The sequence below is a fragment of the Centroberyx gerrardi genome, chromosome 15 (assembly GCF_048128805.1).
Source record: "Centroberyx gerrardi isolate f3 chromosome 15, fCenGer3.hap1.cur.20231027, whole genome shotgun sequence".
Classification (NCBI taxonomy): domain Eukaryota; kingdom Metazoa; phylum Chordata; class Actinopteri; order Beryciformes; family Berycidae; genus Centroberyx; species Centroberyx gerrardi.
The window spans coordinates 27,991,400-28,044,948 of NC_136011.1; the positions used below are offsets into that span (position 1 = coordinate 27,991,400).

The 53,549-nt window shown below is 42.5% G+C and overlaps 3 protein-coding genes across 3 annotated transcripts; 1 reads left to right on the forward strand and 2 right to left on the reverse strand.

The window, feature by feature from the left end:
- The first annotated feature begins 3,835 nt into the window (after window positions 1–3,835).
- On the forward strand, window positions 3,836–19,583 carry LOC139908916 (high-affinity choline transporter 1-like). Its single transcript, XM_071895790.2, has 8 exons — window positions 3,836–4,019; window positions 6,314–6,430; window positions 6,689–6,844; window positions 11,174–11,322; window positions 12,962–13,105; window positions 13,751–13,904; window positions 14,755–14,972; window positions 18,827–19,583. Exons 1-8 carry the CDS (start codon window positions 3,836–3,838, stop codon window positions 19,388–19,390), a joined length of 1,686 nt encoding a protein of 561 aa, XP_071751891.2. The 3' UTR covers window positions 19,391–19,583.
- A 1,602-nt stretch (window positions 19,584–21,185) lies between these two features.
- Window positions 21,186–30,203, reverse strand: LOC139926467 (uncharacterized). Its single transcript, XM_078288647.1, has 4 exons — window positions 30,063–30,203; window positions 29,702–29,889; window positions 28,246–28,783; window positions 21,186–21,716 (listed from the first exon to the last, which is right to left on the reverse strand). Exons 1-4 carry the CDS (start codon window positions 30,201–30,203, stop codon window positions 21,186–21,188), a joined length of 1,398 nt encoding a protein of 465 aa, XP_078144773.1.
- Window positions 30,204–34,896: 4,693 nt separating this feature from the next.
- ankrd1a (ankyrin repeat domain 1a (cardiac muscle)) lies at window positions 34,897–45,647 on the reverse strand. Its single transcript, XM_071918207.2, has 9 exons — window positions 45,532–45,647; window positions 43,602–43,784; window positions 41,590–41,715; window positions 39,651–39,758; window positions 38,977–39,075; window positions 38,782–38,880; window positions 37,067–37,165; window positions 35,663–35,761; window positions 34,897–34,989 (listed from the first exon to the last, which is right to left on the reverse strand). Exons 1-9 carry the CDS (start codon window positions 45,556–45,558, stop codon window positions 34,897–34,899), a joined length of 933 nt encoding a protein of 310 aa, XP_071774308.2. The 5' UTR covers window positions 45,559–45,647.
- Window positions 45,648–53,549: the final 7,902 nt, after the last annotated feature.

The following is a 53,549-nucleotide window of genomic DNA, read 5'->3' on the forward strand; positions in this document are numbered from 1 at the left end:
TTTTCCAACCATAGATGTTGATTGTCAAATTATGAATTGATAAAATAAAATTATAACTGATTACTTTTTAAATATAATTGTTTAGAATATAATAGGCCTTGACCGTTCCCCTCGCGGTGCGCGTGCGTTCACCGCCAACGTAGCCAACGTGCACTCTGGGTATGACAGCCGCTGAGAATCTGAAACGCAATGAAAGATAAACGTGGACTTTGGGGCCTCATCAGGGGCGGAAATTACGGGGGGGACAGGGGGGTCCGGACCCCCCCTTCCTGGGACTAACAGAGAGTTGTCCCCCTCAATATATCATTGTAAACATAACTATATAATTTTAAATAATATAATAATATGCATTGAAAGCACTTGTGCTAATTATAGACGCAAAACAATGCGTTTTTAAGTTTCGAAAGATTGAGTCCCTCTCTCATATGCCTCACAGTGGTTTGGTCCACTGCCTACCTGCCTCCCCGAACCCCCACACACACACATTAGCCCTCGGTACGAGTGTGTGTGGAGGATCTCTGGAAGTGTGTCAGTGGTGGCAGACCTCCAGTAAGTAGCTGAGGTTAACTTAAAACAAAGGATGTGTCAGACATTTTTCTTTACTTCTACCACTCAATAGAATAAAACACATTCACAATTGTAACCAGACTACATTTTGTTGGCTCCATTACCTCGCGGTTGAATCTCGTGCGTCAGCGTGTTGGCACGAGCCGCGTCTCCTCATGCATGTGTGTGTATGGAGGCAGGAGGTCTATCCACAATTAAAATCATCATAACTCACTGAATTTTCGACCGATTTTCAAGCGGTTTGGTTTGTTACAAATGCCAGACATGTATTTATGATACAGGATACTTGGTTAAATTAAAATGCGGGTTTTCATACCAAAATACTTTATCTTTTGTAGATGGTAACAGTAATATTTCTATAATATAATATTTAAGATTAACTTACCCTACGTAATTAGGTTCTAAGTATATTATTTTTTTCTTACTGCATGTAAAATGGCTGCCACTATGTTATTTTGTTCATAATTTTGGAAATAAATGAAGACTTAATTAATAAAAAAGACATAATTACAACAAACATTATGTTAAAATATAAGTAAGTTTCTGGCAGGCTTCATAGCGTTCTGGACTTTTACACATTGACAGCAAAACATTAGAGATCTGCTTTTTCGGGAAAACTAAATCTAATTAGGCATATATTAGCTTTAGTTCAGTTAATGGGTGTTGCATCTCACCTACTACTGTAAATAACCTGCATGCTGTGTGTGTGTGTGTGGGGTGTGTGTGTGTGTGTGTGTGTGTGTGTGTGCCTATTTGTCAGCCAGTCAGTTAAAATGGCAGAGAAAAGAAAAACAGACATCCGATCATTTTTCAGTGCACCGAAACGCCAAGTAGAAAGACCCCAGTAATATCAAAGGCAATTTGATAAAATCTTCATAAGAAAGGAATGAAGTGCTTATGGAAATGTTTCATAATGGACCTCTATATACATTTAATACAACAGTACTTTTGGCGGCACCTTTGGTGTCCCCTTCAGGAATTGCTCTTGAGAAATTTTTCTGTTTATTGTCCCCCCCAACAGTGAAATGAAATATCCGCCCTTGGGCCTCATGTATAAAAGACTGTGTAGATTTCATACTGAAAGATGGCGTACTCACAAAACTTGAAAAGTACGTATGCACAGAAATTTTCAGATGTATAAAACCTCGCGCACGCCAGGTCCTGCGCACCTTTCCTTTATACGTCCCAATCAAAGTGAAATTGAGCTCACATGCACGAGCCTCTCACCCCGCCTTGTCTCCTCCCAGAATTAAATATGCAAATGACTATAAATACGCCCCTCTTGTCACCTTCTTGTCAAAAACGATGGTGAATGTGCCTGTGTTCAGTGCTCCCCTCTCCAAATATGTCCAATGTGATGCAGTGTTTTTGTAAATAAAGGTAAAATTGCACAATTGAACTGATTCAAAGATTAAAAACAAAACCATATAATGTGACATGTCTCCAGTGTTCACAGTGCTGCCGCTCCAAATATGGCAATTTGTGGCATTTTTTTCTACACTACTTTTTTTTCTTTTTTTTTGTTTTACGCACGGGTGGCCTTTCCTTTCTTACCGTTTAGTCCCGCAGTCAGCCCACAACTTCGGTGGTTTGTGTGAGCAGGTACTACACACAACTCGTTTGGACATCACACAGTTGTTCCAGGACTTATTCCGAGTGCATCTGCCCACCCGACACTGCGTTTTGTTCCCAGGAGAGCTGGATCTGTGCGCCTCGCCTCCTGTGAGCCTCGGCAACTGTACAGTCCCCGACGTGCGTTAACATCTCCATGTCACATAAACAAAGAAAACTGTCCAGTTTACTGGCGATCTTGGTTTTGGCACTGCGAGTAAGGCCTGATGTCATCTGTGGGAAATTAGTTTGACTAGGTTTTCATTGCGCTCAATAAGTCAGACCTACTTGAAGCGAGCCGGAGGAGAGAGAGACGCGCATTCACACAAACCAACGCGGCGATATAGCGCAGAGTGCCTGTATCTATTTTTTTCATTCATTTAAAACCCTCATATTTAGGAAAAGTCATGGAGGGAGGAAAAAATACCATTTTCCTCCAGTGTTGGAGGAACTAAAAATTGAAAATAACAATGCCAGATGGGTTTTGGCCTTTCTAATGTTAAACATTATCCACATAAATAACCAAACTATTAGGGTGTATCAGCGGAAATAATTCTGGTTTTTCATAGACTACTTCATAGACATATCACAGTGAATGGAGTGAAAACGTTATTTTGAAACATTTGGAGAGTTTCACTACTTTGTAGTTTGGCGTCGCCAACTGACAAAGCCAGACGCATCAAGTTCATTTTTATACATCCCGACGTGTGCGTGAAAACCAGCGTACACAACCTTTTTGAACGTGCGCCGTACACAACCTTTTTGAACGTGCGCAACTTTTATACATGAAGCCGGTGTCTTTCCTGTAGGGACTGTGAAGAATATGAACCCGGACCCGACCCAAACCCAGGTGGGTGTTGTGGCTGCCCACCGGGAGCACAGCTCCGTACTGCTGATGAGTCGGGGTGGAGATACCAAGTTTAGTGAGTCCCGTCACCATACAGCGGTAAAACACGTATTTTGAACAGAAAGAAACGTATTTAAAATAAATACAAAATACAACCATTTAAAGTTGTATGTCCCTCCCTTAAAGCCAAAATAAAAAACATCCCTCCCCAGTGCTTAAAAAATTATTTGACGTGCCTCTCCCGTTTTGCCCCCCCCCCCCCCCCCCATAAATAACGAACAGTCCCCAATGGAAAGTTACAGAGGGGTGGATACAATATTCTGTTTTCCAAACTTGTCCTTGGCTGCTAGACACTACAGTACCCAGACAGACAATGTGATTTAGATACAGCTGGCCTTTAACCAGTGTCACTCTTGGAGCAGTAGAAGAGAAATTAGAGCTGAGAGCCAAGTGAAATCCATGTGAGCTGTTTGAAACATTCACCTCAACATCTGAGGACTGCTAACATCGGACAACTGACAAGATTTCACCATTCACAACAAACCTGGAGACTTCTACGGACCAAAACTTTGAAGAATTTGCTTGTTTACCTCTGAAGTAGCTTGAGGCATTTTTCAACCTAAACAGGTCAAACATCTTCCACTTCATCACTCATTTAGGCTGAGGACAGTAAGTGACAGGACAGTGAATCTGTGTATTGTGCCAGTCAGCCACACAGCCAGTCAGTCAATCAGTCAGTCGGTTCATTTAGAGCAAATCATTCAGCCAGCCGAATTGTTTTTTACTCTGCAAAACGAAAGTCGGTTCACCATGGCTCTCAACGTCCCAGGAGTGATAGCGATGGTGTTTTTCTACCTGCTGGTTCTTGGTATCGGCATCTGGGCTTCCATTAAAACAAAAAAGGAAAAGAAGAAGAGTGAATCCAACAAACTGGAGGTAACTCTGCTGGCAAATCGAGGCATCAGCTTGGTGGTGGGAATCTTCACCATGACAGGTGAGTTCATATAAATCATTTTTTTGGATGCTACTGGTGTTGTGTGAAAACACAATTTCCATTTCCATTTTCCATTTGGTTTTTATCACTTTTTTTCTTTCTTTTTTTTACATAGGACTATGTACCTCCATGGGTAGAGCATGGCACTAACAATACCACGGTTACAAGTTTGAATCATACTAAAAATCATGCTGTAAAGTGTACTGTAATACTGTAAAGTGCATTGAATAAAAATATGTATTATTTAAATTTCATGACCCACGTTATTACATTTCTTTCAAATCAATGGGCTCCTTTTAAACTTCTGTCAAGGAGACCTTTTGGATGTGCAAATGTTTCACTTTACACTGGCAATAAGCAGCATGTTTTTTGTAAAGGAGGGGTATCATTTGCTTTTTCAGCAATTTTATATAATTACCTGGGCCCTCATTTATCAACAGTGCGTAGAAAAGGTTCTAAATTCTCTCTTACGAATACAATTTAGAATGTGCATAAGTACAAAAACATCGGTATTTATCAAAGGTGCGTATGCACACCTGTAAGTACCCTGCCTTGATAAATACCACACGTTCTAAACCACCATCATGCTCGTGCACAGCCACTCATTAACATACATTTACGCTCCCAATTGACCATATATAGTGACAACCTTCCCTTTAAATGCAGCAGGAAATGGCACTGATATCTCTTCTGTGCTGAACACGGCTCAGACTAAGAACGCAGGAGGAAGAATTTACAGATGCAAACACTGAATTATTAAAATGATTAAAAATTGGTAACTGAGGTTGTGGCACCACAAAGTACTTTCTGGAACACTCGATGGTAAATTGATAAACAAGCGAAAACATACAGCCTGTCAGCAGGTGTGAGTGGCGGCATTAAACAGTTTTATCAGCAGAGCAGTGGCAGAAAAAAAAAAGTTTTGACCTGAATCCAAAATAATTATAGTCAACAACAGGGACATTGCTGCAACAGGTGGAGAACAGACGGAGACCAGCCTGTCCGACGTGGACCGGACACTCCGGACACCGGATTGTGATAGATAATTTTCATTTGAATATATTTCTCTAAGCCTGCAGGTCCTCCCTGAAGGGGAAGGTGGGGCAGAGATCCAATAAAACAAAATCTACTGAGTCGCCCCTCATCGCTTTCAGTTAAAAAGTTGGTGCGCTCTCTGAGAACGCGCTCCATAATGCATAATGCTCCAAATCCTTCATCAAAGCGAGATGAGCCATTTTACGCACACAACTATCAATGTCTTATTGTTGCCTTTTATGATTGCCTATACCATGAATTTCATCACCCATACTAATAATTAAAATTATGATTAGTCGATTTAATTCAGTATGCTTTAATGTAGTAGATAATATAGTTGAACAATATGCACTATTAAAATTGTATATGAATGGTATAACATGCACTTTTAGTCTCAACTACTGAAGCCTAAGGAATTTTATATTAATAATTATGAAAATGCCTATTCATTTGATTGTCCTGTCGTTCTTGGTGGTCTTTCATTTTCACCAGCTTGGTGCTGTGTGTAAGCAGGTCACAGCTGTGCTTAAATTTACGCACGTTCTCAAGCGTACAAAGTACAAAGTACAAATTGATAAATCCACTCTTTGCTTAGAAATGGTCTTACGGATGGTTTACACACATATTTGTACTTATGCACTCTTGATAAATGAGGGCCCTGGTGTCTATAAAATACATCTGTGAAGTTTTTTCAGTAAAAATCGTTTAGTTATAGCTTTAGCTATTCACTTCCCAGTGTTTGTTTCCCACCTACAAGAAAACAAGTCGTTTTACATAAGCAGCTTCTTATGCTAATGAGCTACTGCTCTGATTGGCTGGCCATTCTGGAAGGTCCGCCCTCCTCTTAGCGCTGATTGGTCGATTTCAGACAGTCCAGATTCTACATAGAAACTGGAGCAAAATCTGACTGGCTCCGTACAAGGGGGCGTGTTTTATACTTGTTGACTGTAGGGAAATGGCATAGTAATATGATTCCATTTTTTTACTGTGATTATTTCACACCTCCAAGTACCAAAATCACCAGAAATATTAAGAATTGCCACATCTTAGGATACGCCCCCTTTAAGTTTTATGTAAATTATCCAAACTGGAAAGTGTTTGCAGTTTTTACAGTTTTTCAAAATTTGTATTCCATAGGATTTAGTATTCCTCTACAAAACTCACAGAACTGACACTATTAAATAGATCGAGGAATGTCCACAAATATACTGTTTGTGTGTGTGTGTGTGTGTGTGTGTGTGTGTGTGTTTATCCCTCAGCTACGTGGATTGGAGGAGGCTTCATTATTGGAATGGCAGAGACAATGTGCATCCCCTCTTCAGGCCTAATCTGGGCTATCAACTATCCTGCAGGATATGTAATCGGTTTTATTCTCGGTAAGTCTGTCAACATCAGAGCAATTATAATACAGGCCTGTCACAGAGTGTTTGGGGATTGGTTACCAGTGGATATGATGGACTCACTCAACAAAAGGAGAGATTGTAACATCATCACTCATTCCTTCCTAACCTTTCCTAATGACAAGAAAAAAAACAGTAAGTATGGTTCAACAACAATAAATGTGGTGACAAGAATAACTGTAGGCGATCTATCTTGTTAACAGAATGCAAATCTGTCTTTGTTTTATTATTAAGGTGGTCTTTTCTTTGCCGGGCCGATGAGAGACAGAAAATATATGACCATGATGGATCCTTTCCAGATCAAGTACGGAAAAGTACCAACGGCTGTTCTGTCGCTGTCTTCAGTTCTAACTGACATTATCTGGCTGGCTGCAACACTTATTAGTTTAGGTATGTAAGCAGTGAACACTGAAGGCCAACAAATACAGAGTGCACACATGTATGCTGCGTGCGTCCCGAGTCTCATCCTGAGACTACAGCAAAGGAGCAGCATTTCCTGCACACATTCCAGCTCCAGCACACACACACACACACACACACACACACACACACACACACACACACACACACACACAGATGCATACACAAACAAGCAAGGGTCATGTAACACAAGGTTCTTCATTTTTTTCAGTCCAAGTACCCCCAAATTTTGCTGGGGCCTCACCTCCGAAATGTATTCTAACCACAACCTGTGTGCAATAGTAGTAGGCTAATATAAAATTACAAACATTTACTGCTTTCCTTTTTATCTTTTTTAAATATTTTCACACTTACTATATCCTACTCTCATTATTCAATACTCATTCAATATTCAATATTAATTGACCCCCGCCGCGGGGGTAGGGCCAGGCCAACATTTCGGTCCAAGTCCAGGTGAGCTGGTTTGAGGCGGTCCACAGAAACGTGCTCCAGCTTGCCGCGATGTCCACCACAAAGTGCTTGTCTCCGGTCTCCAGGACGTGGAACGGGCCGTTGTAGGGAGGTTGCAGGGGCCCACGGTGGGCATCGTGGCGGATGAAAACGTACCCTGCCGACTGCAGACTTGTGGGGACGTGAGACCGTGGGAGGCCGTGATGCGAAGTAGGGACCGGGACACTGGCATTGTCCCGGAGCGCGGCCCGTTGGTGGGCTGCAGACCAGGGAGCCGTGGTGTTAGGGACGAAATCCCCTGGGACCCGCAGTGGCTGGCCGTAAACCAGTTCGGCAGATGAGGACTGGAGGTCCTCTTTAGGGGCGGTCCTGAGGCCCAGCATGACCCACGGGAGCCTGTCAACCCAGCTGCTGTCCTTGATGCTGGCTCGAACCTCCTTTCGGGCACCGGGAACTGCGCCAGGGGGACTTTGGTGTGGCGGTGCACTTTACAGCGCTGGCACTCCATGCAGGTGCCAGCCCAGTCTCTCACGTCTTTTTTGAGCCCGTGCCAGACGAACCTGGCTGCCACCAGCTTTATAGATGGCTTTTTGCCCGGGTGGGAGAGGTCATGGATGGCGAACACACGCCGTCTCCACCCAGAGGGAACGACGGGCTGGGGCTGACCCATGGAGACGTCGCACAGGAGTGTGGTGCCGGCGTTGTCAAAAACCACGTCCTCCAGCTGCAGCCCTGTGACAGCCGTCCTGTAAGCCTGCACGTCTGGGTCGGCGGCCTGATCAGCTGCTATGCGAACGTAGTCAAGTCCCAAGTGAACGGCCCCCACGATGGCCCAGGAGAGGCAGTCGGCGACGAGCCGTATGTCCGTGGTGAACTCCGAAATGTAGGAGAGCTGCCGCTGTTGGCGGGCGGACCACGGTTCGGCCACCTTAGCCATGGCGAACGTCAGCGGTTTGTGGTCCACAAACGCCGGGAACTGGCGGCCCTCCAGCAGGAAACGGAAATGTCGAATGGCGAGGAAGAGGCCGAGGAGCTCCCGATCGAAGGTGCTGTACTTCCGTTCGCTGGGGCGTAACTTGCGGCTGAAGAAAGCGAGCGGTTGCCAGGCACCGCCCACCCACTGCTCGTGATAATCTGAAGCGTCCGTGGTGATGGCGATCGTGGCTGTGGGTGATGGGTGCGCCAGCATTGCGGCGTTAGCCAGAGCAGTCTTAGCGTCCGTAAACGCCTTGTCCCTCTCCGCGGACCAGTCCACCGCGTGTTTGGGGCCTTGCCTTTCAGAGCCTTGTACAGGGGTTGCATGAGTCGGCATAATCCGAAGCGTCCGTGGTGATGGCGATCAGGGCCGTGGGTGACGGGTGCGCCAGCATTGCGGCGTTAGCTAGAGCAGTCTTAGCGTCCGTAAATGCCTTGTCCCTCTCCGCGGACCAGTCCATCGCGTGTTTGGGGGCCTTGCCTTTCAGAGCCTCGTACAGGGGTCGCATGAGTAGAGCAGCTTGGGGGATAAAGGGGTGGTAAAAGTTCACCATGCCGAGGAACTGAAGATGAACTGCCGGGACTTGATCGTGAGCGGGCACGAGAAGTTCGTGATGGCGTCCACCTTTGACAGGAGGTGGACTGCCCCGTCTTTGGTGATGCGGTGACCAAGGAAGTCGATGGTGGTCAGCCCGAACTGGCACTTGGCTGGGTTGACGATCAGCCCATGCAGGCTGAGCCGCTTGAAGAGAGTCCGAAGGTGGGACAGGTGTTCTGCTTTGGAGGTGCTGGTGATGAGGATGTCGTCCAGATAGACGAAAAGGAAAGGCAGGTCCCGTAGCACTGAGTCCATGAGGCGCTGGGAGTTCTGTGCGCCGTTCTTAAGGCCGAACAGCATGCGCAGGAACTCGAACAGTCCGAATGGGGTGATCACCGCCATTTTGGGGACGTCCAGCGGGTGGACGGGCACCTGGTGGTATCCACGAACCACTTTGGAAAAGATGACTTTCCCCGCCAGGTGGGCGGAAAAGTCCTGGATGTGCGGAACTGGGTAGCGGTCCGGCGTCGACATGTTGAGACGGCGGTAATCGCTGCACGGGTGCCACCCGCCGTTGGGCTTCGGGGCGATGTGGAGGGGTGAAGCCCACGGCCTGTTGGAGCGGCGAATGATGCTGAGGCGCTCCATAGTCTCAAACTCGCCATTGCCAGGATGGCGATGGTGAGCTTGGCCGGGCGTGGACCGGGGGGCCGGTGGTGGCGATGTGGTGTTCCACCCCGTGCTTGGCGGTGGATGAGAAGGTGGGCTGCGTGAGGTCCGGGAACTTGGCGAGAAGACGGAGAAACTCGTCCGCGGCGGAGAGCATGCTAGACAGTCTGATGGAGTTTGCTCCGCTGAGTGTACACGCGTATGAACTGAAGGTGACAGCGTCGATCAAGCGGCGGTGTTTGACATCCACCAGCAGTCCATGGGCGCATAGGAAATCCGCGCTGAGGAGGGAGACGGTCACTTTTGCTGTGACAAAGTCCCAGCCAAACCGCTGTCCGCCGAAACACAGCGCCACGTACCTTGTGCCGTAGGTGCGGATGGGGCTGCTGTTAGCGGCTTCCATGGGGGGGCCGTGTCCCAAACTTTGCGTGGTAAAAACACAGCCGACGCACACAGCTGCGGCCGATGTGGAGCTGTTGCTATGGCGGCGACCGTTGTGCCTCCAGGCAGTGGTGAAAGAGCTGGGGCAGGAAGCAGCGAGGCCGTGCAGTGTTGTTAACCAGCCAGGAAAAATTTATCAGCCTCCTCGGCCAGAGCACGGCAGTCAGTGATGGCGGTGTTGGCCAGGGCAGCCCGTACCTGGGAAGGCAGCTGTCGCAGGAACAGGTGGACGAAGAGGAAATCGGGTCTGTGCCCACCCAGGAGATCCAGCATCCTGTCCATGAGCTCAGACGGCTTGCTGTTGCCGAGGCCTTGCAGAGAGAAGAGCCGGCTAGCCTGCTTGGTGTCGGAAAGTTCAAAAGCTTTCAACAGATGGGCTTTGAGTGTCTCATATTTATCCTGCTGCGGGGGAGTTTTGAGGAGGTTCACCACTCGGGATGCAGTTGAACTCCCGAGGGCCGACACCACGTAAAAGTATCTTGTGGCGTCCGCAGTGATCTTCCGAAGCGCGAACTGCGCTTCCGTCGGGGCGAACCAGGCTGAGGCCGCCGATTCCCAGAACTCCGGCAGTTTGAGGGAAACTGCGTTAGTCGCCATGTTCGTGAAGAGCTGTCACTGGAAACGTCCAGCAGACAAACGTCGGGGTCACCACCTGCGTAGAAGTGGCAGGAATGTGGAGATGGACAACTTCTCTCGTTGACTACACCAACTCGTGTGTCATTTATTTGAAACCCACAGAGCAAGACTATTTACATTGCGCTGCCCAAAAACACAACAACTCTACGTCGAGCTGACGTCACTCAGAAAACCAGACTTTCTTAAAGGGACTGTGTCTCCTTATCCCTGAGAAGCACACAATATAACTGCGTGTGTTAAACATACCCAAACCACAGATTATGGTGAATAATGTCCATAGAGTCCGCCACAATATAACCATTTTGGGAAAATGATCTGATACTGTTAGGAGATGCTGCTCTTGTCTCCTACTGGTACTGAATCAAACTGTGTGGCTACACATGCTAGCTAGCTCGTCAAATGATGCATTCAGCCTAGCCCTAACAGCCTCAAGATGTGGCTGGAATTTTGCGTTTACTTGCAGAACGTGACCAATGCATAACCTTGAAGGAATTATATAGGTATATGTGACAAATAAATGTGTGTGCGTGGATAGGTGTGTGTACCTGCTCGGTCCTCTTTCAGTGTGTGTGTGTGTGTGTCTGTTATAGGTGCAACCATGAGTGTGATTCTGGATATGTCCTACACTGTAAGCATCTGGATCTCTGCTGCAGTGGCCATTATCTACACACTGCTGGGAGGTCTCTACTCTGTGGCCTACACAGACATCATACAGCTCATTCTCATGTTTATCAGCTTGGTAAGTTTGCTTAAATCCTGGTGTCAGATTTCATAGTGGTGTAGTAACGATGGCCCAGTGCATCCTACAACCACATGGCCCAAGGTTTGATTCCCCATCCCCCATTGAGCAAGATACTTCATCCCTACTTACTCCAGGAATGCCACCTTAGTTGGTTGAAAAAGAGTCAAAATCAGAGATGCTGGAAGTACACAAATTTCAAGTAAAAGTGCAATCTAAAAATATTCTCTCTAAAAAGTTGAAGTACCATTACTTAAGTCAAAGTATAAAAGTACATAGTCTTAAATTTACTTAAAGGCATAATGAGCAGGATTTTCCCCCTTGAAATAGGATGAATCCATCCAAAAATGATCCTATACTCAATCATTAATAGCCCATTGTGTGACAGTGTGTGTGTCTGCAGAGATCCTACCTTCTGCCTGGATTTTCTTATTTCTGAATGTTCGGGATGTTTCTGGGTGTCAACCTTTTGGCAGTGGATGTGTCCGCCTGCAGCCAAAACCACTGCTAAATCATTTTATATCTGAAAGCCTTGCTGGCTGCGGTAGCGGTCCGAACTCTAATACAGAGTAACAGGAGTTCTGGTCAAAGTGAGTGTGTGTCGTGAGCTGGCAGCTAGCTGCTGTTGTTAGCGTAGCTTCATTGTAGTAGAAAAGCTGATAGCTAAGCTAGCCAGCACCAACCTGTCCAACAGAAAACAGGCCAACTCCGCGTCGCTCTTCCCATCCTCTCCTTCAAGACTCGGCAACAGGTGAAACTCTAGATTCATTCTCGTTTTGGAACGTACCTTGTCTGCTTGGCATTTCGCCTTGCTGTTTTTTACTGATCTGGCACCGCAGGGAGGAGGGTCCACTTTGAAAGTTGTGTTTACGAGCCACAAGCAGCAAAATCCTACTCAGTATGCCTTTAAAGTATAAAGTTACAGTAGTCCTCTATAAAAGCCATTTCTAATGTTCTAAATTGGTTCTCTGCTGAGCGTTCCTCCGAATCACAGATGAGAAAGAGTCCTCACCACCTCAATTCACTAATGTTAATTCTCTACTCTTTTGTTGCTTCTCTCTCTGTCCCTTTCCCTCCTTTCTGGTGTCGCTTTGGTGAACAAGCAGCCAATCACATCTGGCTCTTGATGCAGAAAAAAATAAAAAAAATAAAAAAATAAATCAGTTGATGATTTCCTGAGAGTAACAAAACTAAGTCTGTTTAGAAAATGTAGTGAGTAAAAGTAAAAAGTCTTAAGTGAAAGAAAAACTCACCCAGGCAGACTTTGATAAGATACAGGTAGACAACAACCCTCCTTACCTTTAGGTCCAGAAACATATTTGTTGCTGGTCTAGTTTCTGATCTAACCAACAACCAATACAATACAGCCAATAGACTACGGTGACGAATACTTGAATCAATTCTTTCATCTACATTTCTGTTACATTTAAACAGATCTTCCTTCAGCAGACCACTGTGGTTTTTATTGAGACTTCATGTAGTATTCACTGACATCCTGATGTCAGTGCTCGGGTATCAGTAGCGTTATGTCTTTCAAACAGGCAGCACAGGCAGAGAGCAACATGGATCTGCTTGAAGAATTTTATTCAGATATTTGAAACTTTGGTTGGCGAGTCAGATGTTTCTTGTCTCTTTGCAGTGGCTGTGTGTCCCATTTACTTTGATGAATCCTGTCTCCTTGGACATCACCCAGACGGCCCTAAACAACACCCTCCAGGCCCCCTGGATCGGTACACTGGAGGCAGAGAAAGCCGGGATTTGGGCTGACAATCTCCTCATTTCGGTAAGATGAAATATCAAGGAAATATCAAAGATCAGTTGACGGTATCCAATTAGGACTATATACAATTCTTCATGAATAACTGTTCCTTGATTGTGGCTTGACACTAATGTCAAGCCACAATCTACAATTCCAAGCCTCATCCAAGTTCATATTCAGATTTATGTGCACTTTGAAGTTGGTTAGGTAGAGGATGGGAAATTTCCATCAATCCTCAAACCTTGTACTTTGTGGATTCTCATGAAAATATCTAGTTCAAGTTCAAGTTTGTTTATTTCTGTAGCCCTTTATCACATGCATGTCTCAAAGGACTTTACAGAGAATGAGCCTAACTAGATCTAACTGATCAACAATCAACCATAGAACAGAATGATGTAAGACAAATACAAGGAAGCAGAACAAAGCACAAAATAGCAGATTTTAGCAAGACATAACAGCCTACCTATCCTACATAGCCTAACCTACCTGGCACCACCAGCCTTACACCCTCAATGCATACAAGGAAAACCTTGTTACTGTTACTATGAATTCAAGGCAAATCTCTTTAAGGTGAAGCACAGAGTGTGATTACTTTATTTTGCTTTGCTTTTGCTTTTATGTGTTCTTCTTTGACTTAATTAACTGACTTGACATTTCTTTGATTTGAAGGGTTTGGGTAGCATCGGCTATCAGGCTTTCCACCAGAGGACGTTGTCTGCTTCTTCGTCAGCCACCGCCAAGATCAGCTGCTTCGTTGCTTCCGCCTTTGTCGTTATATTCGCAATTCCTCCTATTCTGATTGGGGCAACGGCTGCATCCACAGGTATAAATGATTTATACCCAATAGGATGTTAAAGCTTTGAACAATTTAACATGGAAATATATATTCCGCCCATCAAAAGTTTGAGGATATCTAGCTTTTAAAAACGTTTAATAAATAAGCATGTTTTCTTTGTCGGTTTGCGATATCTTAACCTCATTAAAGACTAACTAGATTTAGTTTGAGAAAAGAAAATCATACATGCAAAAATTTGTGACGATAACACTAAAACAATTAAACTATACGTTCATCAAAAAAAACTCCTTAGCAGCTGGAACTGCTGTACACACTTTCTTCATGCAAACAGTCAGTTTTTCCTGAAGCTGGGTGTTAAATAAATAGATCCAAAGTATTAGGAAATAGCTATTTTATGTTTTAGGTTTAGGTTTATTAAGTACTAGTACTTAAATACTCTACAAAAGTAGAACCCAATTCCTTCCTGTTCATTTTATTTTCATGTTTGTTTTTTTCAATCATTTTTTATAGCAACAGAAAAGTTTGTGAGACATACCTCCCCCCCATTTTTGTGTAAAAATGACATATCAAAGAATAGACGCCATACACACTACACACTGCTACTCTGCTACTAGACTTCCTGAGTAATAAAATCCTGAAGTCCCATAGATCCTTTGTCTAATATTTCAGTTTTACTTCAAATGTCTCTGCTCTGATGCATGTCTAGCACCGAAAGCTCAATAAGTAATGATGCGTGTCTGCATAACAGTGTTGCAGGAAGTCTCATTGCCTTATCTACAGTTTTTCTATTCTATTACATCAAATTGGTAAGGTGTGCAGATTCCCTTTTTGCCAGTTCACGTCTCAAAATGTTTATATCTATCTGTCCATGCCTCAGACTGGAACCTGACTTCCTATGGTTCTCCATCTCCATTTGAGCGTGGGGAGGCGACTCTAGTCCTGCCCATCGTCCTGCAGCACCTCACCCCATCCTACATCTCCATCATCGGTATCGGAGCCGTGGCCGCCGCTGTGATGTCATCGACTGACTCCGCCCTGCTGTCTGCAGCCTCCATCTTCACCTCCAACATCTACAAGAACGTCCTGAGGACCCAGGTGAGAAAAATCTAATTGTTTTTACAATGTGTTCCATCTGAGGAAGCTACAGAAAAATCTAAAAATAAATAATAATGAAAATAAAATGTCATAAAAATGAAATCAAATATAACACTTTGGTACAGATTACATTACATTACATTACATCATTTAGCAGATGCCTTTCTCCAAAGCCACTTGCATTTTGCAACAGTAGTGAAACCCACTGTGTATCACAGTCTTCATCAGATAAGCCTTTTAATAGGAATAAGCATGGGTTAAAGTGGGCCGGAACGATCCGGAACGGCGTTCCGGCACCTTCGATTAGTAAGTAAATAAATCTGATTGGCAGTTTCATACATAATAATGTCAAGTGAGTTCACAGGGCTGCCAACTCTCACGCACCGTGAGACCCCCCCCCCCCCCCCCCGGAAACAGGGTTGCCCCACCTGCCAAATCACACTTTAACCCCTGGGAATAAGTAGTATTTGTAGTAGTAGTAGTAGTAGTAGTAGTAGTAGACAGGGAAGATCATTACATGATAGGTTAGTTCAAGTGGGGTCCAGTTGTAACCTAAAGAGATGTGTCTTCAGTCTCCGGCGAAAGTTGGGCAGTCATTCAGCCTTTCTGACGGAAGGGGGGAGCTCGTTCCACCATTGTGCTGTCTCTCAGGGACGAGAGAGGGATGAGCGACTTCTGAGCCCACGTAACGATGGAGGGGCGAGGCGACCTGCAAGGGTGGAGGAGCGGAGCGAATGAGGCGGGGTTTGGAACCTAACCAATGATTGTAGATTGTCTTAAATTTGATGCGAGCAGAGATGGGAAGCCAGTGAAGCGACCGGAAGAGGGGGGTGACGTGAGAGAATTTTGGTTGGTTGAACACCAGACGGGCTGCAGCGTTCTGAATGTGCTGTAAAGGTCTGATGGCAGAGGCAGGTAGCCCGGCCAGAAGAGCGTTGCAGTAGTCCAGGCGGGAGATGACAAGTGCCTGGACCAGGAGTTGTGGTGCTTCCCTTGTAAGGAATGGACGAATTTTGCGGATGTTATAGAGGGAGAACCTACAGGAGCAGGTTGTCGCTGCAATGTAGGCAGAGCAGGACAGTTGGTTGTAGTGCCGGTATGTCCGAGTCTTTTTGTTGATTCGTTCATGTTGAGTCAGTACATCTAAATGAATGGAACTTTCGAGTTTTTTAGGTTTTTCTTGGATTGAGCCATCTGGTCTTCATTCAGCTCCGGACAACTTCCTGTGTGCCTACACAATAAGTGTTGTGCTCATTTTAGGCCAGCAGAGGGAAAGATATCCTATGTAATTACTGTTAATTGTGTCTAATTCATTGTATTTTAGATGGTGACTTATGAAGTCATGCATTTTGTTAAATGTAAACAGTTTTTTGTTTCATTGATTCTACTTATCTATTCGGTGAGCGAAGCATTATAATAGTAGTTTTTAAATTGGTGTGTGAGATCAATTCTTATTTATTAAGAAAATAATACACAAGTACAAAAGCACACTTTTATTTAATTTTTTTGTAATATGGCTTAAAAGAAATTACAAGATTAGTTATACCAAAAGGCTAAACAAGTAACTACCAACCAAGCTGGAAACCGCAGCAGCGTGCCTACCTGGGCCCAGACACAGTATCTGCAGGCTGTCTGAGACAAGCAGCATCTCGAGCGTTCGATACTACTGCCATGTCGAGTTGAGTTTGAGTTTTCAGTATGAACGAATCATTCACCAAAGCAGTATCTAAGTATGGCAAGCCCCGAGGGGAAAAACACAAGTCGGCACAACCCCTCAATACAAGAAGATACGTTAGTTTGTACGTATGTAACCCCTATACTGAATACTTGAACTACTCGACATGGAAGTAGTATCGAACGCTCGAGATGCTGCTTGTTTCGGACAGCTTGCAGATAGTGATTTGAAAGTGACACTAGAAGACCCAAATGAACGGCTCGCTACTACTTCGCCAAAGCGGGTTTGAAAGTGCGATGTCTTTGTTTGTTAAGGTACATGGTGATCATACAATCGTTTAATGAGCTTTGATGGAAACTCGAAGTAGGAGGAACCAGTACATACCACTACAGACTCGGTATGTTTCGAGCTCGAGAATGATTCGTTGAAAATGATTCGTTTGTTCTTTTTTGACCAGCACTAGTTGGTTGTCCAGGTTCACCCCTAGGTTCTTGGCAGTCTGAGAAGGCAACACAGTGGTGTTCTCAGTGATGATGGAGAGGTCTGTGTGAGGGCAGTGTTTCCCTGGGAGAAAGAGCAGCTCCGTCTTGTCAAGATTAGAGGTAGAGATTAGGTAGAGTGTCATCAGCATAACAGTGATAGGAAAAGCCATGAGAGGAGATCACATGGCCGAGGGATTTAGTATACAAAGAGAACAACATGGGCCCCAGGACTGAGCCCTGAGGGACACCGGTATTATGTATGCAAGGTCTGGACAGAGATCCATGAGACCTGGTAGCCAAATATGATGCGAACCAGGAGTGGGCAGATCCAGTAATGCCCAGTTCAGATAGGATGGAGAGAAGGATGTGGTGGTCAGCTGTATCAAAAGCAGCAGACAAGTCAAGGAGGACACAAGAACAGAGGAGAGGGATGAAGTTCTGGCAGTGTGGAGAGCCTCCATGACAGCAAGGAGAGCAGTCTCGGTAGAGTGAGAAGCCTTGAAACCAGATTGAAGAGGGTCCAGGAGGTCATTCTGGGAAAGATAGAGAGAGAGTTGATTGGAAGCTGCTCGCTCCAGGGTTTTGGATAGTAAGGAGAGAAGAAATACAGGTCTGTAGTTCTGGATAGCAGCAGGGTCGAGGGAAGGTCTCTTAAGTAGAGGCTTGACTCTGGCAGTCTTTAGAGCAGCCGGAACAAGGCCTGAGGACAGGAATTGATAAGGGTAGTGAGGAAGGGACTGATGTCGGTGCAGATGGTTTGGAGAAGAGTGGAAGGGATAGGATCAAGGCGGCAGGTGGTGGCTTGGTTGGACCTGACAAGTGTGAGGACATCATCTGGGGAGAGGGGAGAGAAGGAAGCAAGCCCAGGGACAAGGGGCAGAGAAGCAGGTTTGCAGTAAGGAATAGTACTGTTAGTGTCCAGATGATGGAAGGAACAGCTGATGTCATCCACCTTCTTAGCAAAATAGGTGACAAAGTCATCAGCTGAGAGGAGGGTGGGTTGAGAAGGTAGGAGAAAGTGGAAAACAGTTTACTGGGGTTGGAGGCGGATGAGTGGATTTCGGTAATGAAGAAGGAAGTCTTTGCTGCCGACACAGCAGAGGTGAGGTTGGAGAGGAGAAGGTGGTAGGCAGAGAGATCGTCAGGGCTCTGCGATTTTCTCCATTTCACCAGGTGGTGACAGTGTGAGTGGATGTTGAGTGGGAGGCGGAGGATGAGATGGGAAGGGAGAAGGATATAAAGTGATGGTCAGATACAGGAAGAGGGGTGACGGTAAGGTTGGAGGTGCAGCAGGATCTGGTAAAGATAACGTCAAGCAGGTTCCCTGCCTTGTGAGTAGGAGGAGATTAAGAAAGGGTAAGGTCAAAAGACGAGAAAAAGTTAAGGAAGGCCAGAGATTGCAATTTCTCTGGCTGGATGTTGAAGTCACCCAGAAGAATGAGTGGAGTGCCATCCTCAGGAAAAGGAGAGAAGGACATCCATCTCATCAAGGAAGTCACCAAGCCTGTCTGAACAGGCTTTATACATACTACATTATACATCTTATATACCATACTACATCATATACATGTCATATACCATCCTACATCAAACACATTCACACCTATGGGCAATTAAGAGTCTCCAGTTCACCTGACCTGCATGTCTTTGGTCTTGTCTTCTGCCTTATATTTCTTCCATATTTCTTCTCCCTTCAGGCCTCAGTGAGAGAGCTCCAGTGGGTGATCCGTGTCACTGTGGTAGTTGTGGGTCTGGCCGGTACATCGCTCACCATCTTCAAAAACAGCGTCATAGTGTTTTGGCTTCTCAGCATGCTGCTAACCTACATCATGATCTTCCCTCAGCTTGTCTGCGTCCTCTTCTTCAACATCTCCAACTGTTACGGGGCCATTATGGGCTTTCTGGTGGGGCTGTTGTTAAGACTGTTGTCTGGAGAGCCGATGATAGGGCTACCACCTGTCCTCCACTTACCAGGATGCACTCTTGAGGATGGTGTTTACGTCCAACGCGCTCCAGTCAATACCATCTGCATGCTGTCTTCCTTAGTGGCCATCTTGTTGTTCTCCTACCTGGCTTCTCTGCTCTTCAACAAAGGCCTGGTTCCTGAGAAGTGGGATGTGTTGAAGATGAAAGCCCAGCGGTTGCCAAAACGACAGGTCACACCAACAGGTGGCGCCAAAGGAGACAACGATGAGAATAATGATGAGAAAAATGATGCTCACCTAGATGCCTCTGCACCGATGATGAGCACTAGCTGTTAAAAACAGAAGCAAATATATGGCTCATACCTACATATTAGGGAACCTGCAAAAACAGTTTTTGACCCAGGACCATGACAAAATCTTATATATGTGTCTTTTTTTTCTCTCTGTGCATTGTTGTCTGTAACCTTTTCTGTATAAAATAGAATAAAAATTAAATAAAAAAAATAAAATACAAATACAAATCATGAAAGCATTTTTCTTTTTTATTCCCATGTTTTTATCCCCTCATTGTTTTATAGACATTGTTTTAAGTGACCTGCCTAGTAAAATAAAGGTTAAAGAGCATTGTGCAGGTTAAATTTCTTAATTAATTTACATTTTTGGGTTCATGATTAGGACGACTTAAAAAAAAAAAAATACAGGCCCCAAGGGCAGAAATACGGAGAAATAGTGGCATTCTAAGCCACGCGCCCAAAAAGGTTTGTAGTGAGTCAGATCAGTCGTCTTTCAGTCAGTCAGTCAGTAAGTTAGTCAGTAAGTAAGTCAGTCAGTCGGTAGGTCAGTCAGTCAGTCAGTAAGTCAGCCAGTCAGTAAGTCGGTCGGTCGGTCGGTCGGTCGGTCGGTCGGCCGGTCGTTTTTTTTAGCCAGTTTCAGTTTTACCGCTGTTCATAATGGTGAACTATTGTGTTTGCGTAGGCTGCACAAACTCTAGCCTGTCAGGACATAGAGTTCACGCTTTTCCCAACAGGAAAAGGAATGGCACTAGCTTTTTGTGTTTGGGTGCGATTTGTACAGGTGAGGAGACGGGACTTCACTGCTGCATCGGTAACAAAAAACACGGTCGTGTGCGGGGCTCATTTTAGGCAGGAGGATTATGTCACCGGGGATATGATGGAGTTCAGGACGGGATGTCGAAGCCAGGATCGTGTCAGACTGATAACTGGTGCGGTCCCATCAGTTCATAAATTCATATTTACCTTTTAAATGGGGTGGTTGAAACTGCATTCTGTCTCCTCTCCTCACGTCCACTGCATGCTGTCTCCTCCTCTCTTATCCTATCCACTGCATGCTGTCTCCTCCTCTCTTATCCTATCCACTGCATGCCATCTCCTCTCCTCCCCTACTGTCTCATCTCCTCTCCTGCTATCTCCTCCTCTCCTCTCCATGCTGTCTGCATGCTGTCTCCTCTCATCTCCATGCTACCTCCTCTCCTCTCATGTCCACTGCATGCTGTCTCATCCTCTCCTTTCCTCTCCACTGCATGGTGCCACCTCTCCTCTCCCATCCTGCTATCTCCTCTCCTGCTATCTCCTCTTCTCCTCTCTCTCCACTTCATTCTCTCCTCTAGTCTCTTCTCCTCTCCATGCTGTCCCCTCTCTTCTGCATGCTGTCTCCTCTCCTCTCCCCTCCCGTCCTGCTGTCTCCTCTCCTGCTATCTCGTCTTCTCCTCTCTCTCCACTGCATTCTATCTCCTCTAGTCTCTTCTCCATGCTGTCTCCTCTCTTCTGCATGCTGTCTCCTCTCCTCTCATGTCCACTGCATACTGTCTCCTCTTCTTTCCTGTTATATCCTCTTCCTCTCCAGTGCATGCTGTCTCCTCTCATTTCCACGCCGTCTTCTGTACTCTCTTCCCCGCTCTTCTCCACTGCATTCAACATAGAAAAAAGTGGAAAAACAAACAAACAAAAAAACAGGTGGGCTAATAATTTTGACCTTAACTGTATCTCCCCTGCCCTCTCCTTTTCCTCACACTTTTTCTGGGTGATCCTTTCTTTTTTTTTGACTGTTGATTTTTCTTCCTTAGAACAGATACCAGATGGCTTTTTTCTCAATATTTACAGGCTCCCTTTTCCTACATGCCAAATGGTCTGCACTTCTTTGGCCACTCAAAAGCCATGAACAGAATGCTGACAATGCCAAGAGAGTTCCTGAGTGGTGTCATCGTGGTGTTCATTGAGCTAAAACCTCGCTCACACTCTGGGACTTCCTGGCCTCCATTGTCCTTGTACTCCCGGAAACCTTCAATAATTTGCCTTGATGGGAGATGAAACTTGCGGCACATGGACACAACTGCTGCCTCACCAAACAGAACATCATAATCATCTGGCCAGTTCTGTGGGTAGACCACTTTGCACACAGAGATGAAGTCTTCATAGTCAGACACACTGGTCACTGATCTACTGGATACATTGGAGGCTGCTTTTGTCATTAGCCTCTTGCGGAGTAAGTCTGCCAGGCTGCTGAAGAATTGCTCATGGTTGATGGCCACATCAACTTTACGTCCGCTGTGAAGGACAACACCCTTGAACTCGAGCTTCTCTGTTGCCTCTGAGACAATGCTTGAGAACTCCCCTGGTCTTATTTTGGCCCAGCTTTCAAAGACCTTTATTTTGCGAGAGATCAAGGTGTGAGTTCCACCAACAGTCCTAAGTTACTCACAAACGCAGTTGCTGTAAGCCTTTCAGCAAGAGCCCTGTATTTGCTTTGCTCCTTGCTGTCTCTTCGGGGGTCTGTTGCTGCAGCTTGGAAGTGTGCATGTAAAGCAGGATATTGCTGCCACACTGCCTTGACTGTGCGTTCACTGGATGCCACCCAGCGGATCCCAAGCACTCTTCTGATCTTCAAGAAAATGACTGACAGTTCTTCAGCACATAGATGTAGCTCTCTCTGGTTCTTCGGAGATGCATGATACAGTGAGTACAACTTGTCCAAAAATGCTTTAAAATTATTTACTCCTGTTGCCTCTTTGATTGTGTCTCCAACGGCAAGCTCTAGCCTATGATTGCAACAGTGCCGCACAACAAGATCAGGGTACAGCTCTGATTTCTTCAGTTGTGTGGCAACTCCGGAGACTCTGCCAATCATTGTTGATGCTCCATCTGATGTAAACGAAATCCAGTTCTTCTTCAAGAAGTCCTCTGGGAAGTGCTGGCGTAAACACTGCAACAGTTTGGATGTTATTGCATTTGCACTCGCATCCTCCAGTTCGAGGAGATCGAAAAACACAGTTGTTGGTGATGATGAGTTGAAAACACTTTGGAGACAAACTATGAGTACAGTCTGGTGGCTTACTGTTGTTGACTCATCAATGAGAACACCAATTTTTAGGTCTTTCTCAATTATGTGCCTCACCATTTTTTTCCTCCGATGAATTCACATATATCCGCACATGTTTTTCTTGATTGAAGGACATTCCCTAGATTTATCCCATTTTGGGTTTGAAGATCAACAAGGTCTGGCATATCAGAGAATGCATGCTGCCCTTTCCCAATCATGTAGGCCGTTCTGAAAATCCGGGTGGTGGTCTCCTCTTTATCGGCATTCTGCTTCTGAAAGTGGGACTCCAGCAGGCCTGCTTTTGATTTCTTCATTATTTCTTCCGCCTGCTTGTGCCCAGTGCTTTCTTTGTGCTGCCAAATCTTCTTGCGGTTTGCTCTAACTTGGGCCTGTCTCTGATCAGCTTTACTTGACACTGTGGAATTCACCCATTCCGGTGCTAAACGAGATCCCTTCAAGTGATGGTTAAGTCCTAGCCGTCCAATGCTACTACGAACGTGACATCCAAGCTTTCCATTTTTGGCCGTCAGCCATGGGTTTTTCTCCAGGAAATAAATTCCTTGTTCTTCAGTCCAGCAGCTTGGCAGTTTAGTACTTGTTTCAGTAGCTTCATCTTCACTTGACTCTGCTCCAGCAGTATCATTAGCATTTCCATCACTGGACTCCTCCCCAGTAGTAGTATTCAGCTCCTGAACTTCATCTCTGACTTCAATTTCTGCATTATGTGCTGTCTCTTCGTCATTGACTTTTTCCTTTCTGGGCTTTTTGGCTGCAGGCATTTCACTACTCTCCTTTGGAGAATAGTAACTGAGCAGAGACCTCTGCATTTTGCTACTAGGCCTAACTGTCTTACTACCTTGACCGAAGTCTGCTGCACTCCTGTTTTCTCCTTTATTCCTCTTCCTCACCTGCACTGCACTATCAACAAAGAGAACGGTGACAACCAGTCAATACCATTACTTTTCTGAGGGATTCCTATTAAGTAATTCCTAATGAAGAATTCATAAATGTATAAAGCTGTACTAGCTTCTGTAATTGTTTTCACTTTGGTCACGTTGAAAACACATAAAAATTGAATGTGCTCTGCTTTCAGGTGTGTAAAAGATGTACCCTTGGAAGGAAAGTGTCTTATACATGTGGGTGACAATATAAAGGAACCACTGTGTAAATGGATATGTGGTATGTTGAAAGCAGGATTCTAGCAGTTCTGTACTCCTCTGGGGTGCATTTTTTTCCGCATGGTTTAGGTCCACTTACACGTTATAAACACAAATAAATACAAAAGCATTCTGAATGTTCTGCTTTCAATTGGTGTTTTAGTGAGGGTGGTATAATCTCTAGAATATTCTAATTGAATTTGATTGGGGTGATGTCTGGTGACTAAGACGGCCATAGCATAAGCTTTAGCCTACATTGTTATTATGCTCATAAAATACAACAATATTCTAAGTGATCTTCAAGTGATTAGAGGAGGACTTGTACTAACTATGCCTTTAAAGATCACTTAGAATATTGTTGTATTTATTTTTGTGTACCTGGCCCTCTAAGGGGTTGAGTGGACCTAAACCATGCCAAGAATTGCACCCCAGACCATAACAGAGCTGTATGTATCCCTCAATTACTCAGCATTTCCTTTATTTTGTCACCCATCTGTATTTGCACTATTTTTTTTATAAAAGTATAGATAACACGCAATGCAAAATGTTTTCTCTTATATGGTCAATGGATACCTCATTGCATGGCAGGAGTATTTACTGAACTATGGAGGTTGCATTCCTTCATAGTTCTATACTCCTGCCATACAATTACACTGGAATAAAAGCACTGTAATGTTAAGTGATGTTTTGTGCTCTGAATAGCATTAAATAAGGATGTATCAATAAGTTTTAATGTGACATAATAATTGTCATTATCTTCACTCAGAATTATTTCTTAAATACATTGCTTGAAGACAGTGGTGCTTGAGTCAGATGAAGGCACGGTGCACCTGATCACAATTAAAGTACCTAATTTTGAGCAAGGACAAACAGGTCTATTCTGAGCGTGTATCTTTGTATTGGACACACCAACTCCTTGTCTGATTCTGGCTAAGACAGCAAATAAGCGTATTTCCCAAAATGACAGCCCTAATTGAGAGATCGATAGCTAGCCAGCTAGCTAGCAAGCAAATGCTAGGAGGTTAGCTAGCTAGCTAACGTTAGTGGACATTTCAAAATGACCTCACTGACTTAAATTTTCAACACCGTTCCCTCCCGACTTTTACTCCCGGAAAGGTGTTCCCTCCCATTTCCACCACTGATCGTCTGGTGCCTTCAAATGGGGTCGTGTTTACCGTGTTCACGAGAAGAGTCCATATGAACGCCCCCCTCCGGTGGTATTCACGACTTCGGAAGTGGAAATTTTCTGAAAGCTCCGAGTTCACGAGTTGTGACATGTTTGTTGACATTTTCAGAAATGGTGGAGGCCATGGAAGTTTATTTTTCGGTGGATGGTAAGTTAATATATTGTAATTTTAGTCGTTCGTTTTTCTTAGTAATTTTATATTATGTCTGAGGAAAATGTTGATATTCCCAACGGCCTCATCTTTTTCCTCTGTCATTATGCCTTTGCATTTCCTGCATTACGTTACCCTTTCGCTAGCTAGCTAAATTGTTAGCCTTGGTGGCTTCTAGACGCAGTGTTGCAGCGTTGCCTAGCAGCGGTGCTCTCTCGACTTAACCACTTGAACGCCAAGCATATCGTGTACACGACTTCCCATGTCGTAACCACGAGCTCACGAGTTCCATTTGAAGGCAGCAATCATATATGTTGTATTCTAAGGTTGTGTTGTCGTACCAAGCTTTCATTCTTCAGAGTGAGACCTGTTGTTGGGGACAGCAGGTCAGGGAAAGGTGGAGGGTTTCTTATCCTCTACTCAACACTTCTCTTACTACCTCCACTACTGCTACTGCTACCAGAGACATAGTGCTCCCCAAATTGTTGAGGAGACACAAGTTCACATAAACTTGTCCTCACTGCTAAACAATAGATAACATAGTTAATAAAACCACAGAAGAAAAGGAATTGGCAGCTAGACGGTACCTGTTTTTTTCTAATATTTTCTTTATTTTCTAATACAGCGTTCTTGTGGAAGGAACTTAAGACATGAGGAAGAAGAAAAAAAGTTGTTTAGCGAGGTGCAATGCAATGGCACAATCACCATGAATACATCATAAATACAAGGAAATGAAAAGCAAGAAAAAGGTTAATTTTATATCTAGATTTTAGAGATTTTATATAGAGATTTCAGATATCAAATCTGAATTCTCTATATAAAGGTGGCCCCTCAGGTTGAATATGTATGATGCTAGCCACTACTGTTAATATTACTGTTACTACTACAAATTATAATGACGGTAATGAAGTTAGACATTAAAAGCAGAATTGAGAAAGGAATGAAACAGGCATATACAGCAGGACTAAAATAGGTAGAACGAACAAACTACATGTAAGCCTATCTATGAAAAATATGTTCTAAGATGCGACTGCATGAATTGTAATGTATGCTAAGTAATAAAACATCAAATTTACAGTTTGAAAGCTGCTGGACCACAACCTGAATGTGTTACATCTGCCAAGGTCCGCTGTTTCTTCATCTGCATCCAAACAGCCAACCTTCAGTTATAGTGTGAAAAATCCCCCACAGCAGCTTCCTATTTATCTATTTCTGCTTCTAATCTACAGATAACAGCTTCTTGGTAGGACTGGTAAGATTTAACATGCATTTCCTACAATAAGATACAAATTGATGTTTGATTTCATCATGTCCATCTTCCTCTGGTACTTGTACTAAAAATCCTCCTGTCATGTTTAGAAAAGAAACAAAGTTTGTACCTTTTCTCCCTGGCTCTTATTTCTTTACCTAGCACTTCTGTATCATACAGGATTACTCTGAGGTCACAGGAATATCTTTATTGATCTGTTTTTAAACTAAACTAAACTAATTGAACGTAGATGGATAACGATCCAAGCAACAAAGTGAGATAAGAAGTCAAAAATGTATTTCAAACATTTCCTGGTAAATTTCCTGCTGATGCAACACTGCTGCTTTCTAGAGTCGTCACAAAAAGCTGCTCTGTGTATCACTGCCTCAAGAAGAGTTGACTGCAATTAAATCACATTGCTCACTACTTCCCATGCTGAGACATCAAATATAAAAATTAGCTGGTATTAAATCATATGTTAGTAACAGGGATTATGCAAGGCTGTGCTACTATCAGTATTACCTGCTATTGAAACTACTGTGGCTGAACTCTGGCTATGAACTCAGACACCATGTGTCCTGTGTCAAGAGGCTACAGGATAATACTGATAGAATTCAGCTTACTGTGGTTTACAGTTTAAGACAGGCTGTGTTTACAATGCTAAAACCATTCCAATGAACAAGGAGAAATTTATCTGCATCAAGCTTTATTTTCACAAGCTTTATTTATAGATGTAGAATTACAAACAAGTAAATGTGGTTTACAAGATAAAAAAATGTGAGCAATAATTAAACACATAAACAGTAAATGCAGAGGAATGGGCCTAGCTTTTCATAAAATTGAGAGAGAGAAGACTGTTTTTAAAATGTTAAAACCATTCCTGTGAACAAGAAGAAATATATCTGGACCAAGCTTTATTTTCAAAATTCTAATAATAATAATAATGATCATGATAATGATGATAATAATAATGATATTAATAAGGAACTTTATTTATAGATACAGAATTGCAGTTAAACTTTGTTTACAATACAAATAAAAAATGTGAGCAGTAATTAAAAACATAAAGAGTAAATGCAGAAGAATGGGCCTAGCTTTATCTTATCAGCAGGTCTTAGAGCCTCAGAGCCTGATGGAGGAAGCGTTCAGACCACGGGCTGCACCAACTGATAATGTCAGACTGTCATTATCAGTATGATAATGTTGCATTTGTCTAGTTTTTATTTTATTTGGAAAATACTTGCTTTTCTAATTCATCAAGTAAACAATAATAACGTAAATATAACGACCCTACACTACCTTGATTTGTTTGCGCTTCACCGAGGATGGAAAAAAGTTGAAGCCGGCTTCCATTGAAAACGAATGACTTCCTGTTGCTTTGTAGCCCGTAGTCTGAAAGCACCATTAGTCTTCAACCTAGACTGTGGAACAACTAAAAGAGCGCTGCCTGAGGATCTCAGGCTGCCCATAAGGGGTTAAAAGCTCAGAGATATACTGTAGCTATACACTTGTTCAAAACGTGTCTTAAATGTGCTCAGTAAGATGTTAAAATCAATCCTAATTTTCACCGGGAGCCAATGAAGTGAAGCTAAAATAGAGGTAATAAGCTGTCTCTTCTTAGTTCCTGTTCAGAGTCTGACTGCAGCATTATGGACTCACTGTAATCTGGATCTACTCTGCTGAGTGAGACAGATGCACAGGGAGTTACAATAATCCAGATGTGACAAAATAAAAGCATGGACAGCAGTTCCCAGGTGATTAAAAGACCAAATTTCATATCATTCGGACTTGTGATGTGGGACTGGTTATTAAAATGTTCAGTTTTGATGTGTAATTGTAGCACCCACTCTTGGGCTAATCAGTGTAATTATGAAGATGAAGGGCTGAGATTCATTATTCCCCTAAATTTTAAATTTAAACCCCCCTGGACAAAAATTGCTCCCTTTAACTCTACTCTCAGGTGTCACATCCCCAACAGTTATCAGTGACTCTACTCTAGGTGGTGGGAGGCTCCTCCCATCTCTTCTCTTCACCTCCTCTTTTCCCTCCATCTCTTCCCCCTCCCTCCCCCTTCTCTCTCTCCCTGTCCTCCTCTTCCTACACGGAGCTGACCCTCACTGTGGTATCATCATTCACGGTGTTGATCTGTCCCTGCTCTTGCTCTCTGGTCATCCTGCACCGACACAGGCAGGCCAGCAGCTTGTCTACGGCTCCTTTCCTCATGAAAACATACAGAACCAAGTCCACAAGAGGACTGAACTGGATGAAGATGAACCGTAGTTTGTATGTAGGATGAAAAATGAGGCTAATCCGACTTATTGCTGCCACCACGGACCAAATGATCGTGGGCAGGAACAGCAGTGTGTAGTTAAGCAGCACCAGAACCAAGACTCCCACGATTCGTCGTTTCTCCTCAGGGGGGACAGAGATGGAAGCAGACAGAGCTTTGAGAGTCCCAGCCAGGAAGAAGATGAGCAGGGGGAAGGGGAGGAGGAGGAAGATGGAGAGGAGGATGAGCGACAAGTGCCTCACAAAATAGATGACAATGATGAGGACGATGGAGAAGGCCCAGACCATGAAGGAGACCACCAGAGAGACCTTGATGGTGCGTCTGAAGCGGTACCACAGTGGGCAGGTGATGACCAAATACCTGTAATAGATAGATAGATAGATAGATAGATAGATAGATAGATAGATAGATAGATGGCTGGTAAGATTTCAGGATTCTGGACAAGCAGAACATTTAGTGGACGCATGTTTTAAATAGGTTAGAAAACATTTAAATAGCAATACACAATACAAACCAAATGCAGTGATCCAACAAATGCTTTTAAAAGGGGCCTAAAAACCTTCCTTTTTAACAGAGCCTTTCCTTAACTTTGTGCTGTTGTCTTTTTATCTCTTTGTTTTTATGCATTGTCTATAAACTTTTCCTTTTTAATCAGGCCTTTTTTCCCCTTTGTGTTGCTTTTAATGATCTTTGCTGTTGGTTCATTTTATCTGTTTTTATGCATCTGTTTTTTTTACTCTGTAGCACTTTGAGATTTACTATTAGTATTATTATTATTACTTACTTATTATTACTTACTATTATTACTCGTACTTTCATGTTTGACAGTAAATACAACTCGTCGTGAATTCAGGTAATTTTTAGTCTGAAATAACAAAACACACCCTGAAACAAAAGTAGCTTTTTTGGTGACTATTTGTAAAACCAAGTGGTGCAGAGCTAGAGGAGAATATTCAGTTATGTAATTCATATTGTAATGTAACGTTGTGAAAAAGTTGTTGTATATGTGTGACACCTAAATGTTCAACAAAGAGTGAGAATGTCACATCTTGGCATCTTGGGTATCATGTAAAATTCAACTTTCCCATTTGTGGTTACCACTTTATTGGACTGTTCAAATACGCTCTGGCCGTAATTTCAATATTTCCGACAGAATTTGAACGCAGCATAGAAATAGATAGATAGATAGATAGATAGATAGATAGATAGATAGATAGATAGATAGATAGATAGATAGATGCTTAGGAAACACACAAACACACACAGATGGTTAGCTACCTTTCCAGGGCTACACACACCATGAAGCCAACACTGGCTGTTATCCCAATGTTGTAGAAAACATAAGAGAAAACAGAGTGGGTGAGTCCCCAGGGTGCTGCCTCCCGGACGGCCATGCAGCAGAACTGGATGAGGTCGGAGACGAGGAGGTTGATGACGTAGATCGGCGCAACATGACCGCCTCGCACCTACAGGAACAGTGGTAGAAATAAATAGAGACAAATGAAAAGATCTCAATCATAATTCACACACCTGCATGTGACATCATGAATAGATAAATAACAGATAGACTGATCGACAAAGATAGACTGATAGACAAGTACACAGACAAATTAATAGATCTCAATCATAATTATTGTACCAGGGAAACCAGAGCATAGATGGACAGCAAGGTCAAAGGAAGGCCAATGGAGATGACGATCCATGTCGTCACACGTAAGGCGGTTGAGAAGTCATCATATGTGTCGTTCTTTACGGTTGTGTTGTTGGACAAAGCTTCCATTCTTCAGAGTGAGACCTGTTGTTGGGGACAGCAGGTCAGGGAAAGGTGGAGGGTTTCTTAGCCTCTACTCAACACTTCTCTTACTACCTCCACTACTGCTACTGCTACCAGAGACATAGTGCTCCCCAAATTGTTGAGGAGACATAAGTTCACATAAACTTGTCCTCACTGCTAAACAATAGATAACATAGTTAATAAAACCACAGAAGAAAGGGACTTGGCATCTAGGCGGCAGCTGCACTTTCTAATACAGCGTTCTTGTGGAAGGAACTTAAGACATGAGGAAGAGGAAACAGAAGTTGTTTTACTGAGGTGCAATGCTATGGCAAATTAGAATCAACATGAATAAATAATAAAAACCAGAAAATGAAAAGCAAGAAAAAAGGTTAGTTTTATATCTGAGAGATCTCGGATATCAAATCATAAAGGGAGCATGTGGCCCCTCAGGCTGAATAGACATCATGCTATTCACTACTGTTAATACTACTGTTACTACTACAAATAACAATAACAGTAATAATGAATTTAGGCATTCATTAAAAGCAGAATTGATAAACGAATGAAACAGGCATATACAGCAGGACTAAAATAGGTAAAAAGAACAAACTACACATAAGCCTATCTATAAAAAATATGTTCTAAGAAGTGACCACATTAAATTTCTTGTATGCTAAATAATAAAACATAAATTTACGTTTTGAAAGCTGCTGGACCACAACCTGAATGTGTTGCATCCGCTGTTTCTTCATCTGCATCCAAACAGCCAACCTTCAGTTATAGTGTGAATAATCCCCCACAGCAGCTTCCTATTTATCTATTTCTGCTTCTGATGAGCAGATAACAGCTTCTTTGCTCGGAATCATCAGAGTTAACATGCATTTCCTGTAATAAGAGAAACGCCTATGACTGATTCGATCATGTCCATCTTCCTCTGGTACTTGTACTAAAAATCCTCCAGTCATGTTTAGAAAGGAATCTTATTTCTTTACCCAGCACTTCTGTATCATACAGGATTACTCTGAGGTCACAGGAATATCTTTATTGATCTGTTTTTTGGCGCTGTGGCTCTGACCATAGAAACTAATGCCTACCATACATTAGAAGACATTTATTCTGACACTGTCTCACATTTTACAACAATTTGTCTCAAGTCATGAGTTGTTAGTCCTAGAGCTGCTCACATTTTAAGATTCTGTTAAGACTGAGAATCATTTTTCAGAGATTTGGAACTAATTCCTTGCTTGCATCACACAGGTTTTCAGTGCATGTGAAGGATTATACAGGCTCAAAACACTGATAATGGACTATGATGTTTGAGTGTGAATGAAGCTACGGCATCCCCCTCCTTCACCATCTACACACACACACACACACACACACACAGCCTACAACAAACCACACATGCACAACACTCAAGAGAGAGAGATAAAGAGAGAGATAAACTCTGGTTTACTCCACAGCTCCACCAGTTTCTCCTCCAGTTTGACGGTCCAACAGAACCGGGATTTACGCTTCCCCGCCAGCATCGCCGTGTTTCCTCCTCTGTCTGTCTGTAGAGCCTTGTCACCTGTCACCACAGGTGTGGATGTCAGCCAAAGACAGCGCTCCTATTGGCTGTTGACAGTGTAGCATTATAAATCGCGTCGTTGACCATCACACACCTTTGAGCAAAGACTAAAGGCTTAAAGATAAACTAAGCGATTTTCCGACTACTAGAGGGTGACAGAAACCGCACAAATGCATATTCCTCAAGTTGAAAAGCAAAGTGCGAGCGTATGCGATATAATTTGCAAACCTTTGATACATTTTGGATTTATAAACAGCTATTTGCAAATATGCGGAATCCATTCGGCAAATTAGGAATACATTTGACGTTTTTCCTTTTGTGAATCATTGAAAACATCTGCAGCCATAAGAAGCACAAATGTGTTTTCCAATCCATTTGATTGAATTGCAAAATGTGTGTGTGTGTGCACCATGTGCTGTAAGGTTGTGACCGCTTTTGCAAGCTTACATTTTGTAGTTCTGAACAAATATTTGCCAATTTTGCCATTGATTTTGTTTTCTGAGTTTGGTAAGGTTGCTTTTTAAATTGTAACACTACTGATTTACTATCACTGCTAGAATTCTATGCAGAAATATATCTGGTGCATTGCAAGATCAAAACAGCTGAAGTAATTTCCCGTTCGATCTAGTTCTGGTTGGATGGTTCTAACATGAAAACAAGACAAATTTAATTTCAAAACAGGTTTTATTGAATCAAACCACGAATAACAGGCAAAATGTACATATCAATTTTTCAATAAAAAAGAATACAGTTTATATTTATGAATCATATTTCAAGCTTTGTTTTTTAACCACTTAAACATAAAGCTCTTTTCAAAACGTCCTCTGAACCAACAGTGACTTTTCAGTACCCTTCTTCTCTCACTCCTTTGTGTATTTCTAAAGAAGATAACTAAAACTCAGGAGAAAACAGGGGCCACATTCCAGAAACATCCTCACTGTAAAGATCTTATCTCTCGCTACAGGAGCCTGGCTGAGACTTTAGGGTCATAACATGGTGGAGGCTGGGAAAATGTGGGTCGGGGAAGAGAATGAGTAGTAGTCTCTTCCCTCCTTCGAACAAGTTGCTCAGCGTTCAGCAGTAGAAAACAGGAACGTTTGGACCAATTTCGGGTCCAAAGGGGGTCGAGACCAAGTCAAGACTGAGACCAGAGCAAATCAAGTCCTATTCAAAACCAAAATAGGCAACAACAGCGTACATTTCTTTCTGAAAAATGTTAAAATAATGCTTAAGTTTCTTTAGGATCAACAGAGATGTAGATCTATCTGCAGGAGCAACATCCAACTAATCAATGCATAGGAATTGACTAATCAATGCATAAGAGGCCTGAGGAACATTACACACATTCTGCTGGTGATATACCTTCAATTTTTGTAGTGCTGGGGAGAAAATTAACCAAACATCAATAAAGTCCCCTTTTTTGTATTTTTAGATAGGCAGGAAAAAGTGGAGACCAATTACAGCCTGAGTCAAAATTGCTAAGACAAGTCGTAGATGTCAAAAAACTGCTGGACTGTGTATGAATGTGAAGCAGGATTTTTTTTTTTTGACTTTTGAGATGAGACTGGATGGGCAGTAGGAGTTTTACTCTGTAACGTGGCCCCACATCCCATACGCATAAATTAAGTGCTCTGGCCTGATGCGACCTAAACGCAGGTCAGTGCACTGTAAGAACAGGAGATAAGGTTCAACGTGTTGAGACTGAGATTGTCCGAATGAATTAACATTCGTATTTATTTTACACTTTAGCTATTTGCTCTTTTACAGAGTAATTACATTGAGTCCACCAGTAGAATAAGTGTCATTTCCCAGATCACTAATATTACAAGTAGCCAAAAGTAAGGGCCAGTGTAAGGGGAGTGACTATCTACAATCTAAAACTTATTTCTTCTTCTCTTATCTCTTATTCTTAAAATGCATAAGACCCAAGTACTTGGTTAAACTCTTCTGAATGTTAAAGTATAAAAACACACATTATCCACCAACACCAGGAGGCACAGCACCTCCCTCACTACCATTTCACCTGGTAAAACCCTTCGGTATCATGATCATACCTAGGAAGAGTAACGATCTGAAATGGACTCAATCGTTTTACTCTGGAATTGATCGGCATACCGTGGATCCAATGGGACGGCCCAAAAAACCAGGTCATGCACTTATATGTCAATTAATGATTGGTTAAGGTCTGACCATGAAATTCCGGTGAACACATTCATCAACCCAGCTACAGTATACATCAATACAATCAATAACTCAATCAGTTTATTGTCCTTCCAGGTAATAAATCAATCAATAAACCCAATGAATCGATTGTTGACTGTGGTCATTAATCAATAAATAAGTCATTATCTTGTTGCGATATTGCTGACTTCAACTCAGCTTTAAAAAAGAAATCCTCATGTTTTCAGCCGAGACATTGTCCAGCAATATTTGGCGATCAATGAATCTATCAGTGCTAATCGTGTTATTAATGATTAGATTTCACATTGTTGATCAAAAAGCTGTAAGATTCTTCACATCCCTGCTGCTTTTCTGGAAGGTTTTCTTCCACCTGACATTACACAAGATGTTCTATGTATATTTCACGTATTTAAAAGACAAAAAAAACAAAACGATGTAGCCCAGAGGTTAGAGAAGCGGACTGGAAGGTTGCCGGTTCAAATCCCTGGACCAGCTGGGAAAACCTGGACCTGGGGGGGGGGTAAGTGAATGACTAACGCCCTCTCTGTCTCTCTGAAACCACTGTCGAGGTAAACAGTCATTTCCAAATGGGATCAATAAAGCATCTATATGTGAACGCATGAATGTGAAGTAGGGCTTTGCTGAAAAGCAGCATGCATGCTCAGCAAAATTCCCTGGATAAATAAACGTTTAAAAGACTTGTGTGCTTCACTAACCTCAGTATGGGAACGCCACATACTGCCAGGCGGCCCAGACAGACCGGAAAATACAAGACTTTCCCACTGGTTTCACTTGTTTTGGTTCACGTCTACCTTTGCACCTCGCTAAACTGTTAGCTGTGCTCACACCATCTCTACAAAGGGATTTTTTCCCCCCCTCGGTAAGCCAGCAGATCCTCCGCCTGACTCTATGTTGAAATCCGCTTTTACTGGATTCTACTGTGTTCTACTGGTCAGACTTCTCCTCACTGATGTTATAGAGAAGGCTCTTGGCTCCGCTCTGCCAGGAATAAAGGGTCTCCAGTGGAGTTTTTCCATCCTACACAGGAGAAAAAACAGACACAAGCATATGATTAAATCTGCAAAACTGGGCACATTTTCCCTTGAATGGCCTTTGTTGCCTAAGATTTGCCCATGTACACAAAGTAGTTAAACACTTTTTTTATTTTATTTTTGGCTCTTACTCTTTACCTAGCACTTCTCCATTATTGGTGTTGCTTGAATATTTTTTTACTCATTCTGCTATCCTGGCATTTTGATGCAAATGCAGTTTCTAGTCCAATATTTTCTCATGACAACTTTGCTCCTCTGGCCACTAAGCAAATATTTCCAAAGTATTACATAGTAATTATTCAGTAATGATTGCACAACTTATAACGTAATACTGTTATCATGCTAACAATTATTTGTTATCAACAGAAATTACCGGCATTTAACTGAGAAATGACACATTATAATTACAAATATTTACTCGCTATTACCAGAAATTAACAGTTACTTTCTGATCATTTCTATATAATTACCCTGTAATTTGTGTACCATAATGTAAAGTGCTACCAATTTTTTATTTTTAAAATTGTATTTATTTTTTTAATTTTAATTTTTTAACTTTTTTTTAAATTAATTTCCCCATCATCCCCCTTGTTAAATTTGGTCAAATCACTCACTAATATATTGACGGATAGCGGTGCTTTCCGAGGCGCTGTACTTACACAGTTCTTGGTGTGGAGACTGGCTCCATACATCATCAACAGCCTGATCATCTTGAATCGGTTTATTCTCACAGCATCGTGCATGGGCGTGTCTCCATCCTGGAGTGAGAAAATAAAAATGCGTTTAACTCAGTGAAAACCAATAGACGACACTACAGAAGGGTTTCGTAAATTATAGGTTGGGCCCCAGATGGCTCATAGGCCTGGTTTTGCTAGGAAGTGTAAGGACTGGTACGCAGTCAATGCAAGGCACACATACACAGTTTGCAAACTCTCTGCTTTCAGAGTACAGGACAACCTAATGTCACACAAATACATGAAATGCACGTGACTTGTTAACACCAAATTATGTGTTGGTGGCATGCAAGTGTTAAAATTCAGTTTTCCCAGCACAAAATGGTCAAATTTGAATTTTGAGCGAACATTTTTGTTATTTAACCATGACTAAAGCCTTTCCCTGACCTTAACCAAGTTGTTTTACTTGCCTAAATGTAACCGTTAGCCCACATTTAGCTGAAAAAGCTGTGTCAAATTTGTGCTGTTGACTTTTTATGAGATCATGTTGGTACAGAAATGTCGACCGTCTTCCTTGAGCCTGTCTGAGGTTATAAACTGTTTATCCACAAGAGGGAAGCAGAGCCACCAGTCTGGAAACAGAGGTATTTAAAAATGAGGATTACAGAGGAGTGTCTACTTTTATACATTCTCAATCGCCGCTAAAAGAAAATATTGCAAAGAAAGTGCAACATGCGTCCTTTAAATAGACTGAGAATGCAAGATGGGTAATATTCTCCCATTTCACCTGTGTAGAGCTATTTTTGGAGAAGGACAAGAACCAGTGCAACCCGGTACCTGTCACACTGAGGCACTTGTTTATTTGTAGTTGTTCATTTAGCGCCTCTAGCTGAAACGCATGACACTGCAGCATGCGTTAGCATCATGCTCCAAAATTTGGACTACATATTTTGCAAGAATGCGAGAAATTCCTCTTGTGTTGCCCTTTGCGTTGATGCTTGCATCGACCATGTAACAGGCTTAAAAGGATATTCACTGAATATGTGAATTCACTAAATTTGGATGAACTGAAACAGTTTTTCACTGTGGTATGTAATCAAAAGCATTGGCAGCTAAACTGAGCTAAATTTGAAGTTGTTTTTTTTTTACAGTTTGTTCTTTTAACGTGATTTAACACGGTGTTCAATGAATGTGAGAATCACATTTTAACAATTCGTCTGAACAGTTCTGCTGACCAGTGATCAACTCCACTGCAGCAGCTGCAGGTGAAGTTCCTTGCTCCTCGGTGTTAAGTGAGCTTTATATCATGCTGCAGATGATTTAGCAGCAAAAAGACTAAGTTGAGCTCCTATAGTGCGTTTTATTTTAACTGTATGACTGATTCCTTACTCTGTCTTTGGCGTTGACGTCTGCTCCACAGTGGATGAGATGCTCTGCACAGTCACAGTGTCCCGTCCGCACCGCCACATGGAGAGGAGTGCTGCGCAGCTGAGAGGAGAGGAGGAGAGGAGAGGAGAGGAGGGGGGGGGGGGGGGGGGGGATAGGAGGAGAGGAGGGGAGGGGAGGGGAGAGGAGAGGAGGAGAGAGGAGAGGAGGGGAGGGGAGAGGAGGGGAGGAGAGGAGAGGAGAGGAGTGAGGAGAGGAGAGGGGGGGGGAGAGGAGGGGGGGGAGGAGAGGAGAGGAGGGGAGAGGGGGGGAGGATAGGAGGGGAGGAGAGGAGGGGGGGAGAGGAGAGGAGGGGAGGGGAGAGGAGAGGAGGAGAGAGGAGAGGAGGGGAGGGGAGAGGAGGAGAGAGAGGAGAGGAAGAAAAGAGAGGAGAGGAGAGGAGGAGAGAGGAGAGGAGAGGAGAGGAGGGGGGGGAGAGGAGAGGAGTGAGGAGAGGAGAGGAGAGGTGGGGGGGAGGAGAGAAGTGAGGAGAGGAGGGGAGAGGAGAGGAGAGGAGGGGGGAGGAGGATAGGAGGGGAGGAGAGGAGAGGGGGGGAGGGGAGAGGAGAGGAGGGGGGAGGATAGGAGGGGAGGAGAGGAGAGGAGAGGAGAGGAGTGAGAAGAGGAGAGGAGGGGAGGAGGGGGGGAGGAGAGGAGTGAGGAGAGGAGAGGGGGGAAAGGCACAACAGGGAACAGCTAGGTGAATATCTTCCCATATCCTGGCAGTTGTGACAGTTATTGTTGGTGAACGCAGGAAAAACTCTCCAAAAATGTCAATAATGAGTAGATTTACCCAGGGCCATCTGTGGCAACATGCCACCTTATAGGCAAACTTAAAGGATAAGGCTGGTGTTTTTTAATGCATTTCTTACCGTCAACAAATCCTATGAAAATAACAAAATCAACAGACTAACAAGTCTCGTCCATGTAGTCGGTGCCCAGTGCAGCCTCATGTCCCAGCAGCCATAGAACTCCATTGTATTAAAAAAACTATTAAAAACCCGTCACAGAGCCACGATCACGATGCACCGGGCCGGCCGACTTTTTCCTCAAACAACTTAATAAGCCGGCTGTAAACACGTTTTCCATCTCAGGGAAGTAGTTCCGTAGCACAGAAAATAGTCGTAATGAAGAATTTGTTCCCCTTTGAATTTGATTTGGTAATAACTACAACAGTCTGACTTTTCATGGTAACAGTTAACGATTTTTAAAATGTAAACTATGTCTTTGTGAGCTGTATTTAAAGGTTTTTAGCTTACAACTGGAGCCAATGACTTCTGGTTTGAAGGCTAAAAAGGGAACGTGGGAAGTCGGAAAGTAATGAGAGTAGAGCAAACACATTGTTGATTTTGTTATTTTCATAGGATTTGTTGACAATAAGAAATGTATTTAAAACACCAGCCATATCCTTTAAAAAACACCGGCCCTTACCCGTGATAAGTATGCCCAATAACCTGGATTGTGTTGTATCTTTTGACAACAATGAGAAAGATTTAACGTTCCATGCACTCTTGGTTCTTGCTCTCTGTTATTCGCGATGCTCACAGCTGAGTTTTGTGTTTGAGCAGCAGAGAAAAATGAATAATAATTGTTATTAATAATAATTTAACAAACTCATGAGAAATAAGCCCTCTTTGCTCTCTGCAGATGCATGGGTTTCATCTGATATCTGGACTTACCTTGTCTCTGGAAGTGAACTGGGCTCCCTGGTTGAGAAGAAGCTCCAGAGCCGACAGGCTGCCTCCTCTGCAGGCCCAGTGCACCGCTGTGGCCTCCAGCTGCAACCCACAAGAGAAGAGTGTGTAAGAGAAAGAGAGAGACAAAGAAAGAAAGAAAGAAAGAAAGAAAGAAAGAAAGAAAGAAGTGTGTCTCACCTTGTCCTTGCTGTGGATGGCGGCTCCAGCCTCCAGCAGCCTCTTGATGATCTCCAGGTTTCCCTTGAAGGAAGCTTTGTGCAGCGCTGTTCTCTGGAACTGGAAATGATGTAATAGATTACTATTACTTTTACCTTTTAATGGAGAGTTGGGTAATTTAAAAGGACATGAAATAATAAGTAATAATAAAAATGACATTTACATTAATAAATAAATAAGATTTGAATGAAAACAGCTTCATGGGTACAATCTAGCATTATAATTGTATTTGTAATATTATTATAATTATGTTTAATACAATAATAATAATAAATAATAATAAAAAATAAAATTATTTAAAAAAACAAACCAAAAAAAATCTTTAAAAATGTATTTTGAAAAACAAACAAAAATCATAGATTCAAGATGAACAGATAGGAATAGAGGGTAAAAAAGATCACATAAAAGCAAGTGTAAAACAATAACGTATAAAAAGTGATTGATTTCAAAGATGATACTGACTTTGCTAGTCTAGGCTCTTTGGGCAGGTTGCTATGAAATAGATGTGGAATATAAATAGATGTAGATGTTTGGATTTGGTCTGCAAACAGTCTAAAAATATATAGCTTGAGGGGAATCTATGAGTTGTTATTTCCTGGTTTTTCCACTTTGCCGTGTGTCTGTCTGTGACTCACATGGTCGACCGCGTCGGGGTTTCCTCCGTCCGCCAGGTATTTCTCCACCAGCGGCAGTTTGTTCTCCATGGCCGCTGTCAGAAACATCTCCTCATCCACCGTCTCAGGCTGGGAGGCAGAGACACACAGACAGATCGTTACATCGATGGACGGGGGGTCGTAAAGGAACAGTTCACCCAAAAATGAGCCTTGTGTCATTATCTACTCAGCCCCAAGTCAGTCAAAACTGCACTGATGTTCGTATGACCACCAAACACACAGCAAGTTAGCTAATGCAGTTTCATCTTAGTGTTCCCCCAAACAATGGAAATGAATGGGTCCGGGTTAGCTTGAGCATCAAAAGGGTGTTAAATTACCTTCAGATTTTTCTAATCAACTCGTGCAGCATAATTCAAGTGTTTTGTATCCAAATGATTGCACTGCAAGACCGAAAAGTCTATACTCACCCCATTATCTCTAATATTTACATCTCTGACAGTTCCTCACACCGCCTCCAACCTCCTGTATTGAAGATACTGTACTGGAGCGTGCCTCGTACCTCCAGTAGAGGAGGTTAATGCGATAAATTTAGGCTTTTTAGACTCACAGTGCGATCGTTTAGCTACAAAACAGCTGGAGCCCAAGCTGTTTAGAGAAATTTAATGATCATTTTATGTCATGTTTGGAGCCCGAAAGAACCAGACCCTGTTCACTTCAATTGCTTGGTGAAACGCTGAGATAGAATTACCGTTAAATTGTGGTTAAATTACCATCATGCCACATAATCAAAGTGTTTTGTATCCAAACGATTGCACTGCAAGTTCAAAAAGTCTATATTCACCCCCTTAGCTCTTATATTTATGTCACTGACAGTTCCTTGCTCCTCGCCCCTAATTTCCTGTACTGTCTGTACTGGAGCGTGCCTTGAGGTTAATGGGGCTTTTTAGATTCACAATGCAATTGTTTAGCTACAAAACAGCTGGATTGTGCTGCACAAGCTGTTTAGAGGAATTTTATGATCATTTTATAGCCTTTTTGGAGCTCGAAAGAACCAGACCCTGTTCACTTCAGTTGTTTGGTGGAAGGCTGAGATAGCCTTAGCTAACTTGCTGTGTGTTTGGTGGTCATACGAACTTCAATGTTTTGACTGAATGACAGAATTTTTGGTAACACTTTATCTGGACCGTCCAGTCTTCAACAGTGTGTCACTTGTCTATCTGCTGCATCTCTACAGACTATGTAACCCTAATCCTGACCTTGACCTTAAACCAGACATTGGATATCTATCGACTACTTTTCACACTATTGTATCACTTTTGAGACTCAGTTGTCTTTTTAATGACACATTATAGTCACTTGATAGTAAGTTGAGTATCAGCATTGGACTATCCAAATAAAGTCTGACTGAATTTTTATTTTGGGGTGAACTGTTCCTTTAAGCATCTCTGGTAAGTTTATTTTCTGTCTGCCTGCTAAACAATGCAAGGGACGCAGTGGAAATAAGAGATATGAAGATATTGTGTCCAGGTGATAGTTATGATGCGGTAAGGTTTTCAGTATATTGTGATTTGCATTATCAAATGAATTCAACCCGTCAAAAATAAATATATTATAGATATTTTCATATTCTATATATGAAGAAATTTGGCAGGCTGTAAGGAATATATATGCAGATTATTGTCTAGACAGAGAGATAGAGACAGAGTAAATAATGTGTTACTGTTGACAGTTTTCTTGCTGCTGACTCATCTACAGTGAGTCATCTTCTCATCTCAAGAGAAAGGTATAAGAGCAAGAGAGCAAAAAAGTGAGAGAAAGGAGGAGTAGCGCTGTACAGAGAGCAAGAAATAAAAAACCCAACAGTATAATAATAGTGTAACAACATTTATGTTGCCCTTCTTAACCTTAACTACTTCTTCAGAGTCAGGAAAGTAGAAAACACAGAAGAAGAGCGGCTTACGATGATCTCGGGCTCCGGCTGCTTCCTGTGGACCGGAGCCTTCCTCTCCCTCCTCCTCTTCCTCAGCTGCAGGATGTTGAACAGGTCGTCCACCGTCTCCAGCTTCAGCCGGCCGCTTTTATCCGTCTGACAGGGGGGAGGGGGGAGACAATAGACAAGTCAACAACAATAATACTAATACTAATACTAATACTAATACTAACAATAATAATAATAATAATAAACAACTATTTGTATAGCAGCTTCTCAAAAACAACTTTACAAAGGGTTTTATATTAAAACAGTAACAGTAACAAACAAGTCAATTGAGAACATGAGATTACATAAAATTAGTCAATAATACATAAAAACAAAATCAAGATTTCTTCCAGAAAGCAAGTTTCTAAAGGCAATTTTATGAAAACTGAACCAATTCAGCCAACCTAAGCTCCTATAATAACATCCAACAGATATATTTTCAGTTAGTTGTAATTGAATCAATAATTGCAGTCATTTCCCAAAGTGCCCTATACCTATTTTTTTGGGGAAAAAAACATCTGAACTTCATCATTGTCATAATATCTCTGAAATCTAGAGAATCCAGCGCATAAATGTCTTTGGATTTCTTCCAGCAAAGTCTTAAATGACCTACTGTTCATTACAAAGTACCATCATTTGTTTCAATTCGGTGCTTTTAATCATTTTCTGACACTAGGTGTCACTGTTTCTCTAATGGTGGATGTCTGAGTTTGGAACAAAACTCTTCAGTTTGTTGGTATCAGTGATTTCACCACCTTTAATCCCTCAGTACAACAAACTGATTAGACTGATCTGGTTTGACTGCACAGTATGTTAGACCTTATGTGTCAGTATGCTGTGTTATGTGTCTCAGTGAGTACTGTGTACTTCCTTTTATGTGCCTGTAGATTAAAGGTGATTCTAATTGTGAATGGGCCATTAAAGGGGCTGTAACTGGAATTCAAAATTTACTCTATTTATATATGATTATAGATGTTTCATCTAGACATTGGTGAAATTTTTTTTTGTTAGAGTGGTTTTGTGTTTTCAACGATCCACCCTTTTTTACAGGCTGTTTAAAACGAACTCCAGTAAACGCATCACAACTGGACTTGGTCTTGATTGGCTCCCCTTACTGAATAATTGCTAAAATCCTTCCAATCACACAAGTTTGCAGTATTGTAACTGAACATGAAGAGTGAATCATAAGGGCCTTTAATGGACAAGGCAGGTGAACCTATAAATATAGAAACTGGTTTTGATGTATTTAGACTTTTCTTTTCCTCTCTGATAATCCCTTAATGCAACAACTGATTTCATTACCATTATGTTGTGGTTTGGAGTCCATCTTAATAAGGTTGCTCACTGACTGACAAACTTGACAAACTGAGCTGTGGAAATACTCACAGATGCCTCTAGGTGGCAGCGTGGACCAAGAGACCAAGTTCACTGGGTGGCAATTCAAAGTTGTTTGAATTAAATAAAAGAAATGTCTGTGTCCATTTGACGTAGTGGCATTATCTTCTTTTATATCCTTTGTGCAAATTAACTGAACTAGATTTACCAACTTAAACTCAGACTGTGCATTTCTATTGGTTAGATGATTAAGAAAGAGGTGGATTCACTTTGATTTCCACATATTGCAAATTGATATTTGTTATACATGAGCAACATCCTGCTTGTGTTTTGTTCCATGTACTGTCTCACTTATGGTGTTTTAGTAATACTACTGCTACTACTTCTACAACTACTACTACTGCTGCTGCTACTACTATATTACTACTACTATTACTACTGCTACTACTACTACTATTACTAGGCCTACTGCTACTATTATTACTACTACTATTACTACTGCTACTACTACTACTACTATTACTAGGCCTACTACTATTATTATTACTACTACTACCATTGCTTCTACTATGACTACCATTACTACTACAACAGTTACTGCTATTACTCCTCCTCCTCCTCCTCCTGTTGTACTGGTCTTCCTCCTGCTGTGGTCTTACATTGAGTGCAGCCACGCTGACTTCCTCCTGCTCGCTGCCACTGTCGCTCTCCTCTGGCAGAGCTCCGCCCCCCAGCTCCCTGTGGGACCTGCGGTCATCCTGCTTCTCTTGATTGACAGCCGCCTCGTACACTCCCCCATGGAAGTCGTCCGCCTCCTTGCCCTCGGACCTCTTACCGGTCACCTGCAGGGAAGAAGAGACGAGGTTGGAAATATAGGTATGTACAAGGTATGTAAATCCAAGATGAGAGAGTCTCAGCTTGGATTTACATACACAAAAAACAAAAAATCTGATTTTTAACTCTTTGGCTGGGTTGCACCAACAAGGACTAAGTTAAACTAAGCATAAAGTAAAAAAAAAAGTAAAAATCTAAGCATAGTTTAATTTAAACCTGGATTTAATCTTGTTTTAAGTAGCACTTTAAACTGAGGTTAAATCTAATCAGGTTGCACAGATGTGACTGTTGATTCTACACGGGGAAAAAACACCATAAAATCCCCCTCTCCCCCTGTATATTCATAAAAAGACCAGATTTGTGTCACAAAGGGTGTAAAAAATAAATCAGATTCTCAGTTCCTGGGTCAGTCTTTAGTCAGTTAGTCTAAGAGCAGAATTGGCCATTAAGTCCTCAACTGATTAAATCCTGTTTTGAGTTATTTTCTGAAAAACTATAAGAACATACAGTTTGTGGTTTCACATAACTTTTCAGAAATATGTATGAGTCTCTGGAAAATACTACACCCCAAGGATTAATTAATTCACTCATTCAAATTATTCAAATTAGCGATTTAATTACTTAAATGATTCTGATTCAAATAAATTCCAAAGTGACTAAAGATTTCTTTACTTAAGCTCCATCCCCGAGACAAACTGTTTGGTAAAATCAAGTTTTGCTCTTTTTTCAACTGTCAGAAGTTACAAGGAATGGTCAAGAAAGAATTGTCCGCAGTACCAATAGAGGATAGCTGCAGGGTAAATACATGTAGAGGGATTCTACAAAAACAAATATACATTTACATTTTAAGGATTTATCCAGAGCAACAGTAGAATAAGCTTCAATTTCTAGAATACCAACATTACTAGCAACCAGGAGTAAGGGTCAAAGCCTTGGAAATAGATGGAACAAAATATTCCTGTATCCTTGGAATGATCATGTATGTGTAGAGAAGTGCTTGGTGATAAGAAATAAGAGCTTGATTCTCTCACTAAAGTCTTTAGTAAGTGTGAGTACCTTAGCCTTGCATTGGCCCAAAGCTACATACTGGAGCTGCTATCAAGTCATGTTACTCAGAGGAATGTAAACAGGCTGCTGCTCCAACACATTATCAGTCTAACACAAACTTTGGCTTCATAATGGTCAAACTGGAGAGTAACCACTGTCTTATTTCAGAACTAATGAATCAGTCATCTCATCATATTGACTTTGTTTAATTTTCTTATTTAACCTAACTTTTGTTTGGCTTCGGTGAGGTTTTGTTAAGGATTTCTTTTCTAAGTCAGACTTGGCTGAGACAGCAGCAGCACATTTAGTTACAGGCAGAAAGACAATAAACTCATTTCATTTAAAGTAATAGGTTATCTCGGAAAAATTAAGAGAATAAAGTGCCATAAGAGGAGGAGAACGGGGAGAGAGGGCAAAACCAGTCCTAAAAGTTCAAAACCAGTCCAAAAAAGGTTCAAAACCAGTCCTAAAACAGTTGAAAACCAGTCCAAAAAAGGTTCAAAACCAGTCCTAAAACAGTCCTACAACAATTCAAAACCAGTCCAAAAACAGTCCTAAATCAATTCAAAACCAGTCCTAAAACCTCCCTTTCTTGTGATCTTGCCTCCCCATCATCATCATCATCATCATCATCATCATCATCTTGAATAACACTTTCCAGTTACACTTTCCATTCATGCCTTTGCACTTTGCATCAGTCGATCTTACCAGTTCCTCAACGCTGAGCAGTCCCATGCTTCTGTTTGATAGGATGCAGTCTGATAGTAGGAAACTGGAGGTTTAGTTAAGTCCAGTGGCTGAGTCTTCTTCTGTGGTGGTCAGAGTCTGTCTGCCTGCCTGCCTGTCTCTCTGCCCGCTGCCCGGAGCCTCTGTCTCTTATATAGACCTGATGGACCGCTATAGAAAAAAATAGGAGTCATGTCAGTCAAGTCAGATCAGATTACCGGCTGCTGCTCATGTGGCACGGTCAGCGCTACCAGCATCACCCCCATTACCCCCCCACCCACCCACCCACCCACCCAACACGCTGCCCGGTTTGGACTGTTGGGTTCGCTCTATCACAAAGTAGACAGGCGAGGTAAGAGGAGTCACTCCTGCCTATGTCACTCAAATCCCAGAAGTTAGGCTAGAGTCAATGAGAACTTTGTCAGACCGAGAAATGTCTTTAAATTAATAAATGATCAGTTTCTCTGAACTCTGCAGTGTTTCCTTCTTTAGTTGGTTTGTTTGTCCAGGTGAGATCAATGACCTTTGAACTCTGGTGGCACCAAATAACGGCAGCGAGAGTCTCAGTCTAACAAGACAACTGCGGTGCGGTTCGTTAATCCGACCGACTACAGAAAACCACCCCGAAACACAAGGGATTATGGGTAAAGGAGACGGATGCGGTTCCTCATGCTTGGAAAGCCTAGCAGAAGAAAATGAAAATGTCTGGACTGATGCTCATATTCAGCTACTTCTTCATGTGTTCTTAACTGGTATGAACACCACAGAAGAAGAGACAGACAAGTCCATCATGCTGAGCTAAAGCCAAGTTACCAAAACTCCAATAAACAACTGCCTGTGAGTCATGTGACTTTTGTTTACAAGCCCTGGTTCTCTTGTAATTGGTCAGTGTGGACCTAAACAAACCAAATACAAAAATGCAGCAAAGTCAACTTTTCAGCTATGGTTCGGTATCTTCATAGTTAAGTCCAGGGTCTTTCTCTCTATTTTCGGATACCACAAACTGGACCAGAATCTGCTCCAAGTGTACTGGTGTTAATGGTAAAGAGGCGAGATATGGCCCTCTGCTGCAGATATCTGCTGTTAAAAACATCAAGGGATTTTTTGGAGCAAATTAGCTAAAATTTACATTTGTCATTTGTCTTGACTTTTGAGAAAAACAACTTGGTTTGTCTTCTGTTCCAGTTCAGTTACAGTAGGAGAGTGCATGCATGAGCATTAATTAAAGCCCACTTTTGCAGACCGTCCGGAAGCAACTTTTCTTTTCTTTTTTTTTTTTTAACTATCGAGTGACTCATCTTCTCAAACATAGACAATCTTTGGCGGTGTCTCGTCACTCCGGGGCATGCGGCCACAGAATGCGATGATGTCACCGCTAGGAGACAGGTTCGCGGTGGTCGAGAAATAAATAGTCACGCTTCCAAACGTCCTGTCAGCCCGCAGGAGCCAATCAGAGAGCGGGGTCAGAGGTCAGCAGGACGCCTGAGCTGACTGACAGCCGGACGGACTGACTGACTGACGGGTGACGTCATGTCAGCTGGTCTTCTGCCTGCCGGTAACTGCATATTACACATCTCATCTACCTACAGTGCATACAGTTATAGTCATGCCATAGACACCTGACTGTATGTGACTGTCACATGCAGAGTGAGCTCACTGTCAGCCAATGAGAAGCCAGAAACCGAATGTGTCAAGTCCAAAATGTACATGAACTTCTAGCACATAAACGGACGCGAACAAAGCAGATTCTGACAATAAATATATTAAAAAAAAAACTAGTCCTGTCACTGAATTGTGGTTAAGTGAATCTTTTTCTTTCTATGTGTATTAAACCTTTCAGTTTGAACAAGTGGAACACCGAAATCCAGTCGGGGGAAACTTAACGAAGAAAATAATACGTTTATCAAGAATTGTAAATAGGAGAAAAAAGTTGGAAGACAGGACTTTGACAAAGCAGGTTCTGCCAATATATAAAAGACGAGTCTCTCACTTTTTTCACCTATTTACAATTATTGATAAGCGTATTATTTTCTTCGTTCCATCGGCATAAGTTTCCTCCGACCGGATTTCGGTGTTTGCAGATGAAAAGTCTCTTGTCGCTCTCGAGTCTCAGCCAGTCCGCTGCTGACCTGTCCGTTCCTCTGAAAGTCAATTCGTAGCCAGGAGCTATTTTAAACGTTGACTTTGTGACTTAAATAGCTTATAAATGTGAACTATTTTGGACGGGGACCTTGAGAATTACAGTACATTCACATTTGGCCGACGCCTTTTATCCAGAAGCAGTAGAAGTTCAGAGTCTCACTGCAGTGGGGAGGGAGACGTGTGAGGAACCGAGCCGTTAGCCCGTCCTGCTGCTCACAAGCGAAGGGATTAGGAAAGGGAACTAGGAAAGGGATTAGGAAAAGGAACTAGAAAAGGGATTAGGAAAGGGAACTATTTTGAATGGTGACCTTGTCAATTAGCAACGGGAACGTGAGCCGGTTTGTCAGCAGTCAGCAGATGATGTTTCAGTAGCTGGTTAGCTCACAAAAACACACCAACTACTGTGTGTGTGTGTGTGTGTGTGTGTGTGTGTGTGTGTGTGTGTGTGTGTGTGTGTGTGTGAGTGCGTGCGTGTGTGTGTATGTGAGTGTGTAGTCTAATTGGCTGTGTGACAGAGATTTTTTGTAACTTTAAATCATGTTGAACCTCTTTAATATCGCAATTGTCTTTAAATATAATGTCATTTATTGGATGATGTTTGTGTGTGTGTGTGTGTGTGTGTGTGTGTAGTCAGTTCAATCTGTGCTGTAGATAGAGACAGAGACAGATATAATGCTTTTTTATTTCCTTAAATCATGCTGAACCTCTTTAAAACGTCAATTCTCTTTCAATGTAATTAATTTAGTAGATGCAAATAAAGCATTTAAAATGTGTGTGTGTGTGTGTGTGTGTGTGTGTGTGTGTGTGTGTGTGTGTGTGGTATGTGTGCGGTTTCCTGTGTTTATAGATGATGATCTCATTTCAGGAGATTGGGTCGGGCCTCATCATGTTCTCATGGTGTCAGTATTTCACCACCTGCTGTGAATCTCTTTCATTTCACAGCCTATCAATCTGTCTCAGAATACACTTTATTCTTCTATATATTACTCTCATTCCCGCTCCTGTTCTCATTTTTTATTCTTATTTAACCTTTATGTATGCAGGTTAGAGTCCTACAAAAAAGATCTGAAATAAACTCCATTTATTTATATTCATTTTTAAACAGGTTATACATTTTATATAGGCACAGATTACAGAGATTCAGCAGTCTGATCTGTTGGGGCGGAGAGCTAGAGTTGGTCTTTTCTGCCGGCATCATTGTTTTATTGTGGTTTAACCAACCAGAGGGAGTAGTGATTGTGACGTCATCCATTGTCTTCTGATGGGACGCTTTGAAGCCTGGAGATTGGGTTTACGGTCGCCGCCATGTTGACACTTTTTTGGAGCCGGAGCAGCCAAAGAGAGGCGAAGGGCGGAGCCAAGGTGGAGGGGGCGGAGTTTGAGTCGTCTGCAGAACCGCAGCTCCGCCTGCTATTGGCCCGTAATCGACGACCTGTCAATCACTAGGAAAACAACCCTGTGTTTTATCTGTTATATCTGTTAATGACACAATTATTTTAACCAATCTCCATAAGGACACACATTAGAAGAAGTGAAATTAGCTGCTGAGGCCAAAACCTCTTGTGGAAAAAATGTATGGACTTCATATTTTTATCAGAAGTTAGGTTGTGGTCCAGTGACTTCATGGAGTTGGAGGTTTGGAGTCTTTTTGGAGCCGGACTCTAGCGGACATTAGAGGACCTGCTGGATTGGCTTCAAAATTCAATGTGGTTTTGGTCGCTTGGGTCTGGATCCCCGTCACAGCCATGTGTCCTGTCTAAGTGTCCTGGAGACACTCAATCCCTTGTAGGTCTCTCTTGTCAACTAAATGGCTTAAAAATGTAAAATATATGAAGGTAAAAGTAATAATCTGTGACATTTTCCTCTAAATAACTGTTTATTCTGCTCCTTTCTCTCTGCTCTAACTCAACAGTGATCCAAACCTCCCCCCCCCCCCACTACATTTGTCACCAATCTAAATGAGAGTGTGTATGTGACACTATCTTTATCTGTGTGTGCCCGCTCAGCGCCACACCGGTAGTCTAATATGAGTGCAGTGTTAAACCCCGAGGGATGCATCATAGGATTCTGTAATTATAAATAGTCCCGGTGCAAAATTCCTTCTCTGGAAATACATCTAGTTTGCTCTATTATTATCAGTGTAAATCCCCCTCTGGCCCGGGACCCTCGGCCGGGCCGCGGCGCTCAGCCCGGTGTTTCTGTGATGGACGGCGGTGCCTCCCCGCTGTTTACGAGCGTGTCATCGTATCGGGATAATCCTTCGTTCGGAGAGACAAACCGTCCGGTCGTAACTCACAGCGCTGTTTGCTGTCTGACGGGCGCCTGCAGGCGGCGGAGCCTCCCGTCTGTCCTCCATCCATCCGTCTGTCTGAAAGAGCTGTAACACTGACGGGGCCCGAAATGCAAAGATCATTTTTCATGGCCGTTGTCGCTTTTTTCAGACGGGACACAGAGGAGAGTGACAGGGAAGATGGGAAGAGATAGAGGATGACATGAAACCCACTGCAAAAAATCAGTCAAGTCATTTAGTCTATTATTGAGTCAATCATAATCATAATTTTCTTAAAATAAGTGAAAAAATCAGCCAACGGGGTTCAATAATATAACTTGTTTCCAATGCAAATCAACTTGTTTCAATAATTTAGTAGAATCAAGAGTCATTTTCTTGACGTGATCTGCCTTATTCTAACTGGTTTCAACACACTGACACTCATTTGTACAAAACTCCTGAAACAAGTGAAGCTGCGTTGGAAACAAGTGGAGTTATCTCTCCTCGCTGCAGAATGTTTCTCTTGGTTTAAGAAAAATAAGATTTGAAGGCTGATTGAATATGAGACTAAATGACTGGTTAAGATGGACGTCTTTTGCAATGCAGTCAGGTGCTTTGGATAAAAGTTTCCACCAAATGATAATCAGTATTTTACATGTGTTGTGTGAAGGCCAAGATGTGTTTTATATCATGGTTTAACATGTAGGCCGTATAAGGAAAAGCTGTCTGTTTCTCCTGTTATTTGACAGGAAATCCATAATCGGATATAAATGAGTCAACTGCAAAAATAAAAGGATCTAATGTGTAGATTCACAGTCTTTTCCCCGTTTTTTCTCTCTCATATTCTTGGATAATCATGGCAGCTCCTTTCAACCTATACTGATGGCACAGATAGCTTTCAGTATTCATTCAAATCTCAATGGGCTCTCTTCTTCTTCTTCTTCTTCTTTCTAAATTGTTGTGAAATTGCATAAGGAATCGTTCCAAACTCTACACGACCCTCTGTCTCTGTTTTTGGAAAGAGTCGTCTCTGATTACCTCCGCCAAGCAGGTCGTGTTTTCACCTGCGTCTGTGTTTGTCCGTCTGCCAGCAGGATATCTCAGAAAGTTGGGCACAGGTTTGCACAAAACTTGGTATGAAGGTTGGTTATGGGCCAAGGAAGAACTGATTAACTTTCTATGTCAATCCAGAGGAAACTGTTGATGTGGAAATCATGAGAAAGAAAGAAAGAAAGAAAAAAGAAACGTTCTTTTTAAACCTTTATTTATCCACAAAAGAGTGAGCATGAACGCTCCTTTCCAGCACCAACCTGCTTTATATTTATACAGTCACACATATTAAAGGACCCTCTTATAGGAATCAAAATTTCCCTCTGTTTATATACATGTCTGATGGAAGATGTTGTTCAAATTTGATTTGTTTGAGTGGTTGAATTTAAAGTTATTGCATTTTCAAAACTCAAATTTTTCCGGTCAGTTTCAGACGAACTCCAGGAAACGCATCACAGCTGGACTCGCTCCTGATTGGCTCCCTCACTAAAGAATGACTGAAATCCGTCCAATCAGGGTCCAGTTTGCAGCATTTGAACTGAAAGCCTCCACTCAGCAGGTTTACCTCGTTTGAATCAGAGGAGCCGCTGCTGTCGGCCAATCAGGAGCCAGTATTGTCTTCTTCACATTCATTCAGTTTAACTCATTCGGTTCAACTTTGAACTGAACTATATTTACCTGCAGAACATCATGAGGAACTTTATTCTGATCCTGAGACAGAGGAGATTTGGAAACTACATTATGAAAACTGAACTAAACTGGGAGCTTTAACGCCTCGGGGCTGACCAGGACAGGCTTTTAATTTTGGCAACTCCACTGATGTGATTGGTAAACAATATTTTACATATTAAAAGACTCAAACCCATGATATTGTGAACATGTAGAAAGTGACAAACAACACTGATCCTCAAAGGTGCCTGTTTTTTTAATCTCCAGCGGTCCAGTTTTCACTTCTTGGAAATAAATCTTGGAAATAAATTTTGTTGCTAAGCAGCACCGGCCAAAACCCAGTTTACTGGCAAATAACTTATTTGTTGCCAGGCAACATTATCTGATTGACCGTGTTTGGGGAACCACTGGGAACTACGGAGCCTCGGGTGAGGGGAGGGAAACTGCTTAACTGTTATTGATTTATGACTCTGGCTCTTTAATGCGTTCATCAGCGGGGCGATTATTATACAGATGGGGTTTATTTTCAGAGAGAAACTGATAAGTGGAAAAGAGAGTGGGAAGTTTACATTTGTGTCAGTTTTTATGACGTTTTCTTCAGAAAACACAGAGAAGACAGGCGGGGAAGAGAAAAGAGCTGGAGCTTCAGGTACAGCGACGCTTTCCTGTTTGAGTTTACTGGTCCAGTGGATGCCAAAAGAAATTCATAGCACCCATAGGTCCTTGAAATGAGTACAGAGGATCGCCAGTTAGATGAAGAAAGGTTTAATTTCTCCATGTCATTAACTAGAATTAACACACTGACAGAGTGTGTAAGAATGAACATCCTAACCTTAGATTCTGTTCGGTGTATTGAGTAGGGAGAGCCGGAAAAGCCCGGGTTCAGGCCCTCGTGTCGGCAAGCATCCGCCCTGCTGAAATGTCCTTGAGCAAGATGCTGCATCCCTACCAGCTCCAGCGATGCTCTGTAGCTGACTGTGACCTCTGACCTCTGACCCCTGACCTCCCTGAGGAGGGGGGGAAGAGAAAGGTATGGGAATAAGAAACTGCCAAAATGAGTTGTACCTGTATTTTAAGACGTGTGAGGTTGTAACATGACTTGCAAACACAAATGCACAAACGTGTACTCAATACAATTTGCAGACTTGTGATGTATTTTGTAGCTGTAAAGAGCCATTTGCAAATGTGTAAAATCCATTTAGCAAGCAAACACATTTGGCACATTATGAGCTATAATCAGTATTTCCTTTTGTGAATCATTAAAAACATTTGCAGGCATTTTGGCTCCGTCCTCTGAAAATCACGGCACTTATAGTTTGGTTGTGTCGTAAGATGCAGGAGGCTGTGAAATGACTTGCAGACTTGTAACACAAATGCACAAGTGAGTTCTCCAATCTGTGAAGTTGATGAGCGAACTGCATGTGTGCACCGTGCTGCCAGCCTGCAACACAATCTGCAGACTGGTGATAGATGGTGCAGCTGCAAGTGTGAAAAATACACTTTGCACTTGTGAGAGCAGGGTGAACGGATGCATTTAGAGTTGTGAGCTATACTGGCTATTTCCTTTGGTGAACCACTGAAAACATTTGTGTTAAAAGTTTGTGTTAAAAATTTGCAAATCATGCTGCAACCTCACACAAAGTAGAACTTTTTCTAGAGAGATTTTTTTCTTAGAGATTTTCTCCTTTGGGGATCAACAGAATAAAGAAAATCCATATGCGGCACAATACAAATAGATAAACACTTCTCTGTTGTGTCTGTCAATTACTTAAAATGGATGGTGGATGTAGAATCATACCTTATAAGTACAAATGAGTGTGTGTGACAGGAAAGAGACTGGGTGTGTGTGTGTGTGTGTGTGTGAGAGAGA

Excerpts from the sequence above, each read along its gene's own strand:
- LOC139908916 (XM_071895790.2), top strand. The coding sequence starts at position 3,836 with ATGGCTCTCAACGTCCCAGGAGTGATAGCGATGGTGTTTTTCTACCTG. Across the intron at positions 4,020-6,313 it reads GGGAATCTTCACCATGACAG|CTACGTGGATTGGAGGAGGC; the intron begins GTGAGTTCATAT and ends TTTATCCCTCAG. Across the intron at positions 11,323-12,961 it reads TTCTCATGTTTATCAGCTTG|TGGCTGTGTGTCCCATTTAC; the intron begins GTAAGTTTGCTT and ends GTCTCTTTGCAG.
- LOC139926467 (XM_078288647.1), bottom strand. The coding sequence starts at position 30,203 with ATGGAAGCTTTGTCCAACAACACAACCGTAAAGAACGACACATATGAT. Across the intron at positions 29,890-30,062 it reads TCTATGCTCTGGTTTCCCTG|GTGCGAGGCGGTCATGTTGC; the intron begins GTACAATAATTA and ends CTGTTCCTGTAG. Across the intron at positions 21,717-28,245 it reads ATGATGATACCACAGTGAGG|GTCTTTGAAAGCTGGGCCAA; the intron begins GTCAGCTCCGTG and ends CGCAAAATAAAG.
- ankrd1a (XM_071918207.2), bottom strand. The coding sequence starts at position 45,558 with ATGGGACTGCTCAGCGTTGAGGAACTG. Across the intron at positions 39,759-41,589 it reads AGCCGGAGCCCGAGATCATC|CCTGAGACGGTGGATGAGGA; the intron begins GTAAGCCGCTCT and ends TCTGCCTCCCAG. Across the intron at positions 34,990-35,662 it reads GTCTCCACACCAAGAACTGT|GATGGAAAAACTCCACTGGA; the intron begins GTAAGTACAGCG and ends TCTCCTGTGTAG.